This window comes from Rhineura floridana, chromosome 2 (assembly GCF_030035675.1).
Source record: "Rhineura floridana isolate rRhiFlo1 chromosome 2, rRhiFlo1.hap2, whole genome shotgun sequence".
Lineage (NCBI taxonomy): Eukaryota > Metazoa > Chordata > Lepidosauria > Squamata > Rhineuridae > Rhineura > Rhineura floridana.
Window position 1 is genome coordinate 141,525,772 of NC_084481.1, and position 72,089 is coordinate 141,597,860.

Below are 72,089 nucleotides of genomic sequence, written 5' to 3' on the forward strand. Positions count from 1 at the left end.
TGCACATATTTGTGTAGAAAGCAGCTAACAAATTTAATGAATGAATAAATAAATGCTTTGTGTTGTGTTTGTGAGTGCAAGTAGCACACACAATCAGGCCCAACACCAGTTTGTGGCCAGGTTGGGCACTGTCCAAGGACTCCTGCAGCCCAGAAGGGCCCCTTTGGGGCCCCTCCTTAGGCTAGCAGGGTATAGCTCCCACTCCATGATCCATGGCAGCATCAGGTCATGGGTCCCAGCAACCTGACACTGCCACAGATCACAGATCATGAACTCCACCCTCCCAGGAAATACCCCCCATTGCAGGCAGCATGGGCTTAAATAAACCTGCCTGCCCCATCCACCTCCTGTGTTCCCACATCAGTGTGATAACATGCTGTGTACTCCCTAAGGGGTTGACAACCCCACCACCATCTTGGGTGATGGCAGGCATGCGTGTGCAGCACACTGATACAGTGATGCAGGAGGTAGGTGGGGCAGGTGGGCCTATTTAAGCCTGCAATGCCTGCATCAGGAGTGTTGGGGAGCATGATGATGTGGGTCTGGGGCAGTCTGGTGCCCAAGGACCCAGTCATAGCTGGTGCTGGCTTGACTATAATCTTATATATATCAATGCAGTATAGTGCATAAAAATATTTTATTTTTTGAAAAAAGCAAATTTTAAAGGAGGCTAGCACAAAATCCCCTGAAGCTACATGTCAGAAATTTGGCAGAATTAATCCCTATTGAGGGGTTAACATGTCTCCAGACTTCATGCATCTATGCGGAAAAAAGAGAAATTTGGAGCTGTTTTGGTTTCCCAGAGCAAGACAATGGGATTTCCAAAGATTTGTCTTTTCCAGATTGTAATCTAGATTGTCCCAGGACAGGTCGGGGCTGATCTGAATTGGGGGGGGCATGCAGAGCCCTTTTACTCCCTTCCCACACACCAGTGTGATGAAAAGTGGTGGATGGGCAGTTCAGGCAAGCCACAAAGGGGCAGCCAAAACAGGCTGCAGCAGCCCCCAGATTCACTGGCTGCTCAGCCTGCCAGCCCTGTGGCCCCTGCCTCCGGGATTGAGATCCCCAGGCTGTCCAGCACCACTACTGACTACCTTCCTCCTTCCTGGCTGGCTTGGGGTTCCACTGCTTCTGCTGCTGCTACCACTGCCCAGCCAATTAGGATGAAGAGACAGTCCATGAGTAGGAGGAGCGCAGGAAGGAGGAAGACAACCAAAAGTGACAGCCAGCTGGCTTAGTAAACTGCTGCTGCCACCACTGCCACCAATCCCCAGTCTGGCTGGCCAAAACGTTTGGCCACCTTTCTTGTTCCCAAGCTGTTTCTCCTGTATAGGATTGCTATATTCCAGTTCCACAAATCCAGACATACTAATCTGCATTTTATGCAAATGAATTGCTGATTATGCAAATTAAGGATATTAAAGGTTGCATTGTCCAGTTCTTTTATTTTTGTGCCTAGTAATTACCACCAAAGACCAGGGGAGGACATGAGGATTTAAAAAAAAACAAAAAAAACATTTTCAGCCTCAAATGCCTAGGCTCTAGTTTCCAACACTATGGAATATTTATTTATTGAGAGGATTTGCATCTGTTAAAATAGAGCACAGGGCAGCTTACAAAAATAATAAACACAATAAAAATACACAATCAATGTAAAAACATAATAAACACACAAAATAAAAACAAACATCAGACAAGTCAATGCAGCGGTATAAAAATCCAGGATAAAAGAAAAAGCCAGCAAAGCATCAATTAAAAGCAGTATTATCACTTAGAGGTTTCCTGTACCAACAATTAGGAAATGTGAAATGAATACACCACTACAAATTGTAACACAAATAGAAATCAAGATTTCAATATTATCACTTCAGTCAGTCATCTTATCTACAAAGAGTAGTGTCTTTTCCCTCTGCCCAGTGCCCGCCCACACAATCTTTTCTCCTCCCCCTCCCCTTTCTACACTTCTCTCCCCCTTCTCCCCTCCCTCCCCCCCCCGGTCAGTTTCACCTATCCTAAGCATGATTGTACAGGAATAAATCCCATTGAACTCAAAAAGCATGGAAATTATCAGACCTGCCCTCCCCTCCTCCTCCCTCCTATCCCCTCCTTTTTGCCCCTTCCTTCACCTCTCCCTCCCCCTCCCCTTCTAATACCCTCCCCCTCCTTCCTCTCCCTTCTTCCTTCTCTCTCCTGTCCCCTCCTCCTCCTCTTCCTCCATGGTTAGTTTTACCTATTCTAAGCATGATTGCATGGGAGTAAAGTACTCAATAAGCATGCAAATGATCAGACCTGCCTTTCCCTTCCCCCTCTCTCTTCTCCTTCCCCCTCTCTCCTTTCCCTTCCCTCCTTGCCTTCTCCTCTCCCTTCTTCCTCCCTTCTTCTTCTCCTCCCCTCTTCCTTCTTCCTCCTCCCCTGCACACTTCAGCCCTCGCTCCCTCGCTCCCTCTTCTCCTCCTTCCCCATGGTCAGTTTTAACTACCCTGAGCATGATTGCATGGGAGTAAATCCCACTGAACTCAATAAGCATGCAAATTATCACATCTGCCCTCCCCCTCCTGTCTGCTCCCATCCCCTTTAAAAAGCAGAGAAATTGGGCAGCTATAGCGAATGCACCAGGGGAGCAGGAGAACTGACCTCCTCTCTGAGATATTGGACTGCCCTAGAAATTTGGGAAAATGCAAACACAATTTGGGTTGGTCTTTCACAATCCAAACCACTTCCTGTGTAGCTTGGAATAATTTGGTAACATGTGGCAGTGACACAAGGTCTAAGTCTTTTGCAATCATCCCTGCCTCATTTGCACACCTGACATTAGGGAGGGGGGCAAAGGAGAAGAGTGGGGAGGATCATAAAAGGCTTTGGTGACCTCTAAGGAGATGAGAGTGGATTGGGCAAGCTGTAAGGGGAAGTGAGGAGATGGTCTAGATGAGCTTTAAGAATGGTGATTTTGGCAAAGGGTTGGCCAGGGTGGATGAGCAAAGTGAGAGGAGCTACATCCCCTAGTGTGTGTGTGTGTGTCCCCACACACAAGAAAGATGGGACCCATACAGTAAAATGTAATATTACATTTTCTTTAAAATGTAATATTACATTTTCTTTAAAATGTAATAGATGTAAATGGCTGAGACATAGCTTTATAACGGTACAAGGTCCAAGCAATCCTAAGGATGAAGGGGGAGGGCAGGGAGATCCCGTGGTGGAGGAGCCACCATTTCCTAAGCCCTGCTTACTTGATTCAGCCAGGGCAGAAGGTGGCAGGAGGCTTTTTTGTTGTCCCCGTTTTGCTCCCCTCCTCTTTTCCTTACCACCGGCATTAGTGGGAGGAAACTCCATGCTGGCATAATGTTGCCATTTTGGGGGAAGGCAGATGCAAGGCCTTCAGATTCAAGGCCTCTCACAATCCATTTCCAACTCATTACAGGTTAGGTCTGCCAGGTTCAGAGCCTGAGACTGATCCTGTATCTTTAGGAGGCCACAACCAAGAGGTCTTCTGTATCTTTAAAAGTTGTGCAGGGGAAAGGGAGAATTCCACCTTGTGGTTTTTCCCATTACAGGGTTGCAAGAACACCTGCACTTGGCTGACTTTCTCTTCTCCTAAAGATACAGGATCAGTCTCAGGCCCTGAACCTGGCAACCCTATTACAGATACACATCCCTCTTAAGCCCAGCCACTGGTACCAATGGGGGCTCCTCTGCGGGTGAAAGCATTCCCTTGCTGGCGGAGCTCCTTTCCTCCAGCGAGTGGCTCTTATGCTTCTTCTTTGGCCAGCTTTAAAATTGCAGCCTTTAAAAGGACAATTCTTTAAAGGTCTGTTTAATTGATCACATTAAGACTGTTGATATGAATGAACTTATTGATTGCATGATTAATGAATAATTTACATGTATGCCTGTATATCTTTTAATCAATCTCTTTATGTCATGCATGTACAGCATATATTTCTGTATTTAATATTAAATAATGTTTTTCAATAGTCTCCACAAGGTAGTCTCTCCCTTTCATTTTTGTTGATTTTTTCCCTTTTAGAAATGTGTGCCAGGGTGTCAAAACTGGCAAATGCAACACTGATAAATGCAACATTACTTTTCAGAAAAAAGCTGCTGTAGTGACAGTTATATCTGGTGTTTCTTGGACAAAGAACTTGGGAGTGGGGGAAGAGAGCTTCCCTGTCCTGGGCTCCCCTCAGCTGGCAGGAACATCAGAAAGCTGGAGAGATGCTTTATATTATGTTCCAATAGCATATCTTGTAGCCATCCCACCACTAAGACCAAGACCAAGAATATTCTTTACATTTACTACACAATTGTCCATCCAGACCTTAAAAAAAACTCGAATAGGAGGAATACATGAAATGCCCATTCATTGCAGCAAATGGCTCCCTCAGGGACAAATAATAGCTTGGGGGAGGACAGAAAGCAATTTTGTCCAGCTACACAACATAGGAGAGAATCATCAGACCACCACCACCCCACCTGTCTGCCTATGCCATGGTCCAGGGCTGCTTTCAACATGGGGCATTATTTTAACAGATTTAAATGGTAGCGCTTCTGTCCTGATTTCTAAAATCCCTTTCACACTGATTATGTTTTGGGGTGTTTACACGTTTTCCCATTCATAATTCATTTATCCCATACTTTTCAATGTATTTCCTGTCACTTTCCAAACCGCAAAACGTCCATGCTTTGTTTTCTAAGTGGATTTGTTGCACTAGGCACTAAGGCGACAGCCCTTTCATTACACAAAGCTAAAGTTCCGGTATGTGCATGAATCCCTCCTACAAAACAGTGACAAGTCTGGAGATAACCTCTGCTTATCTCTGCTAAGAGATAACCCAGGAGGTGCATTCCATCTAGCCTGCCTGAGGGGAAGCCCACCCCCTAGTGACATCCAATGCTCCTTGGTAGTATCCTTTGGAGGCTGTGGGGGAAGGTAGCTGTTTCTCCTAGGCTTGCCACAGCCTCTGTATGGATTGCAGCAGCAAAAATCCACCAGGAAGCTGGAGGGAAGCTTTAACCTTGCACTCTCTCTCCTGCCTCCTCCCAGCATCTCTGTTGGCTTCCTTTTTACCAAGACAGGTGTGAATTTGCTTTGTCTTCCATAGTTACAATCTGTTGTAAGCTGCTTTAGGGAACCATTTGATTGAAAGTCAGGGTATATACCTTTCAACAGGGCTGGTGCCAAAGGGCAGCCAGGTCGGGTCCTGGCCGAAGGCCCCTGTGGCCTAAAGGGCCCCCTGAATGGCCCCTCCTTAAGGTGTGGAGGTAGCTCTTCTCTTCCACAATCCTCAGCAGGGTTGATTCCCAACCCTGCTGCAGAGTGCAGAGACAGAGCTCCCAGGGTCCCCCCCAGACCGTGTGGGCCCGCAGCACCCACCAGTTCCATCTACCTCTCCTCCCTTTCTGTGAATGCTCTGTGCATGCAGCTGCCATCAGCCAAGATGGCAGCAGAGGCTTCTCTAAGGAGTTGATGCCCCTACTGCCATCTTGATTGATGACAGGCATGTGCACGTATGCAGCATAGCATGCATGTGTGCCATCAATAAAGATGGCGGCGGGGGTATCAGCGTCTTAGAGAAGCCTCCACCACCATCTTGGTTGATGGCAGCAACCTGCGCACCCAGCACACAGGGCATTCACAGAAAGAGAGGACAGGTAGGTGGAGCAGCCCTCACAGTCTATAGGGGGGACTGGGAGCAGGGGGCCAGGGGGAGGTTAATAAGTTAACATAGTTTTTAACATAACGGTATCTTGATTTTTACCAACGGGTAATTGCATTCCTAGGAACAAATAACCATATGAAGTATTGCTGCTCTGGCTCCTTTTGGGAGGAAGAGCAGGATATAAATGAAACAAATAAATAAGACAGCTTCCATGTTTAAAATGAATTATATAAACATCCAAACTTTTTTTTTAAAAATTGATCCATGTTTAAAATCTTACAGATTGTATCTTGTAAACTAGCTCTACTTACATGTAGATATACAGGAGATATACAGGAGATGCAGTTTCAGCAAACCGAGGATACCATTGTTGCTATTTTCTATCATTGTCAATTCTCGACAGCAGCAACAAAAAATGCAGTCTTCCACTACTTGTGATTTGGGAGTGGAGGACCTCTCTCGTAGCTGTTTACCATGATCAAATTGTATATGCGGCCACGTTTGCTTATAAAAATAGTAAATTGGGCCTTTAAAAAAATGTGTCTGTACCTAAATTTTTTGGTTTTTTTTAAAAAAGCCAGTTAGAGAACAATGGAGGCATGTGTTTTTAAACTACTATTCGTGCAGTCTGGTCAGGACTGTGTGACACAGTATACAGTGTTTTGTCATCCAAGGAATGTCTTTGATCATGAGTTTATGCAAGAAGAGGGGGGGAAAGCCATGAAACCCTAATCCGTTCCCACAGTCCGGTAAACGTGAGCTGGACAAACACTGGACAATAGCAGTAAAGCTTGCTGTAGGAACAATAGCACCAACTAAAAAAATTAAAGAGCTGCTGACTCACAGTTCCTACATTCAGGAAAGATTCCATGCAATGTTGATTAGTCCCTGGATTCTGAGGGGGCCTAAAGATTTAAAAAGTTCATTATACCTTCAGAATATTTGAAGAAAGCATCGTTTATGCTTCTAAACATAACGAAAAGCAGCAACATGTGTGATTAATCCCAATGCTAGATGGGGAGGTTGTCTGTGCATCACACAATCTTGTCCCCAACAAGGTTCCTAAAAATAGGCAGGCCCATTTGAAACAACAATTGTTGCCTCTGTTATACTGAGTCCCAGTATAAAAAACTTCTAAATTCTATTCAGCTGTCTTGCCCTCTCAAGACAAAAGTTAGATGCTGTTCCCAAAATGTATTCAAGTAGGCTTTATAGTTAAGGCACTATATGAAACATGAGAGAACCTTATTTGGCAAATGAAAAAAAAATGCAGGAAGTGGAAATCCCAAAATAACAGCTTAGAGACCATTAAAATGAATAAGAAATGGTAATTGTCTCGTTTCCAGTTTTGACAGATTCTATCTAAAACTGGGATTCATGAAAATGAAAGACTGAGGGTTATGTATTACTCTTGAACATTTCCTTTGAAGTGCAGAGCAGCCTTTTTCTACCTCAGAAACACCGAAAAGACAGCTGCTACGTCCAACACTGTTTATGTACTCACCATAGCTTCATAACTTTTAGTTTATATGCTTTTTGTAAACAGGAAGTTGACATTTATCAACAATTCCTCAGCATCATTTCACAGTTTGTTTTATTTATTAAATTTATTAGTCTCTTTTCTTCATAAAAATGAACCGAAGCGATGTACAATAAAAGTTACTGAGTATACAAAGGATAGGATTGTTTTCAATGACAGGTAATGTTGCCATTTATAAGAAAGGTGTGATAATGAACATAAGACCGTAAGAACATAAGAAAAGCCTGCTGGATCAGGCCAGTGGCTTATCTAGTCCAGCATCCTGTTCTCACAGTGCCAACCTGATGCCCACAGGAAGCTCGCAAGCAGGACCTGAGCACAAGAGCACTCCCCCCCAACAGGTTTCCAGCAACTGGTATTCAGAAGAACACTGATAGGCAGAGCATAGCTATTGTGACAAGTAGCCTTTGATACTGTTATCCTCCATGAATTTATCTAATCCTTTTTGAAAGCTGTCCAAGTTGTTGGCCATCACTGCCTCCTCTGGGTTTCATACAACCGACCTATCGCTCACAACTGCAGTCATTGTATGAGAAACATGGTTTTGTAAATGATGGTTGTGCTCCTGTGAAGCCTTTCTTCCATCTCATTCCAATGTCAGGATTTGATCCACAAACTTGGGATCTGTAATGTTTTCAAAATAATAATGTCACTGTTAGTACCAGTAGACAATCTCCAGTAAATTAACTCTTGGATAAATTGCTTGTTACACAATTGTATATAGTAACAGCTCTATGTTAGTTACACCCTCAAGGTTACCTACCTGATAATCTCCCTCTCACTTCATGTATCTACAGGGCCATACCAAGACATTTTGTTGCCAAGACTGGCATTTTGTTGCCAAGATTGGGACTGAAGAAGGACGGGGTGGGGTGGGGAGTGCAATCCTGTTGCTCTTAGTAGATCTCTCATAGCCTTTTGATATCATCAACCATGACATCCTCACATCCATGTACAAAAGCTGACTAGATAAAAATTAAAAAGTACTGCCTTCAAGTTGATTCCGACTTACGACGACCCTATGAATAGGGTTTTCATGAGACTGAGAGGCAGTGACTGGCCCAAGGTCACCCAGTGAGCTTCATGGCTATGTGGGGATTCAAACCCTGGTCTCCCAGGTTGTAGTCCAACACCTTAACCACTACACCTAGATAAGTACTTCAAATAAGAGTGTTCAAATAACACTGGTGATAGAACAGTGTCAGCCACCATGCCTGAGGGCATCAGGCTAGTTTAAGAGACATAGGGCAGTCCAGGTGGCACAAATCACAGCTTGATACTCCAACACCTTATAACCACTACCCATCCCGAAGCATCTGCTGCTTAGAGTGGTCATGGGTTATATTATTGGAAGAATTACAATTAAGTAGATATAAAATGCTTTGAGAACATTGGGATGATATCAGAATGAAAGTACTACTACTACTACTACTACTACTAAGCATATTATTTACTCCCAGAGACTTATTCCCAGGTACAGGTGTATAGGATTCTAGCCTTAACCTCCTACTCTAAACCAGCTCTCTGTTGTTTTCCTATCCATTTATTTACTTCTATCCATTAGGACTAAACCTTGCTCTACTGTTGTTTTAATTATCTTTCACATGTAGTCATCACCTTCTAGCCTAGTGTCTAAATCACCCCAAACCTTGCCTATTACTAGTTCATTTGGTCTGAAGACACAATTCCTTCTTATTTCTGGATGGGTTTAGGGCATGGTGAACTTGTCTAGGCTGCTGGCCACCTTGAAGAAAGTGATAGTGTGGCCACTCTTGAAAAAACCACCCTGGACCCAATGGTATTTAATAACTACTTCCCCATCTCAAATACTCTCTTTTGGGGCAGGATACTCAATAAGGTTGTGGCAACACAGATGCAGGCATTCCTGGGGGAAACTAAGTATCTAGACCTGTTCCAGTCGGGATTCAGACCAAGGTTTGCAACTGAATCTGGCTTAGTTGCTCTGATGGATGCCTTCTATTGGGACTGAAGAAGGACGGAGTGGGGTGGGGAGTGCAATCCTGTTGCTCTTAGTAGATCTCTCATAGCCTTTTGATATCATCAACCATGACATCCTCCTAGTCCATCTAAAGGAAATGGGCACCAGGGGCACTGTTCTGCAATGTTTCAGTCTTATCTCCAGGTACTGTTCCAGAAGGAGCATTGGATGAATGCTTCTTGGCCCCCTGGCTCTTGAACTATGGCATGTCTCAGGACACTATACTGCCATCAATGCTATTTAACATCTACATGAGGCCATTGGGAGTGGTCATTAGGAGATTTGGAGCAAGGCATCATCAGTACACTGATGACACCTAACACTATTTCTCTGTAACATTTGAATCAGGAATAGTTGAGAAGGCCCTGGACTGGTGTCTGGATACAGTAACGGGCTGGATGAGGGCTAATAAACTGAGTCTGAATGCTGGCAAGATGCTCTGTGGGTGCCTTCCTGGGTCTGGGAAGTCAGTAAGTTGCCTGCCTGGATGGGTTGCACTCTCCCTGAAGGAGTAGGTGTGTAATTTGAGGGTGCTCCTGGATCCAGTTCTGTCATTGCAGGCACAGGTATCCTTGATGGCTAGGAGTGCCTTTTACCAACTTTAATTAGTAAGACAGGTATTGCCATTCATAGATCAGGATATCTTGAGCACAGTTGTCCATGCATTGGTAATCTCATGGTTGGATTACTGCAATGCACTCTATGTGGAGCTTCCCTGGAGGTTGTTTTGAAGGCTGCATCTGGTGCGGAACACAGCAGCTAGGTTGCTTGTGGGGGCAAACTGCTGCCAGCATACAACACCTTGTTTGTGGGATTTGCGCTGGCTGCCAATGTGCTGCCAGGCTGAGGTCAAGATGTTGGTACTAACATACTGTATAAGGCCCTGTGCAGCTCAGGACCAGATTGGTCCCACCGGTCAAAACAGCTCGGCTGGTGCAGACCAGAGAGAGGGTGTTCTCGGTTGTGGCCCCCACCCTCTGGAACTCTCTCCCCTACGATCTCCGACATGCCTCCTCCCTGATGAGTTTTCGCTGAGCTTTAAAGACCTGGCTATTCAGGCAGGCCTACAGGAACTTCGAGGTGGATTAGTTTCTGATGTATTAATTAATGTTTTTGATGTTAGTTTAATTGATGAATGTGTTTGAATTGTGTATTGTATTTTATCATGCTGCTGTAAGTCACCTAGAGTGTCCGTTAATTCGGACAGATAGGCGACTAACAAATAAAATTTTATTTATTATTTATTATTACTTGAAAGACCACTTTATCCCTTATATACCCAGGAGGTCACTGCAGTCTGCAGGAGAGCTTCTCCTTAAAGTTCCAAACAGATCAGAAGCCCACGCCACAGTAACTCAGAGCAGGGCTTTTAGTGTTGCTGCCCTGTTCTGTGGAATCGCATTCCTCTCAAGATACAGCAGAGCCCCACTATCTGAACTTTCTGGAAACAACTGAAGACATTTTTCTTCCTACAGGCTTTCCCAGCTGGGTGATTGCTATAGATGCCTGTTTTGTTTTGAAATGTATCTCCTTTTTTTGTTTTTAACTGTTTTTTTGATGCCTTTATTGAACATCACCTTGAGAGGCTTGTGTGGAAGGTGATTAATAAATTAATAATATTCTGGTATTGCGTTTGCATAGTGCTTGCTAATTGTAAACACATCTTTTCCTGTTTGCAGAACACAATACACATGGCATAATAATAGGCCAGACCACTATTATTTACCATTAGCTTTCTGTCATGTCACCTTCCATTTCCCTTCCTTTAGGCATGCCTTTTGAACCTCTGCTACCGCTCCTTCCTTGGGCACAGCCCCAAAATTCATGCACCTTTCAGTTGCTTATTTCTTGCCTGTAAACCATTTTTCTCATTTATTGTATTTTCTACAAACTATTTATTATGGATTCTCTATATTTTCTGTAGGTCATCCTGTTTTAATAATCCTGTATTCTAGGCACCTTATTTTTGCTTACTGCTGTTTAATAATAATAATGGTGATGATGATCCTTTAACCCCCTGATGTCTGCCTCCTATCTAGACAACTATGAAAAATTAATATTCAAGTCCATTGAATATTAGAAGCAAATTCTTCCTGATTGGCTATCTCCTCTTACTGTTATTGGTATCCAAATGACTCTCAGAGATCTCTGCTTATCTCATTTACCAGCCCTTTGAACTCCAAGGATTGCACCACCACACTTTAAACTGAGGAATTCAGGAGGCAGAAATTGGCCTCAGAGAACAAGTGCTCTGAGGTAAGACTCTTCACTGAACTCAGCTTACAGATCCACTGGATTCTTTACACTGTGAACCAAGGGCAATTCACTTCTACCCTCCGGCCATGGTCGTTTAAACTGGGGCAGGGGCATTCTTTTGGTGCTGGGGCTGGGGCAGCTGGGGCCCCCCAGATGGTGCGAGACTACAACTGCCATCATCCCTGACCATTGACTATGCTAGTTGGGACTTATGGAAGCTGGAGTCCAACAACATGTGGACGGACACAGATTCTCCAACTCTTGTCTTAGCTCAATGCCTTGATGATTTATGTGCTAGGTGAACATCAGTGCACAGAATATACATCATGAGAATGTTATTTATTTGTAACATACGTCTAACTTCTTTGGTTATCTGAAACAAAGAGCAACAAAAAGTGTACTTTTTGTTGTTGTAGGAAACTGTATACCGCTGCCTTTCAGACGTTGCTGAACTACAACTCCCATCAACCTTCACCATTGGCCATGCTGGCTGGGGCTGCTGGAAGATGCAGTCTAACAACATCTGGAGATCACCAGGTTGGAGAAAGGTGGCTTCTATAATACCATGAATAATAGTTAAGAGGTACAGTTTGAATCCATATTCAATAACTGTGGTTTATGCAGGCTGTATGCAGCAAGAGAAGAGGGTGAGCAGGGAATAGACATGTGCGCGCACACACACGCCCACTAGAACCATTCTAAATACAGTTTGCTTATAATTCAAATAAAGCTAAAGTAAACATTTCAATACAACTGTGAAAAAGTGCAAAAGTGCTTGTCAAGTGGCTTAGCATCTTTGCAGGTGCTAACTCAAGCTGGAAGGTGTGGCCAAGTTTATGGCTGGATACACACCATGCATTTACAGCACCTTTAAAGCACATGACTTCCCTCAAAAAACTGTGGGGACTGTAGTTTGTTATGGGTGTTGGGAATTGTAGCTCTGTGATGGGTAAACTACAGTTTCCAGGATTCTTTGGGGGAAGTCATGCACTTCAGGCTCCAATTCCATGCACAGTTACTGGGAGTAAGATCCACTAAACACAGTTGGACTCACTTCTGAATAAACATGCATAGGAAAGCAATGTTAGTGAACAAGTGAGCAGTATATTGCTTGCACACTTTCCGTGTGTCTGCATGAAAAAGGTCTGGAGGTTTATATTTAACAGAAAATAGTGAAAGCTGAACATTTAGGAAGGGACTTGGGAAACTGCTGAGACAAAGCTTAGTGTCTAAAAAACCCTAACAATAATCCCGAGGAGATACTAAGTTGGATACAGAGAGCACCCCAATTGTGGAAAGTCCTCCCTCTTGAGATTCAGTTGGCATTGATGCTGGTGAGCTTTTACCAGCACCTTAAAACATAATTGTCTGAAGCATTTGGTAATTAGTTTCATGTGGGTTTGTTATATTTTGTCTGGTTTGTATATTTTCTGCTCTCTATTTTTGTTGTTGTGTTGCTGATACATTCTAGTTTAGTTTTCATTATGCTGTGCCCTTTGTCAGGGTGGGTTAGAATGCTTTTAAATGAAATAAGTAACTCACTCCTAGGTCCCCACCTTAATTTTATGACAATGTTACTAGAGGAGGGTTCTTTTATTTTCTGCTGCTAGCATGGGATTGCTATTGTTAAAGACTTTAGTTATATATTTTTTAATGTTACAAACTCCCCTGAGGGCAGTATTGAGCTATGTTGGTAGAATATAAATGGCAACAAATAAATATTATAATTAATAAAGGGTCCTTTTTAAGGATGCCACCTTTGGAATAAGTGAGCAAACAAACTCCACTGGAAAAAAATGGCTTTGAGGACACAGTTATTGGTCCTATTATACTTGCAGTCACGAAAGTGAAATTACTTAACCTATAATATAGAAAGTTACTCCTCAAAAAGAATCCCACCCACATTTAGGCTGCAATTCTACACAGATACCTGGGAGTAAGCACCATTGACCTCAATGGAACCTACTTTTTTGAAAGTATGTATTGCTAAGGGTTGAATGTGCTTCTCCAGACTTCTCTGTTTGGCCCTCAGTACTTTGCCTGGACCATGCCCCTCCCCGAGCCTCATCCATTATGACCCTGCTCTGTACCCTCCTCTACCTGGCTGGAATGTGCACTTGAACTGTGATAATATCTCTTGCTTTCCAGGGTGGAGAATGGAAAAAAGTGTCTGGCAACACCCCACGCTAGTAGACACCCCCCCCCAAGGTTGCCTACAATGGAAGTGGACCTCAGGATGCCTATGAAATGAAATAGCCTGCCTTCAAGTCGATCTTCAAGTCGGGTTTTCATGGTAAGCGGTATTCAGAGGGGGTTTACCATTCCTTCCCTCTGAGGCTGAGAGGCAGTGACTGGTCCAAGGTCACCCAGTGAGCTTCATGGCTGAGTGGGGATTTGAATCCTGGTCTCCCAGGCCATAGTCCAACACCTGAACCGCTAAGAGCACTCTTTATTGACCGTATTGCCCTACATCAATGCAAGCAAAGCTTCCATGGCATTATAACTGAGAGTTAAAAGGACAAGTGCCATTAACAACTGTTTCTCTTTAAAATAAATCCCAAGCCTCAAGCTATTCTGCTCTAACAATTTTTGCAATTATCAAAATAACTAATTGGCAGAATGGATTGCAGACAGGAAAACATAAAAGGCCACATGCTACTTAGGATCAAAGCGTAAGGGTCATTTTTGTCTGTGTCAAACATCAGTGGAAGATCTTGTACAAGGGAGACATTTTCTTATATATTTTAATGGTCCAGGTTGTGTTACTCCCAAGTGTGGAGTCTTTGATATAATTAAATCTTCACCTTAAAAGCTGCCGCCTGGAAAAAGACATTCCACACTTGGCATGGTGTATATTTAATTTGGTAGTACTGAGAACAATAGGCGTAGACATAAAAGAGTTTATAGATCTTAGGTTTCAAAAAACCTTGCAAATTGCGATTAATCTAATCTCTTCTGTGTAAATCAAATCCCATATAAAAGAATCAACACCTTTCCTAAGCTTGTCTGTAATATTAGGGGGCAAATGGATGTGTTGCTAACTTCTTGCTATTCCTCCAAAAGTACACACTATATTACAAGGAGTACACCAAAGGTTTTTACAAAAATAGGCATTGGCTCTGAAGAATAATTAATCTAATGTAAAAGTCTCAATGGCTAAATTACAAAGCAGAGCCTTAGTGATCTCATATGACTTGACAAGTAAACATATCTAGATAATACAGAAATCCATGTAAAAATTAACTCTTAAAAGGTCCTTGAAAGTTTCTTCTCTCCAAAATGACGTGTGTATTTGACGTTTCTACAACATAAATCAAATCCTCAGTTGATAAACTGATAATTCATTTTTCTTCTTTTGGTATAGTGGTCATCCTTGAGTAGGTGAGGTAAGCTGGCCTGGGGAACTGCCAGAGGATACAGATGATCCCTTCCAAGCCTTTGGTGTTCCAACCTACTCGCTCTCTTTCCACTGATCAAAGCAAAACAGAATGTGCCAAGTAGGCCGAGAACTCTCTGCAGTTAGCCAATTCGGGGGGGGGGGGGAGACAGAGATAACTACAATACTATAAGCAGGCGCCTACTCGTTTTTGTGTCAATTTTAAGTTTTAAGAATGCAAGGTATTTAAACCAAGCATATTTTATAAGGCTGAAAACCAGGCAAATGGACTTTTATTACACAGTTGAATTGATATGTGCAAGCAGAAACGCACTTCCCAGCCTCCCAGGATTGCAACAAGAGACCATTTGAAGAAAAAGAGTTTCGTATAAAAGAAAGGATATCCCAAATTGGTATCCACAATACCAGACAGGGGACATGACCAGAACAGGCTATAGACATGACCATCTCATGTAGCGCATTTGAGTTTCATTTACAGCATGACAGACATGACTGAAGATTTAGTAAATGTTTACAGCTGAACAATCCACAGCAAAATTTAGGGAACATGAATAAAGAATATCTAGCACCAGAAGAAAGGTATGGGACAGAAGTATTTGCTTATGTTTGCAATGACCCTCCCCCAATTTCAGTGAAATACAGTAGGGCCCCGCTTTATAGCACTTCGCTAATGCAGCTGTCTCAATTAGATGCAATTAGACTAAAGCTGCACTCATAAGGCGCTTGCTCCACTTTTACGGCAGTTTTCGAGCGTCGCGCATCATTCTATTCAATGAGTTCTGCTTTTCAGCGTTTTTCACTTTTCAGCGGGGGTCCGGAACATAACCCGCCGTATGAGTGGGACCCTACTGTAAAAAGGCAAGTCTAGATGTCACCATATTGCACCCATTTGACAATTCAATCAAGCTGTAAAAACATGGAAAGCTGCATAACACAATAAGGCACTGTTTAAAAACAGAGCCAGCATTGTGTAGTTGTTTCAGGCTGGGACCTGGGAGACCATGATTCAAATCCCCAATCGGCCATGAAGCTCACTGGGTGAACTTGGGCTGGTCACTGTCCCTCAGCCTAACCTACCTCACAGGGTTGTTCTGGGAGAAGAGGGGGAAAGCAATGTTTGTACACCACCTTGAGCTCCTTGGAGGAAAAGTAGGATATAAACATAGTAATAATTTTTCAATGCTGGTTTCTGAATTTTATGTGCCAAAAGCAGTTTAAACAAGCAATATTCCATTCATTTTAAACGAGATTAGGTTTTGAGGAATAAACATCTAGAAAAAGAATTTCCTTAAAAAATTATCAATCCTTTTGGCATTTCCAGTGAAGCACAAAAGTAGTTTTACATCTTTATTTCCTAGTGATATAATTACTTTTCCCACTTCTTATGTGCCTTCAAGTCAATTACAACTTATGGCGACCCTATGAATCAGCGACCACTAAGAGCATCTGTCATGAACCGCCCTGTTCAGATCTTGTAAGTTCAGGTCTGTGGCTTCCTTTATGGAATCAATACATCTCTTGTTTGGCCTTCCGCTTTTTTTACTCCCTTCTGTTTTTCCCAGCATTACTGTCTTTTCTAGTGAATCATGTCTTCTCATGATGTGTCCAAAGTATGATAACCTCAGTTTCATCATTTTAGCTTCTAGTGACAGTTCTGGTTTAATATGTTCTAACACCCAATTATTTGTCTTTTTCGCAGTCCATGGTATGCGTAAACCTCTCCTCCAGCACCACATTTCAAATGAGGATTTTTCTCTTATCCGCCTTTTTCACTGTCCAACTTTCACATCCATGCATAGAGATCGGGAATACCATGGTCTGAATGATCCTGACTTTGGTGTTCAGTGATACATCTTTGCATTTGAGGACCTTTTCTAGTTCTCTCACAGCTGCCCTCCCCAGTCCTAGCCTTCTTCTGATTTCTTGACTATTGTCTCCATTTTGGTTAATGACTGTGCCGAGGTATTGATAATGCTTGACAAGTTCAATGTCCTCATTGTCAACTTTAAAGATACATAAATCTTCTGTTGTCATTACTTTAGTCTTCTTGACGTTCAGCTGTAGTCCTGCTTTTGTGCTTTCCTCTTTAACTTTCATCAGCATTCGTTTCAAATCATTACTGGTTTCTGCTAAGAGTATAGTATCGTCTGCATATCTTAAATTATTGATGTTTCTCCCTCCAATTTTCACACCTCCTTCATCTTGGTCCAATCCTGCTTTCCGTATGATATGCTTTGCATACAGATTAAACAAATAGGGTGATAAAATACAACCCTGCCTCATACCCTTTCCGATGAGGAACCAATCAATTTCTCCATATTCTATCCTTAGAGTAGCCTCTTGTCCAGAGTATAGTTTGCGCATCAGGACAATCAGATGCTGTGGCACCCCCATTTCTTTTAAAGCATTCCATAGTTTTTCATGATCTACACAGTCAAAGGCTTTGCTGTAGTCTATAAAGCACAGAGTGATTTTCTTCTGAAATTCTTTTCTCCGTTCCATTATCCAACGTATGTTTGTGATATGATCTCTGATGCCTCTTCCCTTTCTAAATCCAGCTTGGGCATCTGGCATTTCTCGCTCCATATATGGTAAGGGCCTTTGTTGTAGAATCTTGAGCATTATTTTACTTACATAGGTTATTAAGGCAATAGTTCAATAATTACTGCATTCTCTGGGATCCCCTTTCTTTGGAAGTGGGATATATATTGAACGCTTCCAGTCTGTGGGCCTCTGTTTAGTTTTGCATATTTCTTGACAATTTTTTGTCAAAATGTGGACAGATTCAGTCTCAGCAGCTTGTAGCAACTCTATTGGTATGCCATCTATTCCTAGTGATTTGTTTTTTCCAAGAAGTTTAAGAACAGCTTTCACCTCACATTCTAAAATTTCTGGTTCTTCATCATATGGTTCCTCCATGAATGAATCTGTCATCCTGTCATCTCTTTTATAGAGTTCTTCAGTGTATTGCTTCCACCTTCCTTTTATTTCATCTCGGTCAGTCAGTGTGTTCCCATTTATTATTCAACTTCCCTACTCTTGGTTTAAATTTCCCTTTCATTTCTCTCATCTTTTGGAATAGGGCTCTTGTTCTACCCGTGTTTCTATCTCCTTTTGCTTTCCTTCTCTCTTTAACTATTTTAAGAGTTTCTTCAGTCATCCATCTTTCTTTTTAACTAGAGGTATTGTCTTTTCCACACAGCTGGTATAGCACAGGGGGGAGGAGAGCCTGGCTGGGAGTCCAGAGTATGTGAGTTCAAACCCCCGCTTGTGTCTCCTGGGTGTAAAGGGCCAGCTAAAGATCACCCCCACAGTGAGTGGCTCAGGGGTTTCGTGCCCTGCCACCTGTGCAGCCGTATGCAAGCTGCATAGTCCTAAGGAGCCCAGTTGCTCCCCAGCTGGCAGTTGCAGACAAGGAAGAGGCTGGCTTGTGCATCTGTGGCAAGCTGAACAGGCCCCAGCCAGCTGGGGAGGACTAGCCTCAGAGGGGGGCAATGGTAAACCGCCTCTGAACCGCTTACCATGAAAACCCTATTCATAGGGTAGCCATAAGTCGGGATCGACTGGAAAGCAGTCCATTTCCATTTCATTGTCTTTTCCATACTTTCTGCAAAAACAAGACCAGGAGCAGACTGCGGTACAGATCATTTTGTTGTCCTTTTCTATTTCTATACAATAACTATTGTAATAGTTTTCTTTGTCCCTACGTACTAGTCGTTGTATAGTTGCATTTAGGGTTCGGACCGTGTTTCTGTCTCCTTTTGCTTTCCTTCTCTCTTTAACCATTTTAAGAGTTTCTTCAGTCATCCATTGAAGTCTTTCTCTCTTTTTAACAAGAGGTATTGTCTTTTTGCATTCCTCCATGATAATGTCTCTGACTTCACTCCATAGTTCTTCTGGTTCTCTGTCAATTAAGTTTAAAGCCTCAAACCTGTTCCTTATTTGATCTTTATATTCTTCTGGGATGTTATTTAAATTGTATTTTGGCATTATGATTGCTTTGTTGTTCTTCTTTAGCTTTACTCTGATTTTCTATATTACCATTTCATGATCTGTACCGCAGTCTGTTCCTGGTCTTGTTTTTGCAGAAAGTATGGAACTTCTCCATCTTCTGTTTCCAATTATATAATCAATTTGATCCCTATATTGACCATCTGGTGATGTCCAGGTGTAGTCGTCTTTTTGGTTGCTCAAAAAATGTGTTCACAAGAAACAAATCATTGGCTTCACAGAATTCAGTAAGTCTTTCTCCTGCTTCATTTCTGTCACCTAAGCCCCATTTCCCCACAATTCCTAGTTCTTCTCTGTTCCCTACTTTTGCATTCCAGTCCCCCATGATTATCATCATATCTTGTTTTGGTGTGTGATCAATTTCCTCCTGTACTTCTGCGTAAAATCTCTCCAATTCTTCTTCTGCGTTTGATGTTGGAGCGTAGACTTGGATGGTTATGTTAATAGGTTTCCCGTTTAATCTCATTGATATCACTTGCTCAGACCTTGCGTTGTAGCTCCTAATTGCTTTTGCTACATCACTTCTCATTATTAAAGCAACCCAGTTTCTTCTTGATTTCTCATTTCCTGCATAAAATATTTTGTAGTTGCCTGATTGAAAATGTCCCATTCCTGTCCATTTTAATTCACTCGCACCAAGTATTGTAATGTTGATATGCTCCATTTCTTGCTTGACAATTTCTAACTTTCCCTGGTTCATGCTTCTCACATTCCATGTTCCTATTGTGTGTGTCATACAACTCCGGACTCTCCTTTCGCATCTGTGCGCATCAGCCTCTGGGCTTCCTTTCGGCTTTGACCCAGCTGCATCATTAGTCACAGCGCTACTTGTACTTGTCCTTTGTTCTTCCCCAGTAGCTCGGTGCTTTCTGACCTGGGGGTCTCATCTTCCAGCACTATCTCGTGTTGCATTTTGGATACTCTGTTCATAGGGTTTTCGTGGTAAGAAGTATTCAGAGGTGGTTTCCCATTGCCTTCCTCTGAGTTTGGATGCATCTTAGTCTGGTGTCTCAGCTTTGACCATTCCGCCATGGGTGCCCCTGCTAGGAGTCTAGCCTCTTGGTCTCAACTCCTGACTAGGGTTGCCAGGTCCATGGCCTGAGACTGATCCTGTATCTTTAGGAGAAGAGAAAGTCAGCCAAGTGCAGCTGTCCTTGCAACTCTGTAATGAGAAAAACCACAAGGTGGAATTCTCCCTTCCCCCTGCACAACTTTTAAAGATACAGAAGACCTCTTGGTTGCCAGCCCCGGCCTCCAATTGGTCTTCTGTATCTTTAAAAGTTGTGGAGGGAGGAGAGAGAATTCCACCTTGTGGTTTTTTCCATTACAGAGTTGCAAGAACACCTGCACTTGGCTGACCTTCTCTTCTCCTAAAGATACAGGATCAGTCTCAGGCCATGGACCTGGCAACCCTACTCCTGACAGCATTGCTCTCAGCTTCTTCAACACTCTCAAACCCCCTCACCACGTTAAGGTGTGCATCCTAAAGGGGGACCTTTCCCACTAGGTGGCCCTAAACCAGCTGCTTGCTAACTCAGATCTATTTGGTAGCTTAAACAGAAAGGGTACCATTCCTCTGAGATGGGTGCAGGATATGTGAACAGAGCCAGACAAAAGGAGGAAAACAAAACTATGGCAAGGCCTTTCGCAGGCAGCACAGCAAGGCAGTCCAAGAAGTGATAAATCTCTGCTCCCTCCCATATCCCCATCCAGCCTTCCTCTTCTGTTTGAGCAAGTTATGTGAGCTCCAATTAGTGTTGCGAGATAGGATCACACACAAGCTGAATGAATTAGTTATTACACAAGGTTGTTCATAGGCACTGGGAATGCAGAGTTGCTGGCAAGTAAAAAGGGCAGGGCAGAAGGAGTTACACTCAGCCGCTTGTGGGAATTTTAAGGAATGCAGGGGAACAATGGATTCTGAAAACAAACCATCAAACCTTCTCCTTCAACCAAGCATGTGTAATGCCCTCATGTTGCCTAGTGTTCTTGGCAGGAAAGAACAGAGTACAGAAACAAGCTCAGCATGGGCAGAGCTGGGAGTTCAGCTTGTCACTTACTTGCCATTAACTAGGACCAAAGGGCACACTGTGCATGCAGGCCATGCACATGATCCTCCAGCCTCAATCTGTTTCCTTCCCGAAAGGATCCAGTTTAAAGAATTGTGCGGTGGGGTGCACTGCCCCAAATGTTAATCTCCCCTTCAACTGTGAAATCTTTTGTACAGGTCCCTACTTGAGACACTTTATTTCAAAGAGAGTCAGAAAATGTATTACAGTCAGCGTAAGTTATTTCCACACCTCAGTACTAGAGACATTTCACATGTCAGTATGGGAGATATTTCAAAGGAAATATGGTGTTTTGGAATGAAACCTTCTTTGAGTGCCAACGGGTCCACTATCTATTAAAATGTAGCTCACAGATCAAAGCACACATCACCGTAGGGATGTGTCAGTTGAGAGCATACATTTGTGAAAAAACACAAATATATATGGATAAATCTGTTTTACAGATTAGGCTACTGCATTTCTTGCACTAATATAGTGCAATATATTCTTACACACATTGCCAACAGAATGTCATTTTTACAAATGAAAAATTCAAAGTGTTTACAAAACCTGTGTGAAAATATCTTAAGTCGCTTAAGTTACCAACTCAATACAAATGGCACTGGTAGATTAACATGCCACTGTGTTGTAGTCTAATTACATTCTAGGACAATTTCCAGCATTAATTCCCAAATCAGTTATAATCAATATGAATCACAATGGAGTCTGCTCTACATACTGCCTGCTTTAGCAGGAGCATGTAAATTGAATTGACATTGCAATTCAAGTAACGTACAATTTTATTAATTGGTTCTGTTCTTTTATGAAGTTAGCTTTCCTCTCTGTGAGTGAAAAACTCTTTTGTGTCAGTTTGTCCACTCAAGATTTCACCATTTGTTTGGAGCCTACTGAAGTTCTTTTCTCCATTCATGCTGCTTTTCAGAATGTAAGTGCAGATCCTTCAGCACCAAGTCTAAAATTAGATGGAATATGCAGTAACGAACAAACCTAAGAAGAAAAATAGAAATCATAAATGATGGCTTTTATTAAGTTTATACTATACATTACCCTTGGGTTATAACCAATGTTAGTCATAGAGGAGATCCATTAAAACCAAAGGGCTCGCATCTATCCTGAGTATGATTTAGTTGGATATCACTCCTTGTCTGCTGCTTAGGTAAGTCACATTGGGCAACATCTGTGTCTACCCACCAGGGGAATGGTTTTCCATTCATGCAATGGGACTTCCCCATCTATTCCTCTGCGCTACAGCACCCTGCATGCCTCCAAGATTTGAGGGTTAAAGGATCCTCAAAAGCAGATTTTGGGAGAAGTGGGAGGCTGCAAGGTGGAAGAGAAAAAGGGAAAGTCTGCTCATGCAACAGGAGATATCACCTATCATAACAACACTGTTATGCCATGTGAACAATACACAATTTGAATACACCTGAATGTATGCTCCTTTTATTCCAATTTTAAAATCAGATACAAACCTGCTTAAATCGTCCTCTGATTTTCTCCAGGTCTTCCTGAAGTTTTTCATAGGTTGGATCATCACAGGGAAATGTCTGAATCATCTCTATTAACAACTCTAGGACTTTTATCTTTTTACTGAAAAAACCCACACACAATAATTTAATAAAGAGAATGTAATAATGACGAGAAAGTCCTACATCTCTGTGATGTCTTGAAATACAGGCTACGGTCACCCAACCCTCTTTAAATGTATTGTGCTACTGTTGTTGTTTCAGTATCATACCGACAGGTGTCACAAGGACAATTCACAAAATCAAGGCCACACTCACAAATAACCATCTTCACAGCAATTTTGGTTCAGCTTATACATTACCATTGCAACATGGAATCTACTTTCACATGGCCTGTTACCCCTTGGGATCAGTAATATCTGTAAATATGTTTTTCAGAGGTAGCCCCCGTCCCCCATCTGTGGAATGCTCTCCCTAGACAGACACACCTGATACCATCCTTGGCAGTCTTTAGGTGCCAGGCTAAGACTTTTCCATTCACCCAGGCGTTTGGTTAATGTTGCCTCCTACAGGGGTGCTAATTTTTTAGTGGGGTGGGTGGGGTCTGCTCCTTATTAACATATTGCTGAAGAGCATAATATGAATTTTATACTGTTACTAGAGGCTTCATTCACCAACCCTATCTACCATCACCAAAGCTCCCCTGTCTCCCTAAAGCACCCCCAGTCGCTAAAGCCCCCCTTCCCTCCACAGGTCACCCCAAGTGTCCCAAAAGGAAAGCTTAGTCAATCGACTGATTTCTTAAATCAACTGACAGTGCTAAAAAATGTCCTGTTTCGTACAAGAGAACAGCACAAATGCATTTTGAACAAAGATGCTCCACATTTATGTCTTCTACCTGTATGTGGAACATTAGCTCAGAAAAAACAATTTCATGTAAAATGTACATACTTATGTAAACATAGATTTTCAACATCAGATCATTGTAAACTGCTTGTCCCTATTTATTCAACGTTTTAGCATGTTGATAGTTCATTACAAGGTTCTGCATATACAACATATTATGTACATGCGAACTGAAGATAATTCAGCAACAGCTACTTACATACAGCATAAAAACTTACATGGGTTATGGCTACAGCTTAATGTATGCCTTACACTGGACAAAATGAACTTCCATTAAAGCACCACATTTCAGTTTTTCTCTCTCCAGAGCACTACCTAGCAAGAGGTGGCTATGCAATTGCAACTTATAAGTAAATACCCCTATTTAGCAATTTGGCACTTGCTATAACAGAGAGGCATCCATTTGTCAGGCAGAGAGCCCAGAAATGCTGGTCTATAAAAAAGCACCGATATCTTTCTACACATGACCTCATTTTTCAGTGTCTAGCAATGGATTCCTGCCAATTAACAATTACCTCTGTATCTGAGGGAGGAATGGAAAATGCATCCACATGATATTTATTGGCAGTCATTGCCAAAACACTTAAAACATAACAAGGTAGTTCAGCCAGACCAGCACAAAAACATATGTTACAAATGGGGGAGGGAAGGGGGAGGGAAGGGGGGGGAGGGAGAAAACATGGCTTAACTCAAGCCCTCTTGTTTAAGAAGGTAAAGTCATCTGCAGTGCCCAGTGAGAGTCAACCAAAGACCATGTTTGACCATTCCTAAATATACAGGAAGCCAAGTATTCTGCATCATGTTTTCTGAATGCTGACATAGATGTAACACTGCTAAACAATACGAAAATGACATGATGTATGATACTGTGCTGGCCCAGTTACTGGTATGGTGATATTTGGTCCTTAAATGCAGAGGCAGTAAGTGCTGGTGACTAATGCTGCACCCCCTCTCCCTGGCTCCTGTACTGTACATCTTATGCTGTTACTGTCTCCCTCCCCTTTCTATTGTAATGTTTTCTGCCCTGTTGTACAGGTCTTAGTTTTTTGATCCCAAGGAAACAAACTAAACCAATGAGTGAGACAGATGACAGACAAACACTGGCTTTCTGTTTAAAATGTACCTGTGTTTTTCATTGGAGCCTTTAAGTAGCAACCTCTGCCATGTCATTGCAAACCCAAGGTATGATCCAATCTATAAAGTTGGAGAGAGAGTGATTTTTTTCTTGTTATGCCAGTAAGATTATTTCCTTAAAAAAAAATCAGACATGCAAGTAAAGAATGCCTAAGGAACTAGTAACACAGGCTTACCTAAAGCACTGTTTCAAATGCTTCACCCACTCTAGCACAGCAGAACTAAGTTTAATGGGACTACTTCCATGTAAATGTGTTTAGGATTGCACCTTAAATGAATCTGTTTAAATCTGGGATTGTTACTGCAATATGAATTTTGCATGGAACTTGGATGTGTCCAGGTACAGAAGAGTAGAAGCAGTGACGTTCACATTATAGATGAATATACATTCAGGCCCCAATAAACATAAATTGCCATATTGCTTCTTTTGATCAAAATACCAATTTTAATTCTGACACGTACTTCTAAGCCAATGTTTGCACCTTGTTGCATTCCATACTGTCTTCCTTCAACAACACCAGCATGCTTTCCTTCAACATAACCTTCTTGATAGCCTTCACCATGAAATCTACAACAAGAGAAAGAGTTGTTAGGCTGGAGCAACAAAAGACTGCTTGCACCTTGGAGGCTAACAACTTAATCCTATGCATGTTAACTTCAAAGGGAGTCCCACTGAGTTCCAACCAACTTCAATGGGATTTAAGCAGCCCAACTGCGTGCAGGATTGCAGACTAGTTGACTTATTTGAGCTTGACCAATCTTCTCTTCATAATCTATGAGCTACATACATTAGGCAGCATACAAATGTGGCAAATTAAAAATATATATAACGTAACTGTACAGTTATACAAAAAGTGATATTATTAAATATATACATTTAGCTATATCAGAGTTTTTCCCAACAAGAACTCATATTTCATTATACAGTATTCATGAACCAGTTTCCACCCATCTTTCTGGAGGAGCTGAAGTCTGACACCGAGAGCTCGCTGGAGGATCATTCCTTATTGCAAAGGCAGCAGCAGCAACAATCAGAGAACAGGCACAGTTTAGGGGAGCAGCAGCAGAACTCTCAACAGGAAACGCCCTTTTCAGGGGCACGAGATTCCCCACTGGAGGTACACACGGAGTCAGAAGTGTGGAGTTCAGACAGCCTATTTTTGGGGCAAAGCACCTCAACAGTCTGAAACCATAACCACCACACTACATACAGCCACAAAGGGAGAATGAAGGACAGGGGAAAACCCTAAAAGTCAACAAACCCAACTACCAAACTGTCCATGTCTTGGTTTACTGACAGTTCTTATTGTATTCTTCTTGTTCACCGCCCAGAGAGCTAATGCTAGTGGGGCGGTATAAAAATTTAACAAAATAAATAAATAAATAATAAATAATGAAACCTAAAAACAGGATGGCTGGAAAGAGAGCTTCAAGAAGATCTAGCAGAATTTCACCCACAGTTTCTTCTTGGGAAACAGTTCTCATAGCGAGCAAATTATGTTAGAACTGAAGTCCCTTAACTTAAAGCAAGTATTTATTTAATTTAATATCAGGTCTGTGGTAATGCAGGGGCACTTTAATGACTTCCCATGTTATGAAAGTAATTGTAGCAAAGAGGTGACTGAAGTTCTACCATGCTATGTTCTATACATAAAAGGAAGCTGTTGGACTATTCTTTAATACAGGGCACTTGTTTTTTTAAAAAAATTGAATAATAATGAGAGTTATGGTACTCTTCAGGTCACAGAAAAGTTGTTCAAGCTGCCAAGATTATAAGTGATTTTATAGATCTATACTGCCACATTGTAAGGGACATGAACTGATATAGCTGATACAGACCAGAATATCTGTATTATCATTTTGTTTATATATATATATATGTTTGAATTTGTCTGAACATATAATGATGCAATAGCTTAGACCATATAGTAAAACTTGACTAATTAGCGTAGCACTTATAATGGTGGTGAATCTGAACCGACTTTGTAAAAGCTACTATTATTATTAAAGATGTTGGGAAAGAAACAATGTAAAAGAATCATAGAACAGTAGAGTTGGAAGGGGCCTACAGAGCCTTCAAGTCCAACCCCCAAATATTTCATTAATCACAAAGCACTGTATTATCCTTCTGAAGTAGGTCACGGTCATTCCTATTTTACAGACTGGTGAATGGAGTAAGAGAAGAAACTGGCCAGGCTACCCATAAGCTCATGGTTTGGAATATTACGCGCGCCCCAGCGTCTTTTTCTGTGGAATCCCGTATTTTTTAACAACTGCACGACAGGCAGAAATCAGGCATATGAAACTTTCCCCTCTAAATGCATCTCCGGGCTGGGGGGGGGATGCTCACAGCAGCCATGGCAGGGGAACGGACCCGAATTCTAAGGCGACAGTAGAATATTTAGCCATTCCAGCAAAAATAGAAGTAACCTCAGTAACGAGTTTCTCCCGCTTCTCGGAGCTACTCTAACATAAGGGCCTTCTTAAATGACAGCCAGGAAAGGTGCAATCATAGAAATAGGCCTCTCCGTTCATTGCTTCTCTCGCACGCCCAGAGACGAAGAAAGGGAGGGGGGAGAGACATAAAGGGCCAAAGTAGAACTAAGGCCACGATCGGGCCCTACCGCGTCTCCGCCATGACAATGGCATCGAAGGCGTCCGGCTCGCACTCATCACTTGCCATAGCCTAGAATGGCCCCCTACTTCCCCAGCTCCCAAGAGCGACTGCTTCTCGGCACACAGCAATGTACAAAAACGGACGGCAAGCCGACGGGATCAAACACCAAAGACCACACCGCGCATGCTCCAAAGGGAATCCGGCTTTGCCCTTGTGATGTCAGAATCAACGGCACGCTGCGCTCACGGTTTCATGGGCTGTTCCCGAAGCTCAGCGTTTCTTTGCTTTCCCAGGTAAGCCACTAGAGGGAGCCGGTATTCTTTGCAAAAAGGAACGCTTCAAGTCTAAAAAAGAGCTTTTGAAGTCACCTTTAAATGCTGTTATAATGAGGAGCTGGTAAACTTTTTGCAGTCACAGTGTCAGGCGTTTTCACACGTGACTCTTAAGAAGGAGGCCAACTTTCTGCTTTTAGGAGTTTCCAAACCCTTCCTAACATATGACATTTTCATTCTACTTCTTGACTTCGCTTGGGAACTTTCCGACACATTTTTCAGGCGCTGCATGCGCAGCATTTGGTTTAACCCCTTGGTCTTCATCCTCAGGGTTGGCTGGCTTGGGGCCTGAGACTGATCCGGTATCTTTAGGATAAGACAAAGTAAGACCAGTGCAGGTGTTCTTGCAACACTGCAATGGGAAAAACCACAAGGTGAAATTCTCCATTCTGCCTGCACAACTTTTAAAGATACAGAAGACCTCTAGGTTGCCAGGCCCAGCTCCAAGAGGTCTTCTGTGTCTTTAAAAGTTGTGCAGGGGGAAGGGAGAATTCTACCTTGTGGTTTTTCCCATTGTAGTGTTGCAAGAACACCTGCACTTGGCTGACCTTCTCTTCTCCTAAAGATACAGAATTATTCTCAGGCCCTGAGCCTGGCAACCCTATCCTCAACTGAAATGAAGCTGGGAATGTGTGACAGCATTTGCACAAATTCTTTTTTGAAACAAAAACCGCTGATCTATATTTCCTCACTTCCCCCTTTCATCAACTCTCGCGATTTGTTAGTCTGGAGAAGTTCGTGCAGTGCTCCCTAAATAGTTTATGTAGGATTAAATTTTTTAAAAAACAAACAAACCCGTTTTTAATTTTTTTAGATATTAGATTTCTACCCTGGTTTTCAATGGGTTCTCAGAGTGGCTGACCAAAAGTTAAATTTACAATAAAACAAATCAAAACATTAGCACAAGAACACTGAAACACCCCTTTATATAAGGAGTCAGCGGAAATCATAAAAAATTACAGAGGATTAAAGTAAATAATAAAAGCAGCACAAAGCAGCAGGGCAGATAAAATTCGAGTGCTGAAACACCTAAAAATGAAGAGATCTAAAAGGCATGACAACTGTTTTTAAAAGTGCATATGGCACCAAAAAGAAAACAAGGAGAGCACTGGCAAGCCTCCTTCTGCCACAACTGAAAAGGCCTCCTATCCTCTTCTCAGATGTCTTGCCTCTGATGGGAGATGGGGACTCAGTCTTTATTAACATTTATTAAGATTAATTATTAATATGGGCTCCTACCGGGGGGAAGGGTGGGATATAAATCTAATAAATGTGTGTGTGTGTGTTTGGAAGGACTCTGTGTGCTGCTGCAGCTATTGCCATTTGCCCACAACTTTGCCATATTCTCTTCTTCTGCTCTAGGTATATAAAGGCGAGGAGCTTCCTGAGGTAGTGCCTCAGCGTGCCTCGACATCACACAATGTGAGATGCTAAGGGTGCATATAGCATTGCACTTATAGTCATCTTGGCGTCTGGAATCCATCACCCACCAAGAAAAATCATTGCTGCAAGTGCTGGAGAGAGAAGGCAAACCAACAAGCTGTTGTGATTGAAAGCCTGACCTTCTTTAGATGAATATTTGAGACTTGAATGCTTTTTGTTCCTCAGTTGAGAGATGAGGGAAATGTCATTGCCTACTATGTTGGAAAAGGTGGTTTCTATTGGTTAAGGTGTTGGACTATGACCTGGGAGACCAGGGTTTGAATCCCCACATAGCCATGAAGTTCACCGGGTGACCTTGGGCCAGTCACTGCCTCTCAGCCTCAGAGGAAAGCAGTGGTAGGTAGGGTTGCCAGGCTCAGAGCCTCATCCTGTATCTTTAAGAGAAGAGAAAGTCAGCGAAGTGCAGGTGTTCTTGCAACACTAATGGGAAAAACCACAAGGTTGAATTCTCCCTTTCCCCTGCACAACTTGTAAAGATACAGAAGACCTCTTGGTTGCCAGGCCTGACCTCCAAGAGGTCTTCTGTATCTTTAAAAGTTGTACAGGGGGAAGGGAGAATTCCACCTTGTGTTTTTTCCCCATTACAGTGTTGCAAGAACACCTGCACTTGGCTGAATTTTCTCTTCTCTTAAAGACACAGAATCATTCTCAGGCCCTGAGCCTGGCAACCCTAGGTAAACCACCTCTGAATACCGCTTACCATGAAAACCGTATTCATAGAGTCAGCATAAGTCAGAATTGACTTGAAAGCAGTCCATTTTTCATACCCCCAGGGTGAGAGCATGGTGGGCATAGTTTCTGCCCCTTTGCGTGAGAGACAAGGGGGAGTGTTTGGTATGAATGTTGTACTTAGAATATGTGTGTGTATTATTTAGCTGTATGTAGATTTGAGTGGTTGTCATGGTGAGTTTCATGGTATGTACATGTGAGTATGCTGTTTTTAAGATATGAGGTTGAATTATGCGAGTGTTTGTAGAGTGTGATTTGAGGTACGTGTGTGTGTTGGTTTAGAATGTTGATATGTTTAAATACGAATGTGCCAATCTTGTAAGGGTGTGTTTGAGTAAACTAAATGATTTTCCCCCAAACTGTAGTTAGACAAAATTCTGTTATAAAAGGGGCAGCTATTTTAATTGTTTTGCTTTTTATTATACTGAGCTGATTTGTTTAATCTATTATGTTTAAAAATAAGCTTGTTTTAACTTGTTTTTTTCCCCTTGAAACTTAGGAAATATTCTGTTTATTATGTATATTATGATTTTATTCTTGTACTTAATTTTATATTATGTTGATACTAAAGAGGATGTTTTGTTCGGTTAATTGTATTTTATTGATTGTTTTTGTAGTTGCTGTTTTAAGATGTTTCGACTTGTACACCATTGAGAGTTTTATTTAAATATAAGCGGCATATAAATGGTCTGTCTAAATAAATAAATAAATAAATATTAATAAGCACTTAATAGTGAAATGCTGTAAGCTCGTCTAAGCAAACGCCTGTTTTTTTTTCTTTTCTTTCTCAATAAATTGTCAGTGTACAGTAATTATGCTACATAAATAAAAATGATGCATAGAACCATTTGGTTTTGGAGAGAAATAACCAAAGAAAGAATCAGAGAATACCCTACAAGGAGGCAGCAAGTATTATTATTATTATTATTTATTAGCAACTTAGTCAATAGCAAGTGGTTAATTAAAAAAAGTTTTCCATGCAGAGCTCCAACCCACAACCATAATCTTTGTAATTGGCAGCCATGTAGGCTTGCAGACTGCAAACTATTGACCATTCGAATAAATTGTCATAGACTATATTGACAAATGGCAGTTCTAGTGTTGTCTTGGGGAAGAGATTGATTTTAATATTTTATCAGGCTGGTATAGTTAGGACATAATAGTTTGGAAGTATGTGAGCATGATAGAGTAGAAATATTCTACAGTGAACTGTATCTGTTTTTCCCTGGCTTGTTAAAAATGTATAAAGGTCTGGATCAATTTTTCAGCTTCAAGTACTGAGTGACCCAGACGTGGTCATTCAAGTGCAGTGTTCAGACATATATCTAATCTTACCTGCTGAAACAACACAGCAATCTGTCCAAAGTTATCAGTCAGATATTCCTTGTGTAAACAGCCATTTTGGTTTCTAAAAACAACCTGTTTAGGGGGAAACTGTATTTGTAATTTTCACAGGTTGACACTGAAGGAAAAGCATGGTGAAGTTTAGCTGATTTTCTTGCTGTTTTCTACCAAGATGCAGACACACCTATTAAGATGTACAAGATACTGGCATTGTCCCTTTTATATCTGAATGGGAACTTAACACTTCTTTGAATGTCTAAACGTACAAACTATATTTGCATTAGGGAAAGTAATCAAAATATAAAAGGCTACTTTGAAACTGGTCAGTATTTATTGAGTATTGGGGTGGGGATCATGTTCATCAGCTGATGAGACACATGCATTTGATGTTATGATTCTGGGAGCAATCCAAACCAGGGTTGAGGGCTGTTTGGAATAGGCAGCTCTCCAGTTCAGCCTGGGCTCAATCGGGCTATGCTGGCTGAACCCCCCCCCCGGCTCAGCCAGAGATACTCTGGTATGCAGTGCTTTTTTGGAAAAAATGAGGTGCTGGTACTCATATCTTGATAAACTTACCATGGGTGCCAGCACAAAACAGCTGGCATGGGCAGCAAAAAACAACGGGTGCCAGGCCTCACAAAAAAAGCCCTGGATATATGTCTATCCCAGCTCAGCAGAGGCTGGAATAAGTAAAAAAAAGGGGGGGGGAGTGTTCTGGGTGTGTGGTGAGGGTGTGGAAGTGCAAGGAAGGCTTGCTTCTATTCCAAACACCTTTCAGCTTTGTCATGTGACCTAGCAACCCAGCAGAAGTTACATCGGCAAAAAGAGTGGTGTAAGTCAAACTCTATTTTAAAGGCTTGTTTTCCCTCTGCCAGGCTCGGGGGCTGGCTCACCCAGCAGTAGCCCCACTTCTGAAGAGTTTGGAACAGGCTTAATTTACACTGGCTTCCTATAGTTTGGATTGCTCTGCTATAGTGATTTCTGTTTTATAGTCTATTATGATATATATATCATCAGTCATCCACTGAGGTCTTTCTCTTTTTTTAACTAGAGGCATTGTCTATCGGCATTCTGATTTTTGGTGTGACCAGTTCATGATCTGTACCGCAGTCTGCTCCTGGTCTTGTTTTTGCAGAAAGTATGGAAAAGACAATGAAATGGAAATGGACTGCTTTTCAGTCGATCCCGACTTATGGCTACCCTATGAATAGGGTTTTCATGGTAAGCGGTTCAGAGGCGGTTTACCATTGCCTCCCTCTGAGGCTAGTCCTCCCCAGCTGGCTGGGGCCTGTTCAGCTTGCCACAGCTACACAAGCCAGCCCCTTCCTTGTCTGCAACTGCCAGCTGGGGAGCAACTGGGCTCCTTGGGACTATGCAGCTTGCACACGGCTGCACAGGTGGCAGGGCACAAAACCCCTGAACCACTCACTGTGGGAGTAATCTTTAGCTGGCCCTTTACACCCAGGAGACACAAGCGGGGGTTTGAACTCACATACTCTGGACTCCCAGCCAGGCTTTCCTCCCCCCTGTGCTATACCAGCTGTGTGGAAAAGACAATACCTCTAGTTAAAAAGAAAGATGGATGACTGAAGAAACTCTTAAAATAGTTAAAGAGAGAAGGAAAGCATAAGCAAAAGGAGATAGAAACATGGTTAGAACCCTAAATGCAACAATACAGCGGCTAGTATGTAGGGACAAAGTGAACTATTACAATAGTTATTGTATAGAAATAGGACAACAAAAAGGGTAGAACAAGAGCCCTATTCCAAAAGATTAGAGAAATGAAAGGGAAATTTAAACCAAGAAGTAGGGATGTTGAATAATCCACAGGGAAACACACTGACTGACGGAAATGAAATAAAAGGAAGATGGAAGCAATACATTGAAGAACTCTATAAAACAGATGCAAGGATGACAGATTCATTCACAGAGGAACTGTATGATGAAGAACCAGAAATTTTAGAATTTGAGGTGAAAGCTGTTCTTAAAATACTTGGAGGAAACAAATGACCAGGAATAAATGGCATACCAACTGAGTTGCTACAAGTTACTGAGACTGAATCTGTCCAAGTTTGGCAAAAATTTGTAAACAAATATGGAAAACAAAACAATGGCCCACAGACTGGAAGCATTCGATATACATCCCAATTCCAAAGAAAGGGGATCCCAGGGAATGCAGTAATTATCAAACTATTGCCTTAATATCCCATGCAAGTAAAGTAATGCTCAAGATTCTACAACAAAGGCTCTTACCATATATGGAGCGAGAAATGCCAAACGTCCAAGCTGGATTTAGAAAGGGACGAGGCACCAGAGATCATATCGCAAACATACATTGGATAATGGAACAGACCAAGGAATTTCAGAAGAAAATCACTCTGTGCTTTATAGATTACAGCAAAGCCTTTGATTGTGTAGATCACGAAAAACTATGGAATGCTTTAAAAGAAATGGGGGTGCCACAGCGTCTGATTGTCCTGATGCGCAACCTATACTCTGGACAAGAGGCTACTGTCAGGACAGAATATGGAGAAACCAATTGGTTCCCAATTAGAAAGGGTGTGAGACGGGTGTATTTTATCACCCTATTTGCTTGATCTGTATGCAGAACATAACATATGGAAAGCGAGATTGGACCAAGGTGAAGGAGATTTGAAAATTGGAGAGAGAGATATCAATTTAAGATACGCAGATGATACCACACTACTAGCAGAAATTAGTAATGATTTGAAATGAATGCTGATGAAAGTTAAAGAGGAAAGCACAAAAGCAGGACTACAGCTGAACATGAAGACTAAAGTAATGACAAGGAGATTTATGGAACTTTAAAGTTGACAACGAGGACATTGAACTTGTCAAGGACTATCAGTACCTCAGCACTGTCATTAACCAAAATGGAGACAATAGTCAAGAAATTAGAAGAAGGCTAGGATGGGGGAGGGCAGCTGTGAGAGAACTAGAAAAGGTCCTCAAATGCAAAGAGGTATCACTGAACACTAAAGTCAGGATCATTCAGACCATGGTATTCCCGATCTCTATGTATGGATGTGAAAGCTGGACAGTAAAAAAAGCAGGTAAGAGAAAAATCAACTCATTTGAAATGTGGTATCGGAAGAGAGCTTTGCTCATACTATGGACTGCGAAAAAGACAAATAATTGGGTGTTAGAACAAATTAAACCAGAACTGTCACTAGAAGCTAAAATGATGAAACTGAGGTTATCATACTTTGGACACATAATGAGAAGATATGATTCACTAGAAAAGACACTAATGCTGGGGGAAAAAGGAGAGAATAGAAAAAGCGGAAGGCCAAACAAGAGATGTATTGATTCTATAAAGGAAGCCACAGTCCTGAACTTAAAAGATCTGATCAGGGTGGTTCACAACAGATGCTATTGGAGGTCGCTGATTCAAAGGGTTGCCATAAGTCATAATCAACTTGAAGGCACAGAACAACAACAAAAGGAACATTGGATCTGCCTTATACTGAGTCAGACTATTGGTCCATCTAGCTCAGCACTGTCTATACCAACTGGCAATGGCTGTCCAGAGTTTTCAGGCAGGAGTCTCTCACCACCCTACCTGGAGATCCTGGGGACTGAACTTGGGACTTTTGCATACAAGGCTGATGCTCTGCTGCTGAGCTACAGCCCTTCCCCTGAGCTACAGCCCATCTCTTGTGTCCAAAGACAGGGTAAGATGTATATTGTATTTACTATATTACAGCTTGAATTCTGTGGAATTGCAGTTGCAACAACAGGCAGAAAAATCCAAGTGATCTGCCAAGCCCCTCAGCAATTTTCAAGTGGTCTATGGGGAAAGATTTTGAGGGACTACTGGTCTAGGGCCAAAGGAACAAACATCTATCTTGTTCATTTTCTTAATTTTCACCTGGGCACTTCAAAGGAAGTGAAGTCTTTCATCAGCATTGCTCAAAGACAGGAAGAAACTTCTCTTCTGCAACAGAATTCCTTAGGGTTAGGGAGAATTGTTTCCACGTTATTGTATTGCACACGTGACTGATCCATTGTTGATGTTCCTGCCTTCCTTTGAAATGAAGTCACATGATAGCAAGATAGATTGAGGAACCTAATCTAGTATCATATTAATCTCTCTCTCTCTCTCTCTCTCTCTCTCACACACACACACACACAGAGAGAGAGAGAGAGAGAGAGAGAGAGAGAGAGAGAGAGACTGCTTGGCTGCTAAGTCTCTATTAAATCGATAGAACCTTTTCTTGAGCTTTCTGACATACCTTATTGCCAGAATATATAGGGGTTTTTTTACCTCTTCAAATTAGAAGACATTTAACATTGTAAGAATCTGTTTTCATTTGTAGAGAAGCAAGTTACTAGCTATTAAAGGTTGCCATAATAGCCTTGAACCTGTTTAGGCAATATCAGACAGAGTTATCTGAGAAACAGAAGCAAACTAAACAAACGTGCAATTTTGAATAATTTGAATAATGCACACAGGTCACAAATTCCATTTTTTCTGGTGCCAAATATAAATAATCTGAGTCAGATACAGGTCCAGCCAACAGACAAGAAAACTTTTCATTTTATTTAGTTTTTATTAAAAATGTTGCACCCTAAAACTACAGATTTTACACACAAAAACATATTTACGTTTCATTTTTACCTGCCATTATCAAGATTACAAAACTTCACTGCATTTTGTTCAGACTGTTAAAAAAAGAAACAATGTTGGAGTACATAAATAGAAATTTAAGTATAAATACAGTAACAAAATAAACAGATGTATGTGTTTAATAAATTAATTATAAATATAGTGTTGACAATGAAGTGCTACATTAGGAAAATAATTATGTACAGAGCCATCCTACTATATACATACAAGACCATTAAGAAAAGAATGTTATCCTAAAGCCTGTTTTCTCAAGTTTCCACAATCTAGTTATTCACTAGCTGAAATTCTAATGTTAGAAAAACTGTTATTTACAAAATTTCCATGAAATATTGCTCACAATTGTGAATAATCCCATAACATTAAAGTCAGTAGAGATTTAAAACAACCTGGACTACACCCAAAGCTTCTCCTACAGATCATAGGCAAGATTTATCAACTCGACCAGGAGTGGAGAACTTCAGGCCAAGGATCCAAGTGTGGCCCTCCAGATCTCCCTGTCTGGCCCTTGGCACTCTCTCCTGGCCACACCCTCTCTCCTCCAGCCCACCCCTCACAGGACTTGTTTTACTCCCTCCTTGGGTGCTTTTGCCTGGTTGGAATGTGTCCTTGGACTATGATGATACCTGTTGCTTGCCTGTATTTTCAGCATAAATTCTTAACAATAATCTTCTAAAAACAATCAAATTCATCCAACCAGGAGACAGAGCTTACAAAATAAGTAAAACACTCAGCTTGCCTGGCCAAGTTATTTTGTTAAAGAAGTGCGCAAGTATTTTAGTTACACAAAATTCTTCATCAGGCAAAGTAAATCTCTAGTTATAGTTCATGTTAGATTTCAAAAAATTCAGATATTTGCATCTGTTCTGACTGATAAAAGAACTCCATGTAACATGAAAGTTTGCATACTCTGTCTGCAACCAACACCAGACATTCTTCTATGGAGTTAACGAAACACATGAGGTGGGGATCAGGGGCGAGGGTACTAGCTCTACCCCCATCACCATTTCAGTTAGAGGGCAAGCTTCTAAAGTGGAAAGCCTCCTGTACTCATGGAGGCTCCCTGTGTGTTTCAGAATCTTGGAAATTTATGGTTTGAAAATGTGTGGGGAGCTTCTACAAGCACAGGAGCCCCCCCCCCTTTAGAGATTTCACCCTCTCACTAATGGATAGTGACTAGAATGGTGTCGGGGATAGAGCTAGTGTGTTTATTCCCACTGATGCCCCCTCACATGTTTAGTTAACTCAATAGAAAAAAAGCCACTGGCTTGCTAGAACATAACAGCTTGCCAATTCACTGCGATTCACATTACCTCCCATCGGTATCAGGCAACCTAAGGATAGAAATTGTTTTTCAGTAGCTAATCTTCCTACAACAAGCAATAGAGGTTTGTGAAGAGATCGTGTATTAAGGTTTGCCAGTGGTTTTCATTTTAGTTAGTTTAATTGGCTGCTTCTCTTTTATTTCTAATGTGTTTAAATGCATTGAAGAAAAGAAGTCATCCTCCCTCTGAATGAACAGCATTAGTTGCATCTGTCGTCAGGTCTCAGAGGGGAAAGAAGGAAGGAATGAAGCAGTAAAGTAAAATATTCATGATCTTATCCTTCCCAACATCCTCCAAGGCAGAAGAAATACCTGCATGCTAGGCATTTTTGTCATTCCTGAATTAAACAACATATTTTAGAAGCAGCCTTTCTAAATACCATGCATGTGTGTAGTCCTCTTGGTATTAGAATTACTATTTGATGACCAAGGGTGATATCACATCTAAACAAGTCTCCATGTCTTAAATATCACTGCTAGAAATACAGCCCTAGCCTGCTGGTAATGCTTTTTGAGGAGTATAGCTCAGTTAAGAAGCACTAGTTATTATTTCCCAAAGCTAGGACTTTTCACTGATACTTCTGATGTGATACCAAAAGGATCCATGCTGTCAGTTTCAAGAGGTGAACTGAAAATATCAGATTCCAAATGCGGTCTGGTGTCACCATATTCTCCAAAATCTGTAGACTCCACTGGCACTGTGTTGATCATTGGCAAGAAATGAGACAATGGAAGAAAGTCTTTCCCTTTGAATTGCTGTCTCTGTCTGGCGCTACTTAAGGACACCAAGATCCCGTACTTCTTTGACTTATAGATGTTGTAACCATCTGGGCGCATCTCTTCTTCAAAGGAGCAATCTTCTGTAGAATATCTGAGCTGAACAAAAGTGAAAAATATTACATATGTTTTATATAATTTTTGTACTCTTGCCCTAAAGAATAATCTATTCAGTGGCAAGATAAATCTCATATCCAGTGGCTTGTCCACTTCCATAGAGTTAAGTGGGCACAGAACAGTAAGACACAAAGAGGAAACATAATTCAAGTATGGATAACAAGAGTGTTCAGTGGTAAATTATTAATGGATGCAATTTTACTTTTATATATTTATGTAGTAAGATTCAGGCTGCGAGCACACTAGTCGCCTACAGCAAAGTGTTTCTATTAGCCACACCTGGAGGGGGAACAGGCTGATCTGCCAATCAGTTGCAAAATCTCTTTGAAGCATTTTTTTTTAAAAAAAATGCACTCAAGCTGATCCCACATTTTATAGTAAAAAGGAGTGGGGTTGGAACAGCATCATGTGCCCGTTTTCAGAAAAGAGAGGTGGAGACATACTGGAACCGGCAGAACTGTTTGTGTGTTTCTAACCTCAGTTTTATTTCTTTGGTTCTGCTAATTGGTTGAAAAGCAAGAACCATTTTTTAACCTTGATATCCCATTTCAGCAATCTACAGTTCACAGGCGAGAAGCCTTGTTGTCACTATGTAAATACAGCAGAAACATCACAGCCCAATGTGTGCCTGAACCAAAGTCTACTGGAGTTCATGAGAAACCTCAGACTACCAGATGCTAAAGACAAATAACAGGAAAGTTTCATGGTAAAAATAGGTTGCTGCATGCTTAAAACAGCTGTCATGCATTACTTGATTTTGATGAGGTTGCTGCACAGACTTCAATTTCTAAGACCCAATTGGACAAGATAAGGTTGTGTCAACCTGTCCCAGTTATGTACTCTCAAGTTCTTGTTTCAGCATCACCACAGACTGTGGGTCTCTCTATGGTCTGTTGGAATCCTATCTTGAGGTTCTGCATACAGCAGAACCATAAGTTTGAGAGCTTATGCCTGGCATTGGGCTTGGGACAAAATAGAGTTTCTGTCAGTCTGCCAGACATCCTGCAGCCTATCTGATCCCTGTCTGAATTGACAGAGATGGTCCTGGACCTAGCAATGAGAAACCCCATGTTTTTAGTACTATGGAACGTCAGTATCCATGATAGAGGCCCTTGACAGGCATGGCTCAAAACCTTATGGGCACCATGTCAACCATGGGGCTCTCCGAAAGTATTTTGAGCCTTATTCATGCAGCAGTGATTTGGTATTCTCTACCAGATGAGACAATGGAGATTTGTGGCTGGGGTTATGAAGTTTAAGTTTACAGAAACTCTGAACCTCTACAGGGATGAGAGATGAGTTACAGGGGCAAGGTTGCCACTGAGGGCTGATGGAGTCAAAGAGCCAGTGAGTTTGCTGCTGATGTGGCCAGTAGTCCTGTTGACAACCTGGTCAACCTCTAAAATGCGATGGCCGGGATGGTCAATAACGATAATTCCTAAATGTCTTCCTTCTCTTCCAGAGCCTGATTTGCCAACTTACATACTAGGGAGCTTAGAGCAATGAATCAGTACAGGTGACAACTAGAACACAAGTAGAGAAAGATTTGAAATGTGTTCTGCTGAGCATAGGCAACTCCATGATGGTGATGGTGACAAAGCACTTTCTGGTCAATCTCCATTGTACCTGCACAGTGCTATCCAAACAAAAATTTTCAGGGTACCCCTCCCTGGATTATCTAAGAGAACCATTCATATTTTGAATTATAACATTTAAACAAGTATTTTTAAACAAGGTGTACACTGTTCCTGTTACATTATTCTCATTGTAAATGTATGTGTACTTAACTAGTGCCTCATTATACATAAACCATGTTCGGTATAATAACTTCACTGGAAAAATCCTATTGCCTTTGATAAAATAAGGATTTCTATTTTATAATGTCACACAGTAAGGATTTGACCTATAGTCTTGCATAGTTTTAACATATTTCATATGAACAGAAATCAAAGGTATGCTTTCTAGTTAGCACATTAAAAAAGCTGATAATTTCAGGCTGTTCCAGGTCCTTTATGTCACTGCTGTTTTTCATAAAACTCATGTGATAATCTGGTTTGGTCATTAGAGGTAACTGAACTCTTGGTCAACACAGAAGTATTGCTGATTGTGTTTGGGGCTTAGATGATAAGAGAAATGGTGTTCCTGCATGAACTCTTTACCTGTCAAGAACCTAAAACATACTTTTCCCCACACACATGAAACATATTAGACTGACAATCATCATTAACAAGTAGAATAGGCTAGAGCAAAAGTCTCTTAGTGAGAACAAACAGGTTTAAAGTGTAGCACTTCAGATGCGGATTGGGCTGTCAGGCATCTGGAAAAACATGTTTTTGCTTTTTGTCTAGGTTAGCAAAACATCTTGAGGCTGCTGCTATGCAAGTTATTTAATTGTCTTTAAATGATTAGTTAATTGAGTACAATTTTACATGATCAAAATACAGAATGGAACTGAGTATATTGAATGGCAATAACTTTCTTTCGACTAACAATGCAATCCTCATGCATATTTACACAGAAATAAGTTCTACTGTGTTCAGAGGAGCTTACTTTCAAGTGCATGGAGTTGTGGCCTGAATGACACAGGCTAACTATAGTTTAAAAAGTAATGTTCTTAATCAAGGGGCAGTTTACAACTTTCGTCAACATTTACAGACAGAAGCTTGAATCAGACCTAACTTGAGACCTACTGTTTATATCTGTGATTACTGTTGAAAAAGAAATTTGGGGCATGTAAAATGTGTGTTACGAGTTATGAATGGGTGTGGTGATAGTATTTTATCCAAAGGTATCGCTTAAATTTTAATATACTGCTGAAAAAGCACAGAAAGAGCACTCTCAAAAATTCTAGCTTGATTTGCCAAGCGGGATGGTGCACATTAAGGTGAATATAGGCTGCAATGCTGAAAAAGCATCCTCTTTTCAATGCACTGATCTCAATAGGACATAACCATATATAAGTGTGATCCCAAATGAGGTGTTGGCAAGCCGTTACGTGAATCATAGGGTTGGAAGGGACCTTAGGGATCATCTAGTTCAACCCTGTTGCTCAATGCAGGATCTGTAATGCAGGATGCAATTACAGCATCCATGACAGAAGACTGTCGAGCCATCTCTGTTTAATACCTCCAGTAAAATGAGAGATAACCACTCCCCAGGACAGCCTCTTTTACTGCCTTAAAATCTCATACCATTAGGAAGTTTCTCCTAACATTTAGCAGAAATGTGCTTCCCTGCAATTTCCACCCATTACTTCTAATCCTTCCTTCTTGAGCAACAGAGAACAAGTCTGCTCCATTGTCTGTCTGACACCACTTCAGATATTTGAACAGAGCTATTCTGTCTCCCCTTAATCTTCTCTGCTCAGGCTAAACATATCCAGCACTTCCAACCGTTACTTATAGGATTTTGGTTTCCAGACCCCTCACGGTCCTGGCTGACTTAGTCAAACTGAGGTATTTGGTCATATCTAAAACTGATTCAAACATCAATAAAAACACTGCAGTCTAGATCTTGTTTCCTATACAGTACAATGCCATATTCATAAGTTGATCTCATTATGAAGTCAACTAAACAAGAATGATGCACATCAGGCTTTTAGACCTAATATTGGATATTTAGGGCAATATTTCACCAACTCATTTAAACATCAGATACACGAAGGTTAAAAAAAATATCCTCCAAATTGTTATCTGGTTTTTTTATATAATTTAATGGGGTTTAGAGCTCTGTGGATCCTAGTGCCTTAGGCTGCAATCGAAGCCTCCACCTTCCTGCCAGCAGCAGTATCATCATCACTGCATCTACAGCCCTGCTGCCCAAACAGTGGAGGCAGGAGGTGGAGGGCAGTAAACTCATTGTGCCAACCTGGAGCTGGCACAGTGATGATACTGGCTCGGGATCCAGTAAATCCCAAACTGACTCAGCCCCTCCCCTCCCCTGGCATGCCCCATTTCAGAGCCTTCAACTGGCTGCCCCCTGTAGGCATCCTGCCAGTTGTACGTTTGGTGGCTGGAGAAAGGCTGGCTTATCTGGGAGAGCTCAGAGGAACACTTTCACTTGATACAATCTCTCCCCCCCCCAGCACAAGAGGGGTTTGGATTGCACTATTAAGCTGCTTTCCTATGCATGCAAACCCTCTGGGAGTAAGCCCCTTTGGGACTAGCCGCCAAGAAAACAGGCATAGGATTGCACAGTCAGATATATTATAACTTAAGGTAAGTGAAAGCTTTGTAGATTTCAGAGACTCAGACTGCAGTCCTATACCCACTTCCCTGTAAGCTCCATTGAACTCGATGGGACTTACTTTTGACTAGACAGGTGTAGCTTTTGGGGTACAGTCCACTCCCCACTGCAGTCAATGGCAAATCTCTGTACTCTGTTCTTAGCTCATGCTCTGGTCCAGTATTGAAAGGGTGACACCAATCTTGACTGAATGAAAATGGATTGAGTAGAGTTGCTTGGAGTTAAAAATAACCTATTACAGATTTAGTGGAGTGCCTGTAGACCCAGTGGAGGCTGGTCCATTACGACAAACCCACCAATCTTCAGTCCCTATTTGCCCACCTTTGTACTTGCAACTAGTCCAGAGGACTGGCACTGGCTGTCTGCATCTCCTCCTGAGTCTCATTGTTGCCTTTTTAAGCAGGGAGGAGGGACAAAACTGGAATTGGCTGATTCTGCCTGTCTATTGGTTCTGGCTCTGCCTACTGTTGGCCTTCCGCCATACCTCTCCCAGTGGGTATCAACCACCATTGTGTACACCAGCCTTCCCCTAACTCTGCCCTTCAAATGTTTTGGAATAGTTGTGCTGGCCGGGGTGGATGGAAGTTGTACTACAAAGCATCTGGAGGTCACCAGGTTGGGGAAGGTTGCTGTAGACCCTGTAGACAAACCCTGTAGACAAAAGGGTTTCCTTTCCTCCCCCCCCTTACTTTGCCACCACTTCAACAACAGCAGCAGTCCCACACCTAGATTTCTACAAAAACGGTAGCTGCCTTGAAGTATTTCCTCTTCAAAGGAGCAATCCTCCACGGAGTACCTGCAGAAGGTCCTGAAGAGTAAGAAAGTAACATATGCTAATATCTGGTGTAACTCTATGCAGTAAATACTGGGCATATTCTGGTGCACTTGATATCAATAGGAGAAATTTTAAGCCTATGCTTCAGTGTCCCATTGAAAAAGAAAAATTATAAGGCTTAACTTTGACCAAATTTTGCCAAGGCATCCCAAATATATTTAACCTACCGTGGAATAATATCTTTTCTAGAGTTGGACAATTAGAATTACAGATCACTGCAAAAGGTTGTACCTTCAAGTGTATACTGAATTAAAATAATATTGTAATTAAAAGGATAAAAATGGAAAGAAATTACAAAGCAAAGTGAAAATCAATAAGGATTATTTTTAAAAAAAATTGTAAGAAATTGGAGCCAGAACAAACATAATAATATATATATTATAATAATAATATAATACATTATTATAATAATAATATAATACATAATAATATAATAATAATATAATAACATAATATTGTTGGATGAGTTTCAGTTGGTGCAGCTCGAGGAAGTGGACAAGGTGCTTGGAATGGTGCGGGCAACCACGTCTGCCCTTGATCCTTGCCCATCTTGGCTGGTGAAGGCCAGCAGGGCTGTAACCACCGGCTGGGCCAAAGAGGTGATAAACGCCTCCTTGAGAGAGGGAGTAGTCCCTGGTAGTCTCAAGGAGGCAGTAGTGAGACCTCTTCTAAAGAAACCTTCTTTGGACCCAGATATTTTGAACAACTATAGACCGGTGGCGAATGTCCCTTTTTTGGGCAAGGTCCTGGAGCGGGTAGTCGCCGGCCAGCTCCAGGCGCTCTTGGATGAAACCGATTATCTGGATCCGTTTCAATCCGGTTTTAGGCCTGGTTTTGGCACTGAAACAGCCTTGGTCGCCCTGTATGATGACCTTTGTCGGGAGAGGGACAGGGGGAGTGTGACCCTGTTGATTCTCCTTGATCTCTCAGCGGCGTTTGATACCATCGACCATGGTATCCTTCTGGGGAGGCTCGCGGAGTTGGGAGTTGGGGGCACTGCTTGGCAGTGGCTCTGCTCCTACTTAGCGGATCGTCGCCAGAAGGTAGTGCTTAGGGAACATTGCTCGACACCCTGGACTCTCCATTGTGGAGTCCCTCAGGGGTCGGTCTTGTCCCCCATGCTCTTTAACATCTACATGCAGCCTCTGGGTGCGGTCATCAGGAGTTTTGGAGTGCGTTGCCATCAGTACGCTGATGACACGCAACTCTACTTCTCCTTTTCACCTTCTTCAGGTGAGGCTGTTGATGTGCTGAACCGTTGCCTGACCTCGATAATGGACTGGATGAGAGCTAATAAACTGAAACTTAATCCAGACAAGACTGAGACACTGTTGGTGAGCTCTTTACCTGCCCAGATGGTGGATGTTCATCCTGTTCTAGATGGGGTTACACTCCCCTTGAAGGAACAGGTTCGTAGCTTGGGGGTCCTTTTTGACCCTTCCTTGTCGCTTGAGGCTCAAGTGGCCTCGGTGGCACGGAATGCGTTTTACCATCTTCGCTTAGTAGCCCAACTACGCCCCTATCTGGACAGTGACGATCTCGCCTCAGTTGTTCACGCTCTGGTAACCTCTAGACTGGACTACTGTAATGCGCTCTACGTAGGGCTGCCCTTGAAGACCGTTCGGAAACTTCAGCTAGTGCAAAATGCGGCAGCCAGGTTGTTAACGAGGACCCACTGGTCTGTGCATATAACACCTGTCCTGGCCTGCCTGCACTGGCTGCCTATTTGTTTCCGAGCCAGATTCAAGGTGCTGGTTTTGACCTATAAAGCTTTACACGGTGTGGGACCACAATACCTTGTGGAACGCCTCTCCCGCTATGAACCTACCCGTTTACTTCGTTCAATATCCAAGGCCCTCCTCCGGGTACCAACTCATCAGGATGCCCGGAGGATTGTTATTAGATCTAGGGCCTTTTCTGTGGTGGCCCCCGAACTGTGGAACAGCCTACCTGTGGAGATACGCCTGGCGCCTTCGATACTTTCTTTTAGGCGCCAGGTTAAGACCTGGCTATACTCCCAGGCATTTTAATGTTCAATGTGTTTCATTTAATTTTTTTTTTCCGTTTAACTTGTTGCTGATTTTATTGTAATTTTATTGTAATATTGTATTTTAATCTTGTTTTGTTCACCGCCCAGAGAGCTATTCGCTATGGGCGGTTTAAAAATGAAATAAATGAAATGAAATGAAATCTCAGTGTACAGACACCTTCCTTAATGGTCTTGTGTGATGCACTGGTTGCATTTTGACATGGGGAACCAGCTCAAATCCCTTTTTAGCCAGCAAGCTTAGTGGGTGGCCTTGGGTATATCATTATCTCTCAGCCTCACTTACCTTAAGGGTTGCTGTGAGGACAGAATGAGATAAGGCTAACTATCGAGCCTGGAGCCCCTTGAAATGGTTCAGAAAAGAAATCTAAACAAACCGTAAATCTTGGTAGTCAAAATTCTGGAATGCTGCTGGTTCTGCCTCTGTTCCTAGAAAAAAACCCCAACTCAGAATAATGGCAAAGATCAAACTGTTCCTCTTTTTCCTCTTTAGTTCAGCTTTACGTTATATTATTTGCTTAAGGTTATTTTATTAGGACACTGCCTCATTCTTACCCGTGTGGACTATTCCCTTTGCCTGGATCTTACCAGCTGAATGACTAGAGTTCCCAAATTACTTCATTATTGGGTTTTTTAAATCCTTTCTGTTGCTCAGTAAAGCCAGGCGTACCTTTTCACAGCGCACAGTTCATTAAGCTCGATCCTAAATAATACTACTAATAAAAAAGGACTAAGGACTTTCTTTCAAACACGTTGAAGACCTGTTTATACTGCTTTGCTGCATGGGAATAAAACAAAATCGGTCCAGGCTGCTATTGTTTTGTTTGGCCAGGGAACACTAGATACAATTCGCCACGAGCTGTTGGGGGAACGGTTGCATGCAAAACATTTCCCAGGAGCGCTTGGCCTGCCCGCCTCGATAGGGGCCCCCAGTTGTAACTTACGAGCCCATGCAGCCTCCCTTCTGCTTCCATGCAGAGGTAGCGAGAGCTATGCACGCCTTTGATCGCCACGGTACGAACTGACACAGCTCTGATCTCCAGCAAACCTGAGCAGCGAAACAAAACACAGCATTAATACAGTCCCTCGACTGGACGGGGAGCGCGCCCTGTGGCAAATAATCTCGCTCACAATGCGCACACTCACACACTTTGCTTTACAACAATGTCAGTGCATTTGGTTGGAACCTGTACTTATCCGTACTACAAAAATATCAGCTTGCATTACTACAGAAACGCATCTCCACATATAAACATCAGGGATCTGGAACCAACGAAGGGAAGGTTCCCTTCTACCGAGATCAAGCCTCGCGTTGCTTTTGTTCAGCTCTTAGAAGTACCGCCTACTTACTGTGCAGGTTCTGGGCGCTGGTGCCGTCCACCCGGCCGTCGCCGTTGATCCTCAGGAAATAACTGAACAAGCCGTGTCTGCTGGCGGTGTAGAGGTGCCTTAATCTTATAGGTTCTCCCCAGCCATAGTTGACATGTGGTCCAGCATCGGTGAGAGGCAGGGATCTGGCGACCATTGCGAAGCAAAACCCCATCAGAGCCAGGGGAGCGCGGGCTTTGCATAGCGTCGGCCACATCTTTTGCCAAGGCTTTCAGCTGCCAGAGGACAAGCCCGCAAACGCTACCAGAGGCGCCAACGTTCCCACGGAGAACACGGCGGCGACGACTGGGGGTGGAGGGGTGGGAGAGAAAAAGAAAAAGAAAGGCTCCGGGCTTTGGGAGCGAATTGCTTCAGGAACGATTGTAGGAAACGCGAAGCCAATCCTCTGCCTTTTATAGGTCTGCCTTATCGGTTCAATCGATAAGGCTAATTCCAATATAGACACTGCTCCGTCGCAGGACTTGGGCCAATACCCGCCCCGCTGTATTGATCAGGATTACATCATTACCCACGGGACACCCTTCGGGCTTTATTTCTCCCGCGCGCCTTACCGCGGGGAGGCATTTGTTTCAGAAGTTGGGATAAGCAACCCTGACTCCTGATCTCTCCTCCAGCGAGGTCAACACCGCGCCTGACGAACTAATACTAATAATTTCGGTGACGAAGCGCCGGTGGTTCCAACGCTAGGATCGGACGGTGATCGTGTGCGCGCGAGAAGCAAGACAGAAACCCATAAAAATCAGAGTTCAGTTTCTGAGCCTCACATGGTCTCCCACCCCCGCCGCTCACTCCAGGAGGTGCAAAGAATAGGAAGAGCTATCGGCTCTGTATGCAAGTCCATAGATAAATGGAAGTGAGACCAGAGATCAAAGCAAGCCAAACTTTACCCGTGACTTCCAAGTTCTTCCTGGGCGGGAGAGGGGCATAACTTCAATCTGTTTGCTTTCCCCAAAACATATCCCCACGAGCCGCTCCCCCCATAAAAGGAATGTCTTATTTGTCGGGAAAAGGTTGTGTTGGATTTTTAGTAAGGCTGCAGTGCTTTTTATTTATTATTTCATAACACCTCCAGACAACACAGATCGTCCTTCTGTCGAAACTGTGTGCACGAGGCAAGCCCGGTTGTTCATTGTATCCCACCAGAGAGACCACAGAGCTTGAAAAAGACCGGCTGCAAAAAGTCTAAATCTCAGTGGAATTTACTAATGACCCGGAAAATCGCCCACTTAGGGGGCAGGGGGGGGCTGGATTGAATTGCTTTTGTTTCACAAGGTAGCCAAGCATTTTGGCTGATGCAACACGGGAAGAAAGGGGTTGCAAAGGAAGAGCAACATCTACAGCCTCGCGGAAAAAAGGTCCCCCCCTCCTAATACTCCCATCAAGGATAAAAGAAATTGCAAGCAGTAGTTATTCGTACATACGTCTAACGTTCTTTCCTTTCATTCTTCATTACATTTACACCCCCCTTTCCCCCAAGGACCTCAAGGTGGGATACCTGGCTCTTCCCTTCCCAATTTTCCCTCACAACTCTGTGAGGAAGGTTAAGCTGAGAGGCAGGAACTGGCCCAAGGTCACCCCCAGTGAGCTTCATGGCTGAGTGGGAATTTGGACCCTAGTCCTTTAGGTCCTAGTCCAACACTAACCACTGCACCACATTTCTCTTGTGTGTCTTTGTATTAATATGCTGTTCACTGCTTTGGGGGCCTGTGGGTCAAGAAGTTGTATTTAAGTAAACCATCACATTACATCATATATACAATTGTTATTTATATTATTTTCTATACTGTTTTATTTATTTATTTTAAAGCATTTCTAAACAGTATAGAGATATAACATTAAAAACCAGTGAAACACTATTATAAAAACAGATAAAACAGGAATTCAGTAAAAGGGTCCAGTAGTAAACAAAAGGCAGTTAAAGAGTCAGTAAACAAAAAGAAATTGAAGAATCTTGTGAGGCCTTAAAGGCTAACACATTTATGGGCTTTTGTGGACTCAAGCCCACTTGATCAGATGCATGAAGTGAACTACTAGTTGGCAAGTAAATAAGGGTAAATTGTAAGGTGAGCGATGAATGGTAATGAGATGCAAAATGGTAGTCAGTGATAATGATCTGTCAAAGTGGGCTTGAGTCCACAAAAGCTTATGCCAGTATAAATTTGCTTACGTTTAAGGCAATACAAGACTTTGATTGTATTTGCTGCAAGAGAGTAACACAACTACCTCTCTGGAAATATATGTCATGCATGCATCTATGTGTGCATGCTTAAATACATGTTCATATGGTAACAACATCCCCAATCATGTGCAACATGCAAGTAAAATTATTTGGTAACAGTTACACACTAAACCTCTGGGTGGCACTACAAAGCAAATAGGCAAGGACTTGGCCCATCTTCTGTAAAAGTAGCAGTTCACCCATTCCTAAAGTTCCTAGGCTGGGCTGTCAAGATAGAGATGGAAGCATTAACTAAGGCTACAATCCAATACATACTTACCTGGGAGTAAGTCCCACTGAACCCAGTGGAGCTTACTTCTGAGTAGATATGTACTGGATTTTAAACCAGCTTTCTCTTTTTTCCTGTTTATATTCCCTGCTCATAGAGCCCTACATTTTGACTTCCTGGAATCATCTGCCCTTGTGAGAAATGATAAGCCATATCTAAAGTTTCCAAATTATGAACATTCAGGAGACTTCTTGAATGACCATAATATTAGTCACAAGCTCCCTTTCACTCAGCATTAAAGCAGTTTACCTGGGAGTAAGCCCCACTGCATTCAGTGGGACGTCTGAGCAGACATGTCTAGGATTGCACTGTTAGTCAGGTTGTATTCAGTTAAGTCATACTGAAGTAAATAGACTTAAGATAGTGAAGTCGATTGGGTCTACTCTGCGCATGAATTAGTCTGTTCACTAACGAGTTATACTGGTTTCAATGGGACTTACTTCCAGATAAATATCTTCTAGTTTTCCTGGGAGGAAGGGTGGGATATAAATTTAAACAAACAAACAAATAAATCATATAAAGTAAAACTATGTTTCAGACATTTCAGCACTTTATTTATGTGTCCATACCACCAACATTAAGAGAGAAAAAGTTATGGCAGTGAACAACATAAAATCAGGAATAATATTACACACTAGGATTGCCAGGCTTAGGGCCTTAGAATAATGCTGTATCTTTAAGAGAAGAGACAATTCAGGTAAGTGCAGGTTTTCTTGCAACACTGTAATGGGAAAAACCACAAGGTGAAATTCTCCCTTCCCCCTGCACAACTTTTAAAGATATAGAAGACTTCTTGGTTGCCAGGCCCCACCTCCAAGAGGTCTTCTGTATCTTTAAACGTTGTGCAGAGGGAAGAGAGAATTTCACCTTGTGGTTTTTCCCATTACACTGTTGCAAGAAAACCTGCACTTGGCTGAATTTTCTCCTCTCTTAAAGATACAGAATAATTCTCAGGCCCTGAGCCAGGCAACCCTATTACACACACACACAAAGTACAAAATACGTTACTTCCCAATGCTCATCTCAGATAATGTTTTGAAAAACTGGTTCTCCCTTTTCTTTTTGGAATGTTTGGAAACCATCAAGAAATGTTTGAAATCAGTAAATTTTTTAAGCTGCAGTCCTATTCAGTGAATAAATCCCATTAAATTTCATGGACTTACTTCTGAGTAAATCATGCCTAGCATTTTATGCCTCTTATCTTTGAGATATCCAATTAATTGATTGTCCAAGAGCTGCTTCTTAATCACATTGCCCTTGTACATACCTAGCCCGCTTGCATAGTAAAATAGTGTATGCATCTGGCCCTGTCATATACAAATTATTTTGTGAGTCTTGGGTTCCTGTAAATACTGAGTTACTAAATTAGGATGCTAGTAGCAGGGTAAAAAGCTGTGCAACACAGATGATTGAGCACATGCTTTCCCCATTGAGATTATTAATCTACACTTAGGGAAAATGATAGGTTGACTTTCCAAAGTAGAATAAAATGCTTAAAGAAGAACAATATGTAAGTCTCTGGCTTTATAGGAAAGCCTCTGACATTAGACTCCACTATGGAAACAGAGAATACATTTATTTTGAATTATTTATTTTGATATTTAGGGACTCAGCCATGCCCACATTCCTCAGCTAACCTTCATTCTAGCCAGTTCTTTGTTTGGCCACTAGATAGAGCTTTAAACCATAAGTCCCCTCTCTCTCTCTCTCTCTCTCTCTCTCTCTCTCTCTCACTCACTCACTCACTCACTCACTCACTCTACAGAAACCAATGACCAAAAAGTGCATAGCTTTAGGTGAGACAAAATCCATTAAGCCAGTTATATTAGAGCTGGTTCACTCATACAAGATTTGCTTCTTCAGAAATTGATTTCACTCACAAAAGTTTCCATTAATTTAAGTTAAGGGTGGGGAATCTGTGGTCCTCCAGATGTTATTGGACTACAGTTCCCATCATCCCTGATCATTGACCATGCTAGCTGAGGCTGAGGCAGAAGAAAGAAATGAACATAACTGAACCCTCAGAAGCAAGAACAGAAAATGTATTGTCCCACCTTAAGAAAAAATGGTGGTATTCAATGCTAGTTCTACTCAGAGTAGACCCATTAAAGTTAATGGACATGTATAACTTAGGTTCATTGATTTTAATGGGTCTACTCTGAGTAGGACTTAGTTGAATACAACCCTAAGGCCACAATCTAGTCAAGTTACAGTGCAGTCCTATGTTTACTCAGAAGTAAGCTCCACTGAGTTCAATTGAACTTACTCTCAAGTAAGTGCATATAGAATTGCAGCCTTAGGCATCTATGTCCCATTGGGTTTAACAGGAGAGTTAAGCATGTGCTTAAATATCTTCCTTTTACAATAATGGGGCTTAAAAATAACTGCCTAGTATTGTTTTCCATCTTCTCACAAGTGTTGATGGCAGTTTCTATCCCAAAGCCTGTCCAGGGGCTCAGTAAGTTACTAATAGTTTGGGTGTGTGAGATTTCTTGCTCTGCTTGAGCAGGGAAGGGTTGTATAAGTGAGAAGATGTACAAACATCCCACAAGCAAATCAGAATGAATATACATAGTCTAACCTCCGTGTAATCTTTGTGCAAGCAAATCAGGGTGAATGCTCAATAAATTGGTCACAGGAAGGAGCCAGAAGTTTCACGACTACAATAAAAATTTGAATAAGAATGAAAGCTTAATCAAGAGTGTGAGGCAAACATTAATGAACTTTTTCTGTATGTCCCAAAAAGCATTGATCAGTCTTAACACTATGTGCAGAGGAAGAACGTCTCAGGCAAATGATGCTCAGTTTGTAATATATCCAAACATTATAAGTTTGGAAATGAATATTCCAAAACAGGGAAATACAAACATTGGCAACATCATTTGGGGATGTTTCCCCCATATTTTTGTATCCTTCTTATCAGCTTCTGGTAGAAGAGGGAGATTATTTCATGTTTGCTTTTCTGCTCTCATCACTGGCAACCTGGCAGTCTTCTGCCATTGACCATCCCTGATTCCTTTCAAATATGTCCTGCAAGGTTACACATGAAGGATCTCATTCTAAGTTTTAACAATATTAAAAGTAATTTTCCACGTTGACCCCAGATTGGGATGGCATTTCAATCTCTAGTTTCAGATGCCTTTTAAAAATCAATAGAATTAGAAAACTAATTTAAAGCGCAGATGATGAAAAGGCCCTGACAGATGTTACATAATAGATTCTTAATCACTGCTGGTAGTGAATATATTCCGAAGAGACCTGCAATTCTTCAGAGTGATCAGAACTCCTCTGATTAAACAAAAGGTAGCAGCTTTTTCCCAAGTCATCCATTTTGGAAGTCATTGGGACTACTTCCATTTACTTCCAGGTGTTTTTAAAGTGAGGCTTAATGGATACAAATTTCACAAGGCCATGTATGATTTGGGGAAGGGCCATAGTTCAGTGGTAGAATATATGCTTTGCATGCACAGGCCCCCAGGTTCAAGCTCCAGAATCTCCATGTAGGGCTAGAAAACCCTGAAGAGCCACTGACAGTCAGTGTAGAATAGATGGATGGATTGCCTGATTCAGATTAAGGCCACTTTCCATGTTCCTATTTGCTTGTCCACTGACCATTCATTCCTAATATAAATATAATGACCTTCAAAACAATGTGCTTTTGAGGAAGCGATGCAAATTTAGCTTTCAGATCTTTTACACACACATACAAAAAGTGGATAACTTTGAAATATATATACATATATTTTAAAAAGCCAAACATTTAGCAGATTTTTCACTTGTTTTATCTCCTTATTATTATTATTGTATTATTATTATTATTAATTGCCTTCTACAATTGTCTCCAGGCAATGTACAAAAAAGCAGCTTTTTAAAAGTTTAAAAACAGAAAACAGCAGATAAATGTAAAAACAATAAATTTAAAAGCAGAATTTAAAATACAAAACAATCATGTGTTGATCAATAAGACATGACAGCTTAAAGTAAATTTAAAAAGAACACTCTGAAATCTTCTGTAAAAACCCCAATTTTTGTTTTGGATCTCTCTTGCTACAGAGTACATCAAAGAATGGCTGTACTGTTGTATCAGTACATTAAAAAAAAAAAGACCTTGGGACCATTTTGTAAATCACTTTCCAGTATGATAAAGACACTGGCCATGATGCAAAGATTCATAAAACTAGTTCCATAAGTTTAAAAGTGTTTTAGACCTCTTTCCTCAAAAAGCAGCCCCCTCATCTCTGCTATACCCAATGGCAAACTGTGCTTCACAGTTAAGGATTTGTTTAAAAATACATGTGAGAGGTTATGAGGACCAGCTATTCAAAGCCCCCCAGCCTGGTGTAATCCCTTGCACAAATCTAAGCAGCTCTTTGAATCCCATCCTAATCTTATTCCTACCATTGTGGGATATGAGATAGATGAATCACTTTTTGTACATTAAATATTTGGGGTACAAAAATATGTTCCTTGTTCAACACTAAGGAGTCCTCAGCAAAGTGTCATTTGGTGGGCGACCTATGTCAGTGACCTGGCTGCTGGGCATATCTGGTTGTGGTGGACAACAGCAGCAGCACTTCATTGAGTCCTGAATGACTTGAGGCCCCATTTAAGTCCCCTGGAAGGCCTCTGATGTTGCTTTGGGACATTGTGGAACATTTAAATGACAGCGCAAAGCTGTCTGGGGCCCAGAGCAGGCAAAAGCAGTGGGTGCTAGATCCCCAGCTATTGGCTATGGTGCTGATGCTGGCCCTACCCAACAAAGATTCCTCCTGTGTGGGTTTGGAACCCTCTACAAACTTTTATTGTGCTTTAAATCCAATCATGTAGGTCAAGTGCTTCTCTTGAGTATACTTTGTTATAGGAAATTCTATTTAATTAAAATAGATACAATCTACTGCTGCAGTTCTGCCCCACACTTATGTCCCATTAACACAATACAAATGACCTATGTGTGACTGTGGTGTGCTAGTATTTATGCCTGTATGAAACTTGACCACTAATTTTAAAGGAAACAGCCCTTCTGTTCTTTTCTGTTCATTTCCAGATTATTTGCTCTGAGTGTTTGAAAACTGATTTCTGTTTGTAAATTTACTTGCCAAAAGCTTTGGCTTACATGTGCTCTTTTTAGTTGAACTATGGATTAATGACCCCAGATAGAGTTTACCCAACTTGTTTCTGAAAAAAAAAAAGAGAGATGTTTTCTAGATCTCCCCAAAAGAGTAAATCGGGGTTGTTGACTTCTAGGTCAAAGACATGACTTTATACACTTTTAATTTACAATGTTCTTAATGTTTGATTGATTCAAATGGCATGAGCCAGATGACAATGAATTAAAGGTTAAATTGCAACTGACTTTAGTGTAAGTGTTGTCATGTAACTTTCCTTACTGTGATTATTATTTGTTACTGTTTACCAGGGTTTCACACATAACATTCCAGGCATCTTGGGTTTGGCATCCTGGGAATGCTATTAGACCAAAACAATGCTTTGGTTTTATTTTTTGTTTTGTTCTTTTATCCCTATGGTAAGATGAACCTTGCTTGCTTTCAGTCAAATTATTAGTTGAGCTGGCCAGATGTTTGGCACTACTGTATTTCTTGAGATTTCATATTGTCCTAGAGCAGGCAAGGGGAACCTGTGGCCCTCCAGATGTTGTTGAATGACAACTCCCATCATGCCTGACCATTAGCCATGCTCTCTGGGACTGATGAGAGATGGAGTCCAACAACATCTGGAGGGCCACAGGTTCCCTACCGCTGCCCTAGAGAAAAGGTATCAGTTGTCAATTATCTAGCCAATCTTTGGGCTGCTTCAGAAATTGACCCAAGATACAATAAACCTGACATTATTGTGTTTGATTACCAAACTAATTATCTTTTGGTCTGTTCTGGATGGTGTGGTTGGGCGGCGCTGCTCACTTGACCTCTGGACTTTTGTGTTGCTGCTGCTTACTTGGAGGGGCAAAGCTGTGTGGAGGTTAGTGCAGCGCAAAGGCAAGAGCAGGAGCACCAGATTGGCTTTGCTTGTGCTTGTGACGTCCTTCCCTGTTACCACCTGTGTCGCTCTCACTCGTGGCTACCAGCAGTCAGGATCGTCGTGTTTATTTTTACCTCTCTCCACTCTAGCACAGATCTCAAAAGATCCCCCTGCTAGGCCACACTACCCAACACTCTGTGTATCCAATATAACCTCTAGACTGTGCCTTAGTCTCTTCCTGGTTATTTTGATACCTTGTGTCTGTGTGTATAGGTAATTCCAAACTCCCCGAAGCCTCTTGCCTATGAAGCTCACAGCTCTGGGTTGCTCTGTGGTACTGGATGCTGATACAATATATCTTCCTACACCGCTTCCACCATTCAATACTATTTCTTCTTCAGCCTTGGTTACTCTGCCTCCCCCCAGTCTGTGCCCCCCCAGCTGAGGAATTAGGCTTTAAGTAAACCAAGAAAATATTTATTGATAACACTAAGAATAACAAGATTACTTATAGATTTCATTGACAAGCATATGGTTTCATATATGTTTCTCTTATGTTCCTAATTCCTACCATTTGCCTCAGAACTCCCAATCCAATATCTCAACAACCACCTCTTACTCTCCACATCAACCTCCCTGTCCACAACCACCCTGTTCAACCCCCATCCCGACTCAACTGTCATCCTCTCATTTATACCTTCAGCCATTCAAACACACAGCCAATCATCATCCAGCATTCTACAGCCCATGTACTCCCCCTTCTCACTCACTCCACTTACCATATTTCCTATAATAAACCTGCACTTACCATATTTACATTACATTCACATACAGGGACATCACATTCCGCCCCCCCTTAAAATAAAAGCACAGTATTACTCATGTATCCAGGACTAACACGATGTGTTAATTACACTAGTGAGTCACTCAGGGGTAGAGTGTCCTTTCAGTCCCATGTCTGGGTCACGTGACTGCAGTCCTGGCCACCTGCCTTGAAAGTCTGTCCGCCAACAAACACATTGTCCTTTCCTTTTATGAAAACGAAGTCCACCTGGTATTCCTGGAACGCCCAGGACCACCTCTGCAGCATATTTCCTATAATAAACCTACACTTACCATATTTACATTACATTCACATACAGGAACATCACAGTGCTCACTGTGGATCTCACGGATACCTGACCCCTCACCCTTTACCTCTCAGTAAGCAGCAGTGATGCAACCAACTGGAGGTCAGATGAGTGCTGTCACCAAGCCACACAACCCGCTACTGCTTCAAAGTTTCTTGAAGGATCCTGTTTACACACAGAGAAAGTTAGAAGGGCTTGAAGCACTAATACAGCTAATCTTCCCTGTCCGACTACTAATAAAGATAAGCCAGTGAGAGGTATGAAAATCCAGAATGAAAACCCACAGCATGAGTAAACTTATAATAATAATAATAATAAAATTTTATTTTTGAGTCGCCTATCTGGCCGAATTAACGGCCACTCTAGGCAACGTACATTGACATAATAAAATAAAATACAATATAAAACCAGTACAAACCACACTCAATAATCAACTAATCACCCCTCTTCCATTAATCAACAACATTAAAAACTAACCCACCCCAGAAATCCCATAGGCCTGCCTGAACAGCCTGGTCTTCAAGGCTCGGCGGAAACCTATCAAGGAGGGGGTATGGCGAAGGTCGAAAGGAAAGGAATCGCCACAATCGAAAATGCCCTCTCTCTAGTCCGCACCAGTCTAGCTGTTTTAACTGGTGGGACCGAGAGAAGGTCTTGTGAGGCTGATCTTGTCAGGCGGCATAATTGGTGATGCTGGAGGCGCTCCTTCAGATAAACTGGGCCAAAATCGTATAGGGCTTTAAAGGTCAACACCAGCACCTTGAATTGGGCCCGGTAAACAACTGGTAACCAGTGTAGATCTACTAACACCGGAGTGATATGATCACGGCGACGGCCGTTCTTAATCAAACGTGCCGCCGCATTCTGTATCAGCTGTAATTTCCAGACCGTTTTCAAGGGCAACCCCACGTAGAGCGCATTACAGTAGTCTAGGCGAGAGGAGACCAGGGCATGTGTCACCCGTGGGAGAAGATGGGCAGGAAGGTAGGGTTGCAGCCTCCGGATCAGATGGAGTTGATACCAAGCTGCCCGGCTCACTGCCGAGACCTGAGCCTCCATGGACAGCTGGGAGTCAAGAACGACCCTGAGGCTGCGGACCTGGTCCTTCAGGGGCAATCTTACCCCATTAAACATCAGGTCTATATCTCCCAACCTTCTCCTATCTCCCATGAGCAACACCTCGGTCTTGTCGGGATTTAGTTTCAGCCTATTCCTTCCCATCCATCCACTTACGGATTCCAGGCACTTGGACACGGTATCCACAGCCAACTCTGGTGAGGACTTGAACGAGAGATAGAGCTGAGTATCATCCGCATATTGGTGACACTGCAGCCCAAATCTCCTGATGATGGCCCCCAGCGGCTTTACATAGATGTTGAATAGCATGGGGGAGAGGATAGAACCCTGTGGCACTCCACAATTAAGAGACCAAGGGTCTGAAACCTCATCCCCCAATGCCACCCGTTGATGCCTGTCTGAAACTTGGACCTTCTCAGTCCTAGGAGTGAAGGGAAAGGCAAGAAACAGGCAAGCAAGCCACCTAGCTTCCTTTACCAGTAGGAAAAAATCATCCAGGGAATTCTCAACATTTGTTTTATTTTATTCTGTTGAAAAACATGTGCCCCACCCTTCAGTGTTTCCATTCTTAGGGCAGCTTACACAAGTATATAAATGCTTATAAATGAATAAAACCGATATTTGCCTGGGTGTTTTATACTGATGGAGAGTAGGGTTGCCAGGTTCTTGGCCTGAGACTGATCCTGTATCTTTAGGAGAAGAAAAAGTCAGCCAAGTGCAGCTGTTCTTGCAACTCTGTAATGAGAAAAACCACAAGGTGGAATTCTCCCTTCCCCCTGCACAACTTTTAAAGATACAGAAGACCTCTTGGTTGCCAGGCCCGGCCTCCAAGAGGTCTTCTGTATCTTTAAAAGTTGTGGAGGGGGGAGGGAGAATTCCACCTTGTGGTTTTTCCCATTACAGAGTTGCAAGAACACCTGCACTTGGCTGACCTTCTCTTCTCCTAAAGATACAGGATCAGTCTCAGGCCATGGACCTGGCAACCCTAATGGAGAGCCAGTGTGGTGTAGTGGTTAAGGTGTTGGACTACAACCTGGGAGCCCAGGGTTCAAATCCCCACATAGCCATGAAGCTCACTGGGTGACCTTGGGCCAGTCACTGCCTCTCAGCCTCATGAAAACCCTATTCATAGGGTCGCCATAAGTCGGAATTGACTTGAAGGCAGTACATTTACATTTTTTTATACTGATGCTTTTATTTCTTTGTGTCTTTTTAATTTATTAATTTTCTGTTGGGCTTTTAGCTGCTTTGGCGATTTGTCATTGTTGTTTTATGATATTTGGTGTGCTTATTATTGTTTTTTTAAACATCTTATGCTGCTCTGAGAATTGAGGCTGATATATTTATCAAAATTGAAATGTGTGACTCATATAAGCAGAGGAACACTGTTGCCTCAGCAGTGGCTTGAAAGGTAACGTCCTGAAAGACTCACACTGGAAGTGGCATTCCTTCTCTCGTCTGCCATGCTTAGCTACTTCCTGAGTGGGAGCTACTTGCTAAGTGAAGATGGAGTTACAGAAGTACTGGCCCATCATGGTGAAAGCCTACAATACACATTAATTAAGGTACTGTACTCTGCTCAGAGATCTATGGCAGCCACAAACGTTTAGAAGGCTGCATCCCTCAGAAGTGTGAAAGAGAGATAACAGATGCCATAGTCAGCAGGGAGGAAGCTGAGAGAATCCATAGGCTTCTATTTGCACTTGTACTCTGGAGCTCTTTCTTTGGGAAAGCATTTTCTTAACATGTACAGATACTTTGGATGATAAAGTCCATGACACCTTTACAGAAGAAGATTTTCAGTTATATCATGGCACTTTAAGTGCAATGGAACTTTTCTGGCAGCTCAAGAGTGCTGATGATTTGGACTTCCGGGAAGGGTGACTTCGCCTGTGCCTGCCTTTGAGACGAGCTCTCGTCTCAGAGGAAGCTTTTTCAGTTTTAAAATCAGTCAGAACGTTTTTTTTTTTGACTGGTAAAGACTTTCTCCCGGGCAGGGAGAAACGTAGAGATTAACCACAAAAGCCTGTGTTTGTTGGGAGGACTGGATTTCATTAGTTTATGAGAGAAGGTTCAGCCAGCAGTGCCGGACGGACTTCCAAACAAGCTCTAACTGATTAAGCGACATGTTTATCTTTTCTTCAAAGGAAAACGGATTTTAACAGGCAAGCATCCTTCTTTCTATTTTTATCATCTGGTTTAAATTGTTGCAGCAAAAAGAGATTTGTCAATGAATCAGCTATAAAGAATCCCTGGGTGAGTTATAACTCTTCTCTTTCATTCACGAAATTGAGGAAAGAAATTGAAAAAGCTTATCTTTGTTATTATTGCAAAAAGCTGGCCTGGAATTTGTGCATTTTAAAGATACAAAGGGATGAGGGATTTCTATTCCGAAGAGAAAAAAATAAATAAATCTGATTTATGAACTTTTGGAGTATTATACGTCTGGGACTATTTTTTTTGGTCTATTTCATTTTGACGAATCTGCTTGTTCACGATGCCACTAACTGTTTTGATGCTGTGAACTAAATTTGTTTTGCATTCCTGAACATATAAGAGATAAGGCAGGCTGTGCTGTCTACTGTGATGTCATCAGGCTTGGAATATTAACCCAATTGTTGCTGGAATAAGAAGTGGTTTTTTTTTCTTCGTGGTTTTAAGAATGGCAATCAAGAAAGTGGCTGAGATCCTGGAAGTAACTATGCTTCAGAAAATAATGGATGAGATTGAGATAACGAAACAAACCCTGAGACAGGGTAGACAGGAGATGAAAATTGAATTTGGCAAAATGAAGCAGGAGCTTAAAGAAATAGGGGATCTTGTGAGAGAGGAGGTTGATGAGATCAGAGATACAACTGGACAAGCATTAGAAGATGAAAAAAGAAAAATTAAAGGGAAGATGCAAGCCCTGGAGATTGGAACAAATGTGGAACTGGAAAAAGACTTGAAGTTTATGGATATTAGAGATAAAATTTACTGTTTGGAATTCAACGTTGTCTCTGAAGAAATTAATGAAGATATTAGAGATAAAGCTATCAATGTCTTGGATAAATTTCTGGACTGGAATGATGTGATGGAGCTTGACATAGAAAAAATCTATGGAATTAATTACAGATATGTGACAATGGAAAAACTCTCAAGAGATGTGCCAGTGCATTTCGTAAAAAATAAGAACAGAGATATGACTTTACAACAATATTTCAGCAACACATTCAGAATTGATGGCAAGGAAATATTTGTGATAAAGGAAATTCCCATCAGACTCTTATTATATGACTATGGCTATGACAGCAAGATTATTATGGGATATTGACAATGGAAGAATGGCTACTGAAATTACTGGACTTAACAGGATTATTGAAGATGGAAGATGGAATTAACATTGATAATAGAAGAATGGCTATTGAAATTATTGGACCTAACAGATTTGATGAGATGGATTAATCGACATGTTTATTTGGAGAAAAATTGATAGATATATTTCTCAAGGAATTGAAACCTCTCTTTGACTTTTTGTGGAAAGAATAAAGTAATGTTTATGAGATTTGAAGATTAATTAAGATAACTACTGGAGGAAGGTGATTTTGTAATATAATTTAAGAGACAGATTTGTTATATATTGTAGACCTATAACTGATCTGCGACAAATCGGAAGTCAACATTTTATTTTATTGTTTAATTATTTTTGTTTTGTTTTGTTTTGTTTTTGAAAATTTGAATAAAAATTAATGATAAAAAAAAAGAGTGCTGATGATTTCCAGAGCAGCAACACCTGAGCCAGGTCTGGGCACTTCCTTGGGAGGGCTCTGGCTGTTGTTTGGTACAAGGATAATAGAAGGGGAGCTGCTGTTATTTTCTCCTGGCAGCGACAACAACAGCAACTAGCAGAGATTGTAATTTCTGAGGTGGGGTAGCAGACTGTTCTCTTGTATTTTTGTATTGGAAAAATTAATTTGTATGCTTTAATGGATTGATTCTTTGTTTTATGATTACTTTAAATATTATTCACTAATAGACAAAAAACCTTGCAGTTTAAGAATGTATCTATAGCCAACAGATATTTCTATATTTTCTTTAAGAAGTAGGGAAATGGGCAGTTTTAGTGAATGCACCAGGAGAATAGGAGACCTGATCTCTCTGAGATATTGTACTGCCCTACAAAGTCGTCAAAATGCAAACACAATTTGGGTTGGTCTTTCACAGTCCAATCCACTTTCTGTGTAGCTTGGGAGAATTTGGTAACATGTGCCTCTGAGCATATGGTGAGTGGAGACAACACCTGCCATTTCCAAAGATGGAGAACTACATTTTTGTATGTTGTTGTTCTTTTTTACCTTGCTTTTTTCCTGTGTTACTACTGTTTCTATAGAGAATCTAATGTAGAAAATTATTTCTCTCATTATTTATCCTAGAAATCTGTGTCAAATTTATTTTTATTAAGTTCAAAGCCTTTTTATTGGTAAATGTCACATGATGGTGAAGATAGCCTTTTTTCTTTCAAACTGGAGGCTAAGTTCTATTTCTGTTTTGGGTGTAGTCACAGCTGAATTTGAAAACTGTAGTTTGATGAAAAATCAGATTGGTTACAATATGTTGCTACTTTGCTGTCCTGGGCTCCTGCTGGGAGGAAGGGTGGGATATAAATCTAATAATAATAATAATACTTAAGCAATTACTGTAGTTATTGGAAAAAACAAATGTGGCCTGCCCAACATGCATGTTTGCAGCCTGCTATGCTTCAACCATCCCATTTAAAGAAGGGTGGGCATGGTCAATTAAAAATATAGAGCATACCTAGAAATTTGCTAGAATATATTTCATCTCCCACTGTTTTATCTAGTGCAAACTGAGACACTCCTCATGTCCATTGGAGGCTATTCTGTAGAATGGTCAGTGCCATTATTCCACAATTATTTTTGGAGCTTTTTAGTGTAAACTATGCAAAGTGGTGTTGTACTTCACACAAATAGAAACAAAAAAAAATGACTTACTATAGGAAAGTTCACTCCCTCTTGCTGAGAGGAAGGGCACGATATATATCAAATAATAAATAAATAAAATTGCGAAGGAAATCAAACATATTTAAAGTGACTATCTAAACTATATCAACTGCCTTAATATTGTTGCTTCCTTCTTGATAAAACAAGATCAGCACAGTGCATATCATGTTTCTGTTGTTTGGGCTGACTGCAGGTGTTGCCACCACTTACCATACACTCAGAGGCACATGTTATCAAATTCTTCTAAGCTATGCAGGAAGGAGGAGGCGAGAGGGGAGGAGACTGGGTGGATGGGCAATAAGCAGAGGGGAAGCCCCTTTCCTTTCCAAAAGAAAACATTGTGAACAGTATTATTGTTTTTCAGGCTTTCCCCCACCATTTTGTTCTACAGCAGGGACATGTAGTCTCCCACATAAATTTAAACCAAAGCTGTCCCTGGCCGCATCCACACCAGACTTTTATTTCACTTTAGACAGTCCTGACTCCCTCCAAAGAATCCTAGGAAGTGTAGTTTGTGAAGGGTTGCTGTAAGTTGCCAAGAGACACCCTATTCCCCTCACAGAGCTACAATCCTCCAAAGAGGGGCTAAGTATTAAACCACTCTGGCCACTGGAGCTCTGTCAGGGGAAGAGGACTCTCCTAGCAACTCTCAGCATCCTTCACTTTCCAGGATTCTTTGGGGAAAGCCATAACTGTTTAAAGTGAAATAAAGGTCTGGTATGGGTGTGGCCCCCTGATTAGCCAAGCCAAACAACTGTGCGTCTGGCTTTTAGAACACTGACAGTTGGTTCTTACTGAGCATGCCTGATGTTATGATAGACTTCAGTGATAAAATTCTTAAATAAAAATCAGCCAGGCATTTTTTTAACTTTTAAACTGCAGAAAATGAAGGTCAGAGTATGGGGTAAGGTCAGTACTGTAATAGGATTATAGGCACTCTGTGAACATGGCTGATTTGTAATTAATTTCAGCCAATTATGTGACCACTGACAGAAAAAAGTCCAAAAGGGGTCTAGATTTTTTCTCTTGTTTTACACTTTGAACTGTCAATTCTTTCTGAGTGTTTTGTGTATTGTCATGAAAACTTACAGGGTTGTTAAGCAAGCTTTTCTGAGTTCAGGACTCTTACGTGTTGTAAGGTTTTGTTTTGAAATAAGTTTATGAGAATAAGCAGAATGGCATGGGGGGTATTTTCAGTTTAACATTGTGGGATGTGACAAATCCATGTTGGCTATAGTATACCGCCACTCTCCTGGCTGTGTAATAATAATTCAAAACACAACAAAAACAGTTGTCACCATTAAAAGAGCAGAGCAATTAACATTTCCTGACAGTTTAAAACCAAAATTTAAAAGCTGGCTAAGTAAAACGTTCTTGACTGAAAAGATACCAGATTAGATGCCAGGTAGGCCTTCATAGAGAAAGTGTTGCACAGACATGCTTCCATCACTAAGTAGGCCCTCTCTGCTTACCAGAGTCTCAAACCCACATATGGCAGGGTCATGTGGGATCAGATGGTCCTTCAGGCTCCTAATCAGGGGTTGGAAACCTATCACCGTCCAGATGTTGTTGGACTCCAACTCTCATCAGCCCCCACCAGCATGGCCAATAGCCAAGGATGATGATAGTTATAGTCAACCGACATCTGGAGGGCCACAGGTTCCCCACCCCTGCTCTAAACAGACACTGCTGGGTTGATTTCTACATGTATAGCCTGGTTCTAAAGTAAAATAAGTACCGTAATGTGGAAATACAGGAAGCTGTCTTATACGGAATCAGACTATTGATCCACCTAGCTCAGTATTGTCTACTCTGACTGACAGATGTTCTCCAGGGTTTTAGACAGAGGACCTCCCAAGCTGCAAACATGGGGAATGTAACTTGGGGCCTTCTGCATACAAAGTAGATACGCTACCATTGAGCCACAGCCCTTCCCTTCAGTTGGTTACTTCCAAAGTTAACTACTCCTATGAAACCTATATAGCTCAAGCTAGTTAGTACCACATAAAAAAAACACCCCCTGATATGGAGGTGTTTGTCTGAGCAACAGGGGTGTTTTTTTTCCACACAAGTAGCTACTAATATGAAGAAAAGCTGCCTGATTGAGCTTCCTGACAGCAACCATTCTGTTGGGTTTGTATAGCCAATAGCTGTACATGTGTGAATAAGATGTGTTTTTCTTTGGACATGTAAACCTCCAACCCTTTAAATTTGTAAGTTTCCACTACTTAAGAACATAAGAAGAGCCTGCTGGATCAGGCCAGTGGCCCATCTAGTCCAGCATCCTGTTCTCACAGTGGCCAACCAGGTGCCTGGGGGAAGCCCGCAAGCAGGACCCGAGTGCAAGAACACTCTCCCCTCCTGAGGCTTCCGGCAACTGGTTTTCAGAAGCATGCTGCCTCTGACTAGGGTGGCACAGCACAGCCATCACGGCTAGTAGCCATTGATAGCCCTGTCCTCCATGAATTTGTCTAATCTTCTTTTAAAGCCGTCCAAGCTGGTGGCCATTACTGCATCTTGTGGGAGCAAATTCCATAGTTTAACTATGCGCTGAGTAAAGAAGTACTTCCTTTTGTCTGTCCTGAATCTTCCAACATTCAGCTTCTTTGAATGTCCACGAGTTCTAGTATTATGAGAGAGGGAGAAGAACTTTTCTCTATCCACTTTCTCAATGCCATGCATAATTTTATACACTTCTATCATGTCTCCTCTGACCCGCCTGTTCTCTAAACTAAAAAGCCCCAAATGCTGCAACCTTTCCTCATAAGGGAGTCGCTCCATCCCCTTGATCATACTTAACCCTTAGGTTTTGATCCTTTAGTGTTTTTTTTATACTCTGAGTTACTCTGAGTTTGGTGGTACTTCTCTGTGTCAAGGATGCAATTTTGGCAACATAAGGACAAGGATGGAGAGACTCGCATTTCTACCACTAATTGTGTTGCATATATACTGGTCCCTTTGGAAGCAGGCAGAAAAAACACACATTTCAATGATATCCTTTCCCAGGTTAAAAAAAAATCAGGGCCTGTATGTAACCATTCATAGTCTTATATTTTTGGCCAAAAGACATTTCACTGAAGGATCTTAAAATCACTACTGAACCTTTTGAAATCATTTTAATTAAAAAAGGGGCATCCTAACTTCATTGGTGAGTAGGTTAACATCTCCAGAGTAGGTTTTGTAAAGAATTGGTTGTGATGTCCCCCATGATAGTTTCTTAACTAATCATGTTAGGTTTTTTGTCGTCATGAGTCATGGCTCAGGGACAGTTGAGGTCAGGAATTGAAGGGCAAAGGTCACTTGAAGCATCCTGCCAATGGCAGCTATAATTGACCTTTATTTGACAAAACAGAAATAACCAGGGATCTGAAAGAATGTTAGTCAAATGGCCATCTGAACATTACATTTGGATTGATTGTAATCAGGCTTAAATGGTCAATTAAAAGGCTATTTGAAAGTAAGATGAGCAGAACAGATAACAAAAAGGCATGAAAACTTAACTAATAAAATGCTTCATATCTTAATTTGAGTCTGCTACGATTGCACACTTGTACACAAACAGACCACTAGTAAATATTCCTGTTCAGAGTCCTCAAAATTTTGTTCAGTAGTTTTTCTTTAAGTTGTATTAAACTAATTCATAAAGATAAAATGCCTGGCTTAAACAGACAAAGATGTATTGGAACTAGGGTTGCCAGGTCCATGGCCTGAGACTGATCCTGTATCTTTAGGAGAAGAGAAGGTCAGCCAAGTGCAGGTGTTCTTGCAACTCTGTAATGGAAAAAAACACAAGGTGGAATTCTCTCTCCTCCCTCCACAACTTTTAAAGATACAGAAGACCAATTGGAGGCCAGGCCTGGCAACCAAGAGGTCTTCTGTATCTTTAAAAGTTGTGCAGGGGGGAGGGAGAATTCCACCTTGTGGTTTTTCTCATTACAGAGTTGCAAGAACAGCTGCATTTGGCTGACTTTCTCTTCTCCTAAAGATACAGGATCAGTCTCAGGCCATGGACCTGGCAACCCTAATTGGAACCAATTTTGAACACTCTGCTGAATTAATATGCCTTCATGTTGTATGATGTGGGTGACCTTCATGGTTCTGCCTGCAGGTTTTTTAGGTAAAAAACAATGAGGTGCCGGTACTCACACCTTCATAAAATTGCTGTGGGTGCCCCCAATACAAAATAGCTGATATGGGCAGCAAAAAAAGAGGTGGTGGTACTCTGTACCAGTGAGTATGGTCACACAAAAAAGCACTGGTTCTGCCCATGTATTTTCTGTGCTTTGTTGGCCCCATTTTTAGATGGTTTTTACATAGTTATTTGCATTTATGCTTTATTACATTATTAGTTATATTGTGAGCGATGCCATTGACTAAAAGATGGGCTATAAATAAAATTTAAACGTTCATTTGTTTGGTATCACTGAAACAAGTTTTCATGCTTAGTTCTAATGCCCTTCCTGCTTGTGTTGCTTTACAATTATATCATAGGAATTAATCCAGACACTTTGATTCATTTTGTTTAAATAGGTTGATGAAAATATAGAACATTTCCCTGAACAGCATTTATCAAAATATAAGTCCATGTTACTCTTGCAAAAAGAAACATTGCATAATTCAAGGGTGGTGGGGCTGAATAAGTGTTCCAGAAATGTTTGAAGGAGCTCTGTTCCTCTTAATATCTTTAGGGATTGCTGTGATGGGTAAGGATCTGCTGCAGAATAAGAAACAGGAGGGCTGCAGGAGATTTCACACCTCTTGAAGGAGATATAATTATAATTATTTATTGCTTTCATTTATATATTTATTGCATTTATATACCGCCCCATAGCCGAAGCTCTCTGGGCAGTTTACAGCAATTAAAAACATTAAAAACAAATATACAAATTTTAGAACAGAAAAACACAATTTAAAAAAAATTCAAAGGCAGGTGGGCAAGCTTGGCTCAAAATTAGATTCTTGGGGAACCAACAAACTAATGGAAGGATCCTGGCTCCAAAGCACATCCAGAAAGTCCAGTTGCCAAAATAGCATCTATTACATCATACTGGAAATCAAGTTTCTGATTTAAAAGGCTTTGCTGAGTTAAGACTCACCAGTCAAGTCATAAGCCCTAAAATCTGTTTTCAATGCCTTAAGTGTAAGTGCAACAGTAACAAAAAGACCAGGCTTTCTGAAAATTTGGGAAGCAATTTTTCATTCATTGATAAATAATCACAGCCACCCTTCATATCTCTGGAATTAAAGCATCTGGTGGGACAGAGCTACAACAATAGCCTCTTGGTTACTGGGAGCGGGATGAGGGTGCACTGAGGTCTGGGCAGTAGAGGCACACCAGAAGTACCACATTGACTCTGCTGGTGCACTCGCTGCTGCCTTGCTCCTCCCCCTCCCAGTAAGCTGCAGTGACGTTGCTGTCAGGAGGCTATTGCTGTGGCTCCATTCCACTGGTCAAACCGCTCCTGGCTTTAAGAGCTAAGCCTTCCAGGTAAGAGAGCAGAATTTTAAGGCAGACTTTAGTCCAAACATATGTTTTTTTAATATAAACATTAACTACAGGTATGATCTATACCATAACTGGTCTGCGTTAAGTCACAAGTAGGAAGCACAAAATATCATCTTAAATAGTCAGTGCCTTCATCACTTTATACGAAGAAAGTCTCAAAGTACATACAACAGTGTAAAATACAAAACAGCTGAAACCAGTTAAAACTAGAAGAAAACATGCAACAAACAAAATTCTGACATGCACCAATCAGAGCAAGGTATTCTGCTTGCACAATGGGACTTCTCCCCCTTTCCCCCCCAACCCTGTGCCTCGCACCCTCTGAAATCTGCTCTAGAGGTTTGGGGGGAACCTCTAGAGCAGATTTAGGGGGTGCATGGGGGAGGGGAGGAGGGAAAATCGTACTGTGCAAATGGAAATCCTTTCACTGATGGGACTGTGACTTAGCCTTGCTTTGGACACAGCCTCTGAAGCGCTCATCCAATAATACTATTAAAAAGACAAATCCTATCAACCCCAGTAAAATATAGGGCCAGATACATACAAAGGTATGATCCAAAATTAAGAGCCAAAAGCTTGGGCCGATAGGAACGGCTTAGCATGGTGCCTAAAAGCTGATAATGATGATTCCAGGCATGTTTTCCTTGGGGAGAGCATTCCACCAACAGGAAGCCACCACTTGAAAAGGCCATTCTCGCATTGCTACCTTCCACAGTTTCCTTGGAGAAGGCACATGGAGAAGGGCCTCTGATAATGGCTGCAGGATTCAGGTAGGTTTGTGGAAGGAGAGGAGGTCCCTGAGGTATTGAGGTCCTGTACTGCATAAAGCTTTAAAGGGTTTGTATTGAACCAATTCTTTAAAGTCATTCAATAATCTAGATCAGAAGTGGTCAGACTTCAGGCTTGGGAATCTGCATGGGTTTTTATTTGAACACCAAGATCCACCAATCAAAGCTGGGAACAAACTTGTGGTTAGGGGAGGAGCTAGATGCAAAATGCTGCTGAGGGAATGAAGCCAATTATCTACTGCAGGGGTGGGCAGCCTTTTTTTTTTGTGGGCTACATTCTCTCAGGGGTAGTTTATCAGGGGCCACATGCTAGCCAAGGGCAGAACAAGAGCCGCTGATGGACAGAGCCAGAGACAAAAGGGTTCTGGATAAAGTAATTCAGACTAAAGACCACCCTGCTTCAGTTTTCATAATGGCTACATTAGAATTCCCAGTCCTATGGAAATCTCCTCAGAAGTAAACCCAACTGGATTTGATGGAGTTATTCTATACGTATATAGAGGGTTTGAGGGGTTTTTTGTCCAACAGTTCAGTATAGCTACTGTTCTGAAAAGCAAATCAAAGTATTTCTGACTTTAGTGTGCCACAAACACATTACCAACAAATTAATCGGAGGAAGGGGGAAGGACTTATACAACAAGAAAAAAGGGTTTTTTTTAAACAAACAAAAAAAATCATTGTTATAAAAAATACTCCCCTTCCAATAGTTCTGAAACTACACAGGAAGGGGGGCACTTTAAAAAGCTAGGAAAAATGAGGAAATTAATAGGAAGTGATGCGATGGAAAAATGGGGTATAACTTCAGGGGGTATTAGGGGACTGTATAAAGTGAGTTTGAGAAGCATATGCTTCCCACCTGTGATCTACTCCAACTCATGAGTTATAGACTGGGATGGCCTGACTACATAAGTCTACATCTGATTTAAAATAAACAGGTGAGGACTGAGTTACAGTAGATCAGACTCTAACACACCTTGAAAATTAGCTTCACAAATACCTGATCAAAGACAACTACTTTATTTAGGCTAGGAAAGAAGTAATTAACGCAAGGCCAGCCTTGGCAGGATATTCTTTTTACCTGGATTTTATTATTTATGTTAGTTTAGTTTATTTAAAAGCATTTACAAACCACATAATGTTTTTAAAATCTCTAAGTAAATTGTTACTTGCTATAGTTGAACTATTGGGTGTAAGAAGCCCTTGCCAATATATTGCACATCATCCAGAGATCTACCCAAACCACCCAATCAACTGCCTGCTGCTGATCTAGATTCCTCCTTCTGTAATGTGTCATTTGTGTTAAAGGTAGCACATCTTAGGCTTCAGTACTGGTATGGCCTCTCATCAATCATTGTATGTCATTGCCACCACTACTGGGCTGGTGAGATCTTTTGCATTTATCCAAAAGAAATGAAAGGGCAGCACACTTCATGGCTCCACTCTTCTGTCACTCCATTGTCATTCAGCAAATGGGACCAAAGGGAAAAGCGATCAGTGCATCAACTCTTCAAGCCTTCCCCAGTCTCCAGCTGTCATCAGCTTTCAGCTCTCTTGGTTGATCTTATCTGTTGCCGAGTGATTGAAAGTAATTTGTTTTGGTTGAAAGTAATTTGTTGTTGGAGAGTAATTAGATTATCTCTTTGGTGGCTTCGTACCTGGTGACCCAGAACTTCTCTGCACCTTCTTGCTCATTAACATCAATTAACATAGAGGTCTTCATCAAAGAAAGGCTTGCACTGCCCAAGGAAGGGTACCCATTATGGAATATTTTTCTTATTCCTGTTAGGAGATAATAAACCTTCTGATGTTCACCAATCGTTTTAAGGTCAAACTTTGCATATGACCCTGCTGGGACTCAACTCTTCTTTTTCTATTCGGGGAGGGTGCTTGGAAATTAGAAGTAAATGGAGGGTTTTGATCGGTTTCATGTAATGTGGAAGTATGTGTTGAAGTTAAAATAAACGGACAAATTCAGAACTCCAACACTTGTATGGCTAAGAGGTATTCGTTAACCCTCCTGAGGAACAGGAGTAGCTCAGTGGTAAAGCATCTGCTTCGCATGCAGAAGATCCTAGGCTCAATTCCTGGCATCTCCAGGTGCCCTGTCTTAACCAGGCATGAACCCAGATTGGAATGGGTCATAGGACTGAATCGGCCTTGGTCACCCAGATGGATGACCTTTATCTGGAGAAGGACAAGGGGAGTGCGACCCTGTTATTCTTACTTTATCTCTCAGTGGCTTTTGATACTATTGACCATGGTATTCTAAACCAACTGGGTGAGATGGTTATTGGAGGCACTGGTTTATAGTGGTTCTGATCCTATCACCAGGGTTTTTTCTAGGGAATTTATTTACTTATTTATATTAATAAATAATATTGGGTGATTGTCTTTCAGGCCCCTGGCAGTTCTGCTATGTGGTGCCGCAGGGTACCATCTTGTCCCTGATGTTGTTTAACATCTATATGAATCTCTTGGAGATTATATGAAGCCATCAGGAGATTTGGGATGAGGTGTCAGCAGTACACTGATGATACCCAGCACTATTTCTCTATAATATCTGAATCAGGAGAGGCCATGCAAGCCCTGGACCACTGCCTGGACTCGGTGGTGGGCTGGATGAGAGCCAATAAACTGAGTCTGAATCCTAGCAAGACAGAGGTGATATGGGTTGGTGCTTCCCAAGTTCGGATAATTAGTCAGTTGCCTGCTTTGGATGGGGTCATACTCCCTCTGAAAGAGCACATTCATAGTCTGGGTGTGCTCCTGGATCCATCTTTGCTGCTAGAGGCCCAGGTGACCTCAGTGGCTAGGAGTGCCTTTTATCAGCTTTGGCTAGTAAGACAGCTGTGGCTGTTTCTGGACCAGGATAGCCTGACCACTGTTGTCCATGCACTGGTAACCTCCAGGTTGGATTACTGTCATGCGCTCTATGTGGGGCTGCCCTTGAGGTTGGTTCAGAAGCTGCAGCTGGTGCAAAATGCGGTGGCATGACTGCTCACTGGGGCAGGATATCACCATCATGTCACCCCGCTACTGAAAGAATTGTACTGGTTGCCCATTAGCTACCGGACTAAGTTCAAGGTTCAGGTTTTGGTGTACAAAGCCCTATACAGCTTCGGACCAGGATACCTGAAAGATCGTCTTATCACTTATATACCCAGTTGATCACTGCGCTCTGCAGGTGAGGGCCTCCTGCAGACACCATCTTATCAGGGGGTCCGTTCTGCACAATATAGGAAGCAGACCTTTAGTGTAGTGGCACCTACCCTTTGGAATTTCTTCCCCTTAAATATTAGACAGGCACCATCTCTGTTATTTTTTCAGCGCCTACTGAAGATCTTCCTCTTTCAACAAGCCTTTTAAGTAGACCTTATCCCAGTCTGCATCTGTGGTGGAATTGCTTTTTAAGATGTTTTCAAAGCTTTTTTAAAAAAAGATGTTTATAAAGATGTTTTATTTTAATATGTTTTTAAAGATGTTTTAATATATTTTAATGTCTGTTTTTATGATGTTTTATAGTGTTTTTAGGGTTTTTGTTTGCCCCCTGGGGCTCCTACTGGGAGCAGGGGTGGGATATAAATTTAATAAAAAATAACAACAACAACCGTGGAGAGTTGCTGCCAGTCAGTGTAAACAGTACTGAGCTAGATGGATCAAAGTTCTGAACGGGTATAAGGCAGCTTCCTATGTTCCTATGTTAAGCAGCAATGTAGTTGTGTTCTGCTGCACAGCCAGCTTAGAGGTTATTAGATCCAGGAACATCATGGATGTTATTAAGATAAGCTCTACAAGAGGGTCAGAGCACTCATATCAATGT

At 41.7% G+C, this 72,089-nt stretch overlaps 2 protein-coding genes across 4 annotated transcripts; both read right to left on the reverse strand.

Annotated features, from left to right (window-relative positions):
- Positions 1-7,241: 7,241 nt before the first annotated feature.
- On the reverse strand, positions 7,242-27,371 carry LTO1 (LTO1 maturation factor of ABCE1). 3 transcript variants are annotated; one of them, XM_061610684.1, is made up of 5 exons: positions 27,063-27,371; positions 24,901-25,006; positions 24,428-24,498; positions 22,405-22,522; positions 7,242-7,824 (listed from the first exon to the last, which is right to left on the reverse strand). In XM_061610684.1, the coding sequence occupies exons 1-5, from the start codon at positions 27,119-27,121 to the stop codon at positions 7,798-7,800; spliced, it is 381 nt and encodes a 126-aa protein (XP_061466668.1). In that variant the 5' UTR covers positions 27,122-27,371; the 3' UTR covers positions 7,242-7,797. The 3 variants fall into 3 exon arrangements, with proteins under 3 accessions (XP_061466668.1, XP_061466667.1, XP_061466669.1); XM_061610683.1 differs by lacking the exon at positions 7,242-7,824 and adding an exon at positions 21,694-21,919 and having other exon boundaries at positions 27,063-27,367; XM_061610685.1 differs by lacking the exons at positions 7,242-7,824; positions 22,405-22,522 and adding an exon at positions 21,694-21,919 and having other exon boundaries at positions 27,063-27,369.
- An 8,340-nt stretch (positions 27,372-35,711) lies between these two features.
- Positions 35,712-46,630, reverse strand: FGF19 (fibroblast growth factor 19). Its single transcript, XM_061613145.1, has 3 exons — positions 46,247-46,630; positions 45,841-45,944; positions 35,712-37,751 (listed from the first exon to the last, which is right to left on the reverse strand). Exons 1-3 carry the CDS (start codon positions 46,479-46,481, stop codon positions 37,422-37,424), a joined length of 669 nt encoding a protein of 222 aa, XP_061469129.1. The 5' UTR covers positions 46,482-46,630; the 3' UTR covers positions 35,712-37,421.
- Between the last annotated feature and the right edge of the window lie 25,459 nt (positions 46,631-72,089).

Excerpts from the sequence above, each read along its gene's own strand:
- LTO1 (XM_061610683.1), bottom strand. The coding sequence starts at position 27,121 with ATGGCAAGTGATGAGTGCGAGCCGGACGCCTTCGATGCCATTGTCATG. Across the intron at positions 25,007-27,062 it reads ATTGTCATGGCGGAGACGCG|ATTTCATGGTGAAGGCTATC; the intron begins GTAGGGCCCGAT and ends CTCTTGTTGTAG. Across the intron at positions 21,920-22,404 it reads TCAGAGGACGATTTAAGCAG|GTTTGTTCGTTACTGCATAT; the intron begins GTTTGTATCTGA and ends TTTTCTTCTTAG.
- FGF19 (XM_061613145.1), bottom strand. The coding sequence starts at position 46,481 with ATGTGGCCGACGCTATGCAAAGCCCGCGCTCCCCTGGCTCTGATGGGG. Across the intron at positions 45,945-46,246 it reads CAGCGCCCAGAACCTGCACA|GTTTGCTGGAGATCAGAGCT; the intron begins GTAAGTAGGCGG and ends TTCGCTGCTCAG. Across the intron at positions 37,752-45,840 it reads AAGGGAGGCTGCATGGGCTC|CTCAGATATTCTACAGAAGA; the intron begins GTAAGTTACAAC and ends ACTTTTGTTCAG.